We start from the raw sequence: 64,319 nt of genomic DNA on the forward strand, positions 1-64,319 counted from the left end.
ACTCCAGCTTTCTTTTCATTTCCATTTGCATGGAATATTTTTTCCATCCCCTCACTTTTAGTCTGTATGTGTCCCTAGGTCTGAAGTGGGTTTCTAGTAGACAGCATATATAAGGGTCTTGTTTTTGTATCCATTCAGCCAGTCTGTGTCTTTTGGTGGGAGCATTTAATCCATTTACATTTAAGGTAATTATCGATATGTATGTTCCTATTACCATTTTCTTAATTGTTTTGGGTTTGTTATTGTAGGTCTTTTCCTTCTCTTGTATTTCCTGCCTAGAGAAGTTCCTTTAGCATTTGTTGTAAAGCTGGGTTGGTGGTGCTGAATTCTCTTAGTTCTGCTTGTCTGTAAATGTTTTAATTTCTCCGTCAAATCTGAATGAGGTTCTTGCTGGGTAGAGTAATCTTGGTTGTAGGTTTTTCCCTTTCATCACTTTAAATATGTCCTGCCACTCCCTTCTGGCTTGCAGAGTTTCTGCTGAAAGATTAGCTGTTAACTTTATGGGGATTCCCTTGTGTGTTATTTGTTGTTTTTCCCTTGCTGCTTTTAATATTTTTTCTTTGTATTTAATTTTTGATAGTTTGATTAATATGTGTCTTGGCGTGTTTCTCCTTATATTTATCCTGTATGGGACTCTCTGCACTTGCTGGACTTGATTAACTATTTCGTTTCCCATATTAGGGAAGTTTTCAACTATAATCTCTTCAAATATTTTCTCAGTCCCTTTATTTTTCTCCTTCTCGGATCCCTATAATTCGAATGTTGGTGCATTTAATGTTGTCCCAGAGGTCTCTGAGACTGTCCTCAATTCTTTTCAATTTTTTTCTTTGTTCTGCTCTGCAGTAGTTATTTCCACTATTTTATCCTCCAGGTCACTTATCTGTTCTTCTGTCTCAGTTATTCTGCTATTGATTCCTTCTAGAGAATTTTTAATTTCATTTACTGTGTTGTTCATCATTGCTTATTTGCTCTTCAGTTCTTCTAGGTCCTTGTTAAACATTTCTTATATTTTCTCCATTCTATTTCCAAGATTTTGGATATCTTTACTATCATTACTCTGAAATCTTTCTCAGGTAGATTGCCTATTTCCTCTTCATTTGTTTGGACTGGTGGGTTTTTACCTGCTCCTTCATCTGCTGTGTGTTTCTCTGTCTCCTCATTTTGCTTAACTTACTGTGTTTGGGGTCTCCTCGCAGGCTAGAGGTTTGTAGTTCCCATTGTTTTTGGTGTCTGCCCCCAGTATCTAAGGTGGCTCATGGGCTGTGTAGGCTTCCTGGTGGAGGGGACTAGAGCCTATGTTCTGGTAGATGAGGCTGGATCTTGTCTTTCTGGTGGGCAGGACCACATCCGGTGATGTGTTTTGGGGTGTCTGTGACGTTATTATGATTTTAGGCAGCCTCTCTGCTAATGGGTGGGGTTGTGTTCCTGTCTTGCTAGTTGTTTGGCATAGGGTGTCCAGCACTGTAGCTTGCTGGTCATTCAGTGGAGCTGGGTCTTAGCATTGAGATGGAGATCTCTGGGAGAGTTTTTGCTGTTTGATATTACGTGGAGCCTGGAGGTCTCTAGTGGACCAGTGTCCTGAACTCGGCTCTCCCACCTCAGAGGCACAGGTCTGACACCCGGCCAGAGCAGCAAGAGCCTATCAGCCACATGCCTCAAAAGAAAAGGGAGAAAAAAAGAAATAAAGACAGAAAAAAATAAAATAAAATAATTAAAATAAGAAATAGAAAATAATTATTAAAAATAAAAAAATTTAAAAGTGATAAAAAAAGAAAGAAAGAAAGAAGAGAGCAAGCAATCCAAAAAACAAATCCACCAATGATACCAAGTACTAAAAACAGTACTAAAAAAAAAAAAAAAGGACAGACAGAACTCTAGGACAAATGGTAAAAGCAAAGCTATACAGAGAAAATCACACAAAGAAGCATACACACACACACTCACAAAAAGAGAAAAAGGAAAAAAATATATATATATAAAAAGGAGGAAGAGAGCAACCAAATCAATAAACAAATCTACCAATGATAATAAACTCTAAATACTAAACTAAGATAAACATAAAACCAGAAACAAATTAGATGCAGAAAGTAAACCCCAAGTCTACAGTTGCTCCCAAAGTCCACCGCCTCAATTTGGGATGATTTGTTGTTTGTTCAGGTATTCCACAGTTGCAGGGTACATCAAGTTGATCATGGAGATTTAATCTGCTGCTCCTGAGGCTGCTGGGAGAGATCTCCCTTTCTCTTCTTTGTTCGCACAGCTTCTGGGGTTCAGCTTTGCATTTGGCCCCGATGCTGCGTGTAGGTTGCCTGAGGGCATCTGTTCCTGCTCTTACAGGACGGGGTTAAAGGAGCGGCTGATTAGGGGGCTGTGGCTCACTCAGGCCGGGGGGAGGGAGGGGTACGGATGCGGGGCGAACCTGCGGCAGCAGAGGCCGGAGTGACGTTGCACCAGCCTGAGGCGCGCCACGTGTTCTCCCAGGGAAGTTGTCCCTGGATTACGGGACCCTGGCCGTGGCGGGCTGCACAGGCTCCCGGAAGGGGCGGTGTGCATAGCGACCTGTGCTTGCTCACAGGCTTCTTGGTGGCTGCAGCAGTAGCGTTAGCATTTCATGCCTGTCTCTGGGGTCTGCGCTGATAGCCACGGCTCGCGGCCGTCTCTGGTGCTCATTTAGGCGGTACTCTGAATCCCCTCTTCTCGCGCACCCCGAAACAATAGTCTCTTGTCTCTTAGGCAGCTCCAGACTTTTTCCTGGACTCCCTCCCAGCTAGCTGTGGCGCACTAGCCCCCTTCAGGCTGTGTTCATGCCACCAACCCGAGTCCTCTCCCTGGGATCCGACCACTGAAGTCCGAGCCTCAGCTCCCAGCCCCCACCCGCCCCGGCGGGTGAGCAGACAAACCTCTCGGGCTGGTGAGTGCTGGTCGGCACCAATCCTCTGTGCGGGAATCTCTCCTCTTTGCCCTCCGCACCCCTGTGGCTGCGCTCTCCTCCGTAGTTCCGAAACCTCCCCCCCGCCACCCCCATCTCCACTAGTGAAGGGTCTTCCTAGTGTGTGGAAACTTTTCCTCCTTCACAGCTCCCTCCCAGAGGTGCAGGTCCCGTCCCTATTCTTTTGTCTCTGTCTTTTCTTTTTTCTTTTGCCCTACCCAGGTACGTGGGGAGTTTCTTGCCTTTTGGGAGGTCTGAGATCTTCTGCCAGCATTCAATAGGTGTTCTATAGGAGTTGTTCCACATGTAGATGTATTTCTGATGTATTTGTGGGGAGGAAGGTGATCTCCACGTCTTACTCCTCTGCCGTCTTGAAGGTCTCCTCGAGATCTTCTGTGGTATTGCCCACAGAAAAGAGTAGAGTTTTGTGCAAATAGTTATTGATACTAGACTCACTGGTATAAAAGCCCCAAGTCTATGAGATTCCCCCTAACGTTTTAGTATCTATCTTCCATGGAGTTTTATAAGAATGAAGAGCAACAGCTGAACAATACTTTATAATTGGGGAACAATAGTGGCAGTGATGGTATTTTATGGTCAGTGGTTTCGGTTAGAGGAAGTTTACAAAGAATACATTGGTGCCTGATTTTCCATTTTGAAACAAGGATGATTTTATATGTACTACCGGTTAAACTTATTTTGCTTTTTTTCAGTCCATCCTAACTATTCATTTTTTTCTTTCTTTTTTGCATATTTGCTTAAAATGTTTTCCTTGAAGATATTAAAAGTAATAGATAAATTTTTTAACATTGTATATGCAACATCGTAAGGACCTTAGAATGTTTAACTCTGAATCTTGCCTTTCATCTTCAATGTGATTGCTGTGTAATATCCTAGTTTCACCCTGTGCTTACCCTCTAAAAATTAGTAATTTTTTATAGTCAGTGTTTACTTAGATTTACCAATGTATCTACTAATTTCTTTGCTCATTATTGATTCTTGCATTCTAATCCTTCCTCCTTGGTTTATTTTTCTTCTTTCTGCAAGGGTCTGTGAGTGGGAAATTCTCTTAGTCTTGGTTTGAAAATGTCTTTATTTTATCCTCACCTTTGAATGTTAGCTTAACTGGATAGAAAGTTCTAGATTAACAGATATTTTCCCCCATCATTTTGAAGATATTATTTCATTATCTTTGGCATCTGTTGTTTGTAATAAGAAGCCAGCTTGTATGTGTATTGTTTCTTTGTAGGTGAATGTGGCTTTTAGGCTCATCCTTAACATTTGTAGAACCCAGTGCCAAATTACAAATGGAGGCCCACATATCATATGTCTAAAAATTTATGAGTTAAAAATCAAGCCAACAACTTGAATAAAATATATTCTATTGTGTCTTGACAAATGTAGCTTTTTAATAACCTGGATGGCCAAGCCTTGAATTTAGTATTCTTGGAATCTTTGGGGTTCCATACTGGAGCTTGGCACAGCAGGGAGGGAGTACCATCCTGGTCCCTGTCCCAGAGTTCATCTCCCGTCTTTTCCAATTCTGGCTTCATCCCGCACTGCAAAGAGCTTTACACATATGCTTGGGGACACTCCACTTCCAAGCCCTACAACAGTCCCTCCCTGACCACCCCATGGCCCTAAGAGTGTGCAGTCTGACTTAGGGGGGATGGATATAGGGAAGAGGTCCATGCAGGTCCTAGAAGTGACTGGGAATTCCAGGGTCTTGGGCACCTGGAACATGGTTTGGAGGGAAGGGGCACACTTTGGGTGGGCATGTTTCTTGATGTTGCAGCAACCTCCTTAATGGTTTCTTCCCATCCAGTCTTTTTCCTCACTATCAGAGAGAATTTTTTAAAAGTGCAAATCACAGCATTTTACGCTCTTGCTTAAAAACCCTTTAAAGGCCTCCCATTGCATTTGAAACAAAATCCTTTAAAAGGACTACAGATCTCTGGGTGGTACTTCAACAGGCTAAGCTCTTTGGGAAGAGCCTTTATCCAAGATGTTTCTCTTCCTAAGACACACTCTCCTACCTGCTCTTCCCATGGCTGACTTCTATCGTATAATTTTTGGCTTAAATGTCACCTCCTCTCCAAGTATGCCTTCCCTGTGTTTGCTATTACTGCATCTTGCTCATCTCCTTCAGAGTACAAGTCATAAATTTATTTTACTTGTTTAGTGTCTTCTCCTTCAAACTGCAGTCTACACTAAAGAGACTGTCAAAGATAAGATTTCCTGGGAGGGGCTCTAATTAACACCAATTGAACAAAAGAAAGTAAGACTGAGCAGCAATCAGTCAGCGGAGGCTGGCTTCCCAGAAGGGGGCTGACTTTCAGCAAACCAGTTCTCTTCAGCTGAAGCGATTCCTAAGAGGGCTGCAGCTGTGTTCTGGGCAGGGCGGTATCACATCCAGGACAGTCCATGCCTTGCGCCACTCAGATCCGCTTCCTTCACACGAATCTCAGGAGCAGTTCCTTCAGGACACTGGGGTGCCACTTTTCCTTGGGAAACTTATAAAGAGGAAGGTTAGTAAGATGAACTACAACCCCCCTGCTGCTGTAGTTGGTCTTGAGGTTGCAACCAGTAGCCATCCTCTCCCTCCTCACTGTCAGTTAGCACCTCTGAAGGTTTAGGTGATTTACCCAGCGGAGTGACTCAGACTCTCCAAACCCATGAGTTCCAGTTACTGTCTACCGTGCCCTTCTCAGGCTGCACCTGCCGCTCTTGTCCATTTGTCATCCAAATTGCACAAGACAGTACTAACAGATGTCTACGTTGGTTATCTGGGTGCCCCCAAAAACACATGCTTCCCTGCCTCCACTGTGTAACAGTAGCCATACTGCCTCTTGATGGTGAGTCAATTACGCCCACCAGGATCTTACTCTCGTCTGCTGGTCCTTGAAACGAGGGGCCCAAAGTGCCTGGGTGGTGGTGTAGCCTAAAGTTCAATGGAAATTCCTGCTGTGCTCCCTGGTAGAAATGTTCCCCCTCTGAGAACCAAGGCCTTTAAACCTGTGGTTACAGTTGTGAGGATGAAAAAGCAGAAATTCCCCAAGTGGGTCACTGGAATTGATGGTACATAGGGACACTCCTGCTTCCACACTTGGATCTCATTCCCAGGTATTCTGGGGATACAGCACCATATAATGGTGATTGATTTAGAGCATTACTACATCCTCGAGGGTAGCACTTTATCCTCATAGGGTATCATCCCCAAGCTGACAATTCAGCCAAGCTTTCAACAGGTTGCTCTATTGCTTATTAGGCCAGTAGCTTCTGGGTGTTTTGCCAAGGGATAGGTCCAGTGGATTCCACAGCCATGTGCCCATTGCTACCTCTCCTTTGTTATAAAGTGGATTCCTTGGTCGAATTCCATATTTAAGAAGCTCTTTCATCTGACAAAGGGCAAGGAAGCAATTCTAAATGGAGTGTATTGGATCACTTTTACACATAAAGGTGATCTTATGTAGGAGTGATATTGATACTATGAGAGGAGCAGTCTCATGCCTGGTCCAGGGTGCAAAGTAGGTTTATCTTTTTATTGTTTATTTATTTTTTAACATCTTTATAGAAGTATAATTGCTTTACAATGGTGTGTTAGTTTCTGCTTTATAACAAAGTGAATCCGCTATACATATACATATATCCCCGTATCTCCTCCCTCTTGCGTCTCCCTCCCACCCCAGGTTTATCTTTTTATGCCACCTGTTCAGCATAGCATCTGCCTTAGTGCAGGTGAAGATATGAATCAGCAGAGTAGTCTACTTTAGCCAAGGCTAAGATGCTTGTTTGTTTATTTAATGTGTTTTCATGGTGAGCAAAGGGAATTCATCTGGTTCTTGGGGTGAGGGAAAAAAGGAATTAGAATTAAAATTCTTTTCCTAGTCTCCATTATCGCTTCTCTCAAGCTTCCCCCTGCCCCGCCCTGTTTTATGCCATGTTTATTTATCCCAACTATAAGAGCAGAAATTATCCCCAAAGTAGTTTGATCAATAAGGATTGAGGTTGTAAAACTTACTGTGACTGATCATGTTTACCTGTTTGTTAAGCTAATGGAAAATCACGGTGGAATCTCCCTCTAGATAGATTCTATATTTTATTACATTTGCAAAATCCTAAAAGTTATGTCATTCTCAATTCTCAGAAATAATGATGTTTTTGAGAATGTCAGACAGATTTCCTGACTATGAATTACATACACGGGTAAACAATCTTATATTCCCTATTTAGCCATTATAAGAGTTGGTGGTTCTCTGGCTTATTTCTCTCAGTCTTGACCAACCATGAGAAGAGGGAGGGGCAGAGAAGAAAAGGTGGAGATAATCTGAGTGCTGCCAGCTGTTTTCATTCTCTCAGGAGACATAACATTCAAGTCTTTGAGGAAGTAACTCAATCAAGTGTTAGATAGTCCAGCTGAAGGAAGTGGGGCTGGGTTGGCTGACCCACACCTGCCCCAAATGACACCTACAGTAGAAGAGCACAGTGGAAGAAAAGGGAGCAAACAAAAGATGATGTTCTAATTTTCCATTTACTGAGAGATTACCTTTTGAAATGAACTTCTGAAGCCTCTAAGAGTGATTAGAATTGTTCTATGTCCCACCCACCTTAACCCTTACGTTAACTGTGTTTCCCTAGGTTCTTGACAGATGCTTTTTACCAGCATAGTCCTGTATTAGCATGAACACCAGGAGGAAGAGTCCTCCTCCTCGCCCACCTCTGGAGATAGAGCCCAGTTTCTTCTTAAAGTACTACTTGTAAATTGAGTTCTTTTGCCCTGTAGAAAACGTTTAGAGAGCTCTAAAATAATCTTCTTTGGAACAACTAATTTTGCTGTTTTCAGATAACAATTATAGAGAGCTTTTGGAGCTGGAAAAAAAAAAATCACCCAGCGCTAGTGCACAGGTCAATTTTAGGTGAAGAGCCTAGGATTTGCCTAATGGAAAGTTACTCAATCCAATAAATAACACTAATACTAATAAATGGCTAATTCTTTCAAGTACATTAACGTTAACCTAATTAGGTTTCCTTTGTTCCAGATGTAAATGAGGTCATCAAGTCCAGCCAGTCAGGGTTACTTGCTTTTCTTAAATAACACTGTTTCAGGCTTTCCCTATCTTTGAACACACTGCTCTCTCTTCTGGAAGAGCCTTCCCTCCCTTTTTCATCTAATTACCACTTGTCCACCAAATTCACCTTCCCAGGAAGTTTTTTTCCTAACCCCCTGTATAATTTGTGGTCCCCCATTTGTGTTCACTTGAGCATTCTGTATCACACTTTTCACCCTGGACTGGAATAACCAGACTACACCTTCCCTGAGATCAGCAACCATGTGTTATTCAACTTTTCATCCTCCAAGATGCTGCAAATACAGCATCAGGCACACGATAAGCAGTGAGTGCTCAGGAAGTGTTCGATGACGCAAACCCCCATTTTTTCTCAAACATGTTTTATTGAAGTAATTTTGATCAGGTTGAGCCTAAAGAAACTGACTTCAGTGTTTTGAGAAAAGTAGGCCTCTTTTAGTAAATTCACTGAACTGCTGCTACCTTGGTCAAGCCACTTCGTTCAGTGGATATTAAGGGTCTATCACGTGGACCTTCCCTCAGTGGATGTTGAGGGCCTACCACATGGACCCTCCTCATTCAGTGGCTACTGAGGGCACAGAAATAAGCCCAGAAGTCTTGTTTTAAAGAGTTTATAATCTAGGGAAGAAGATAGGGATAATTTACTTCTTAGAGGAAGTGAACAGTACATTTTTGAGCAATGTGAGATTTATGTATCAGAATATGTACAGGGTCCTGGAAATCAGGGAAGGAGTTACATCTGACACCATCTGAATGAACTTCAGTTGCCGATGCTGTTGAATCAGGAGGAGGATGCAGGGTAGGAAGACAAGAGTAGGTGGTATTTGACCTGGATTTTGAAAGATGAGTAGGAGACTGATGTGTACCTTGGCGTGTTGTTAAAGATAACAAGGGCTCAACAGTGGTTAAAGCAGTAAGAACAGAGTTTATTCAGGAACTATTGCAATAGGGGAAAAGAAACCTCAGTATAGAACTGGGCTCAGTTCCCCTATTGCAATAGTTTTTGATTAAAATCTGTTTTTACTGCCTTAACTACTCTCTGGTTCTGGTTTTCTTTATGGGAGGAGAGGGTGCTGATTCAAGGCATTTCAGACTGAGGCAAAAGAATGAACAAACATAAAGAGGAGTAAAGCAACTGAGGGAAAAAATAAGTAATCTAAAGAAAATTGAGCAGTCAAGGAAAACAGGAATTCTCTGCAGCCAGAGCCTCGAGTAGTGTTGCACAAGCGCTGGAAGATGAGGAAAAGTAGGCTTCTTTTAGCTTAGAAAATGCCATGTTTTCCTATTTAAATGGGGAAAGTTTAAACAAAATTGCTTGGAAAGTTATGCCAAGAAGTTGGGACTTTATACTGTAGAGCCAGGGAGTTTCCAGAAAGCTGTGCAGTACTTTATAAAGATGACTGTGGTCTCAATAGATGTTAGGCTGCATGAAGCACCAGGAAGCATCTCCACTCCCAGCCTCGGTTTACTCATTTATAACAAGAAAAAAAAAAAAAGGGTCTTTTGTTGTCTTAGGTCTCTTCCAATCTTGACAGCCTGCTTCCCCGAGGTACCGCTGCCTTTCTTCCATTACCTGGGCCCTGTGCCTCACTCCCTCCTTCCTTCTGATCTTGGTTCAGTTGCCACCTTCTCTATCCCCGGGCCTTAGGGGCTTTTCGACCGGTAGATAAATGGGGGGATGGTGGGGGCGTCTCCGGAGTAAAACGAGTCTCTTCTCCGAGGCCCTTTGTTCCCTGCAAGCACCACCTCAGTAATGCCCACGTGGGTAGGGCGCGCTATGGAGCAGGGAGAGGAGTTTCCAGTTGCACGTCCGTCCTAGGTCTCTTTGTGGTGGCTGGACGGCCCTCCTCACGGCCGATCATCCAGGGAGGGCGGCAGGAGCCCGCCCCTCGCGCGTCCCTGGTTCCCTGAGAGACAAAAGCCTTTGAGTCTCGGCAGCCACCGAGCGCGACCGCGACTCTCCGCAGAGCCTGGGGGCGGATTCGGACGGCCAATCGGCTTCTTGAGGAGTCCCGTGCCCGCCGGCCCAGGGCCGAGAGACTACAAGATCCCAGCCTGCCCGGCGAGCGGATTTGCCGGGGGCTGGCTGGGCGAGCTGGGCGGCGGCATCACGTGAGGCGGCCCGGACCACGTGACCCGGCGGCCCGGCCCCCGGCCCACTCGTCAGCTCCGCCGTTTCGCCCGCCCCTCGCTGGGGAGTCTCGGGCCCGCGACGCTTGCGAGGTCCTCACGGCGCTCCCGGCTGCTGGGCCTGCATGGACGGCGCGCGGCCGCGGCTGGTCTCCCAGGTAGCCGTGGGGAAGGGGGGGCGCGGGCCCGAGCTCGCGGAGACCCCTTTCGCCCCTGCCTTCTCCTTGCTCCCCTTTCCCCGCGGGCCTGGCCCGCGCGCCCCGTTACTCCTGCGCCCTCCCTCCCGCCCTCCGGCCCGGGTCCCCCGGCCCGCCCGGCCCCCCGTCCGCCGGGCGCTGCATCCGGGCGGGTGATGGGGCGGCCGGCTCCGCACCGTTAGCGCCTTTGCTAGCGTTTCTTCCGAGGAGGAGGGGGGACAGGGTTGGGAGAAGGTCGGGAAAGTTTTCCCTACTCCCTCTCTTTTTTGAGCTTCAGGGACGCGGTTTTGCTCGTAGCTGAAGTCTGTCTGTGCTCTTGACGCTGTTTGCGTGAGAGGAGACCTCCCCTCCGACTCTCCCGGTCCTCCCTCGGCCCTTCCCAAGATCTTAGCATCTCTTCCTCGCCTCCGAATGTCACAAACTATACTCTACGCTGTTTCCCTTTCCCCCACACCACGGAGTCCACCAAGGGGTTTCACTTAATAGGGACTTTTATCCAGGAGTGCGATGAACCGAATGAAAAGACATTTCTTGTCCTGCCTCGGGTAGACTACCTACTCTATTATATTTGAGATGAACATCTAGGCACGCTCTGGTCTGCTCTCGTAAGTAAGCTTTTTGTTTATATTGATTTGCATGTGAGACTCTCCGAAGTCATCTGCTGCAGAACTCTGCACCTGGGGATTACAATTTTATAAAGCAATATTATAACACTTAACCCCCCCCCAGATTCATAGTCATATTTGTCTTTGGCCTATTCTTTTTGGGGGGAGGATTATAGCCCTTGGAGGCAAATACTATGAGTTGCTGAAGCTGGTGTGCGTTGTGAGCTAGTAACATGAAAATACCAAGGTATATAATGCTGAAAGTAATGGAAAAATGATTTAACCCTGACAACAGTTTATAGTGTGCTTTAGATTTTAGAAAGTATCCATTTGAAGTGAGCGCTGGTGAATTAAACCTTTTTAATCTGCTTTCAGTTTTGAATATGTAACTATATATTTAGATTCTATTAATATAGCAGTTGATCTGTGGAATGGATACCTTTTTTTTTTTTTTTTTTTTTTTTTGCGGTATGCGGGCCTCTCACTGTTGTGGCCTCTCCCGTTGCGGAGCACAGGCTCCGGACGCGCAGGCTCAGCGGCCATGGCTCACGGGCCCAGCCGCTCCGCGGCATATGGGATCCTCCCGGACCGGGGCACGAACCCGTATCCCCTGCATCGGCAGGCGGACTCTCAACCAGTGCGCCACCAGGGAGGCCCTGGAATGGATACCTTTTAATCCATTGTGCAAATACCAGTCCATTTATTAATACTTCTAGACAGGTCCTTTTTTTCTACCCTGCAGCGTTTCTCTTGAAGAGGGGATATTAATCTCTAAAGAGATTTCTTCCATGGTGGCTTTTATGTGTGATCTAAATGATCAAGTTCTGAGAACTTCGGAAATCAAATAGCCATAAAAACCAATGCTATCAAGTTTGTAGCTTTAAAAAAATTCTTTTAAAATTTTTAAAGCGTTGCCCCTGTGTTCCAACAAGAGCTTGGCTACATCTTAATAATCAGCAGCTCAAGCTGAGGAGTCTGAGACAGTCTCCTCCTTTATCTGAAAGAGTGGGGAAGATGAAACTGAACGGAAGTCAAAGACCTTTATTATTATTATTTTTTGGAGTAAGCATCGCTCTTTATTTTTTTTAATTTTTTTGAATTTTATTTTATTTATTTAATTTTTAAGACCTTTATTGTTATTATTATTATGCTGTTCCTTCTGTGTGTACTACATTAAAGAGTAAGACAGGCATGGGAAACAAGGTTTGGACCCTCAAGGAATCTAGAGTCCAAGCAGAAGCATAAAGAAGAATGTACATTACATGTAATTTATATCATCTAAAGATAGCAAGTTAATATTTTGGGGTGTAAGCCCTTTTTTTAAATTGATTTATTTATTTTTGGCTGTGTTGGGTCTTTGTTGCTGTGCGCAGGCTTTCTCTAGTTGCGGTGAGCGGGGGCTACTCTTTGTTGGGGTGCGCGGGCTTATTGCGGTGGCTTCTCTTCTTGCAGAGCACGGGCTCTAGAGCGCAGGCTCAGTAGTTGTGGAGTACGGACATAGTTGCTCCGCGGCATGTGGGATCTTCGTGGACCAGGGCTTGAACACGTGTCCCCTGCATTGGCAGGCGGATTCTTAACCACTGCGCCACCGGAGAAGCCCTGGGGTGTATGTCCTTTTTACGAGACAGATTTACTGGGTTGCTGTGTTCAGATAGTGAGATTCCAGATTGTAAGAGATACTGTGATATCCAAATCTAGTTCATTCCTGAGCCTAAGAGAGCCAGTAGCAAAAGTTTGAGTATTGAAGAATTTACCCAAATCTATTTGCTTCTTGAGTTTAGATAGAGTTTGGATAGCAAGAATTCAAATAGTTGGGGAGACCTCTGTGTTTTCTAGTATTAGATATACTTTAAAAAATGAGATCATACTCATGCATACATAATACATGTAAGGTGTGAAATGACTTCAGAAAATGATGAATCCCATCTGGGGAAGATTATACTAAGACCATTCCTGAAGGATGGTCTCTATCCCACAACCCCAGAAAAGATTCCATGGCTCTTCTAAGCTTAGCATTCCATGGGAGAAAAAGAATATTTTTGCCCAGGTATTCTTTTTCATGCTTAAGAAAAAGTTCTAGTTTTGGAAATAGACAAAGTCTATTCCCTCTCTAGTGCTTCAATCCTGAACTCAAGTGCTATTGTGTAAAACATTCAGTAATATTGTTTACAGCTGTGGTAGAGGTGTTTTCCAAAGAAGACTGCCCGCAATTCCTCCCACCCCTCCACTACTTCTTCTCCTCCCATCAAGAGATGCTGTCTGTTTCTGCTCCCTCTGAATCTAGGCTGGCCTTGTGACTTACTTTGACCAGTAGAACGCGGTGGAAGTGATGTGTGCCAGTTCTGGACCTAGTCCTTAAGAGGCCTGGCAGCTCCAGCATTTACCCTCTTGGAGGCCAACAGCATGTACGGAGGCTTGGACTAGACTAGGTGGAGAAAGAGAGCCCACCTGAGAGAGATATGCGAGCAAGGCCTGTTTCAGCCCTAGTCAAGTTCCCAGTGCCTGTGACCCCAGCTGAGCCCAGTCAAATCACAGAATTGAGAGAAATAGCAAATTGCCGTTGTTTTAAGCCCCTGAGTTTCTGGAATGCCATATTACTCAGCAAAAGGTAACAAACCCTGGGTATAAATCTGGTTCACATGTAAGTCAGTTCCAAGGTGGGATCCCTGAGCACAAAATTGTGGCCAGCATGTGCAGTGGCATGCTTTAAAGATAAATCTCTAAATGAGTTAAATCTTTACTTCATATTAACATAGGGATGTACTTACTGAATTGATTAAACTGAAGACTGGCTATGTCGAGTACTAGGTAACTGGTTAAGTCAAAAGTCATTTTCTTGGGCTTCCCTGGTGGCGCAGTGGTTGAGAGTCCGCTTGCCGATGCAGGGGATATGGGTTCGTGCCCTGGTCTGGGAAGATCCCACATGCGGCGGAGCGGCTGGGCCCGTGAGCCATGGCCGCTGAGCCTGCGCATCCGGAGCCTGTGCTCCGCAACGGGAGAGGCCACAACAGTGAGAGGCCCGCGTACCGCAAAAAAAAAAAAAAAAGTCATTTTCTTTTGTGTAGTTGGTTATTACTTGTATATATGATTGTTATTATCAGTCTTAACACTTGGTGATAGGATTATCTGACATGTTTTATAGGAATTGCCAGTTGTTGAAATGACAGATGTGTGGTGTTCCTTGCAGTTTGCCATTTGCTCGATTTAGCACCATGATTGTAGTCGTTAAGTCTTGACGGTACAGATGTAAGATCTGCTGCAGTGAACACATGTCTTGAGAGGTGCTTTGCTCTCAAGGGTCAAGGAGAGTGAATCTTATGCAGACTGTCATTTCTAATGGATATGTTGCAGGACTTTTTTTTGGCAATGCGCGGGCCTCTCACTGTTGTGGCCTCTCCCATTGTGGAGCACAGGCTCCGGACGCACAGGCTCAGCGGCCATGGCTTACGGGCCCAGCCACTCCGTGGCATGTGGGATCTTCCTGGACCGGGGCACGAATCTGCATCCCCTGCATTGGCAGGTGGACTCTGAACCACTGCACCACCAGGGAAGCCCAGTTAGTTGCAGGACTTTAAAAAATAACTGATGGATTTTTCAGGGGCACTTCTTATTGCCTTTAAATGAAAAAGTTCTCTGAGCAACTTTCCATTCCAATTCTGGTTAGTTCGGTTTAAAAAAAACCTCTTTTCTTGGAGAAGAAAAGCTCACAGGAGATCAAATGGATGCCTTTATAGACTTATGGTCTCCCACTCTCACCGGGCTCTGTCTTAGCATCTTTTTAGGCTTCCCTGGTCAGTGCTCTTTCCCATCCTCCCTGGTGGCTGCTTCAGACTTCAGGGCCTTGTTTTTATTGCTTCACCCCACTTTCTGTTGCTACCTCCCTTCTTGTTCTCAACAGTAAGCCTTCCACCTTCCTTCACTGGGAGAATTGGTGACCTCAGGAGAGAACGCTCTCAAATGCAAATCAAACCCACAATGACCTGCCACCTCACACCCACTAGGATGATTATAACGACAAAGACAGACAATAATTAGGTGAGGATATGGAGAAATTGGAACCCTCATAAATTGCTGGTGGAACTGAAAAATGCAGCCTCATTTAGCAGAGTCTCAATAGCAGAGAGAATGATAAAGAAAGAAATTACCTGCAACCTCTGGTTCCCCCACCTTTAAACTCTCTTTCATCGTATCCGTCCTTCTCTTGTGTTGTATGGAAGATTCCCCAGCTTTCTATAGCTTATGTGCACCTCTGCTTCGGATCCCATTCCCTAGTCTTGCTCAGAAACCTCATTTAGTTATGTCCTCTCCTCTCTCTTTCTACCGACTCCTTCCCAGTAACATTTAAACATTTTCAGGTCTCTAACATGTTTGGAATAAAAAGATCATCCAAAATATGTCCTTCAGCTCCAGCCCATTTTACAGTTACTACCCTCTTTCTCCTTTTTCCCTCAGAGTCAAATTTCTTTTTCTTTTTTTTTATAAATTTATTTATTTTTGGCTGCGTTGGGTCCCCGCTGCTGTGCGCCGGCCCCTTCCAGTTGCGGTGAGCAGGGGCCATTCCCCGCCGCGGTGCGTGGGCCTCTCATTGCAGTGGCCTCTCCCGCTGCGGGGCACGGGCCGTAGGCACGTAGGCTCAGTAGTTGTGGCATGCGGGCTCAGTAGTTGTGGCTCATGGGCTCAGTAGCTGTGGCTCGTGGGCTCTAGAGCGCAGGCTCAGTAGTTGTGGCGCACGGGCTTAGTTGCTCTGCGGCATGTGGGATCTTCCCGGACTAGGGCTCGAACCTGTGTCCCCTGCATTGGCAGGCGGACTCCCAACCACTGCGCCCCCAGGGAGGCCCCTCTTCCCAGTCAAATATCTTGAACAAGTTCTTTCTCTTCACTGTTTCCTCCTCTTCACCTTTCACACGCTCTCAACTTGCCGCAGCCTGGCCTCGTCCATCCACAGCCTCACTGAAACTCTTCTTAAGGTCACCAACAATTTTTGTTAAATCCTGTGGACCTTTCTCCGCCCTTACCTTGTTTGACTTCCCAGCAGCGTCCGACACTGACACTACCTCCTCTGTGTGATGCTCACACCCCTAGGTTTCTGTGTCACTGTTCTCCTGTATCTTCCTGCTCTGCCTGTTCCTTCGGTCTCTGTTACGGAGCGCTCCTTGTCCCTTTGCTTTTGGAGTTCCTTTGAGTTCTGTCCAAGATCATCTTCTCTTCTTACTCTACACACTTTTTCCTGAGTGATCTCATGCCAAATTGCCAAATCTCCAATCCAGATCTCTTTCTTTTTAAAATTATTATTCTTTTTTATTGAAGTATAGTTGATTTACAAATATTGTGTTAGTTTCAGGTGTACAGCAAAGTGGTTATACATATATGTATATATCTATACAGATCGTTCTTGATCTTCAGATTGATAAATCAATCTATTGGACATACCTACCTTTTTTTTTTTTTTGCGGTACGCGGGCCTCTCACTGTTGTGGCCTCTCCCTTAGCGGAGCACAGGCTCCGGACGCGCAGGCTCAGCGGCCATGGCTCACGGGCCCAGCCGCTCCGCGGCATGTGGGATCTTCCCGGACCGGGGCACGAACCCGTGTCCCCTGCATCGGCAGGAGGACTCTCAACCGCTGCACCACCAGGGAAGCCCTGGACATAACCTACTTTGATATCCCACAGGTAGCTAAAGGTAAAATGTCCAGAGTAGAATTCCTCATCTCCCCCTGAAACTAGCTGTGTTCTCTCTACCATAGTACGTGGCATTACAGATCCCTCACTGCCTAAGCTGAGCATCTGAGTGTAAGCCTTGCTCTGCCTTTTTCCTTATCCAGCTCCTTCCTCCCATTCAGGTACAGAATGCTTTTGAGTCTCCCTGTTTTCCCGCCTGCGTTTCCCTGGCTTAGGCTTCCATTCTTTCTTTTCTGGTTACTGCAGCCGCCTTAGGCTCTGAGTATGTCTCCCCCATCACCCCCGTCTAGTCTCTACATTCTGCCAAAGTATCTTTCACGGACATACACCTGATCACGCCACTTCCCTGCTTAAGATCCTTCAGTGGTTACGTGTTGCTCTTTGGATAGTCTAAGCTTTTTGGCTACAACTGTGCTGAATTTCTTTCAGTTCCTCCACCAGACTTTTACCTGGCATATATGTTCACTGTTCCAGGTGCTTGCCTTCTCTTCAGGTACTTGACACTTCCCGATTCTGGTGATTCAGTAGCATCCGAACCTCCCGGTCAGAGCATGGCCACACTTTGGTGAGCATCTGTTTATGTGCCTAGACCCCCCTGATCACATGGAAGTTCTGCTCGGGGTGAGAGGGTGACGTTGGCTGTGTGTCATGTTTACCTAGAGAACTTTCAGTAAACATTTACGGAGTAAATATAGTGTGGTTCTGCCTGTCTATTGCTGGAATTTTAGTTTGGCTTTAGGTCATTACAGGGCACTGTTGATACTTTTCATGCAGCAGAGAGTATAGTAGATGAAATCACTTCAAAGATGTCCCTGTAATAGAGGTTCATGATACCATAAATAGATTTGAACTTGAGCCCCTCCATTCCAGCCTTGGACTTATTAGGAAAATAAAATGAACTATTATTGTGTTCTATCCATTTCTTTAATTGTTGACCCATCTATTTTTATGTAGTCTATTTTGCAAAGTCTGTATGTTTGGTGCCAAAAAAACCACGAAACCATAGAAGAAAATTATTTGTAATCATGGAGGTTTTTTTTTTTCTGGTTTCCTTTTGAAAATGAAAGTGTTTTGTAAAAGCAACATAGTCAGCTTCACAACCCTGAATGTTATTCTTTTTTGTTGCCAATGCTGTTGCCACTCGGGTTGTTTGCTTTGCTAACCGGAACACTTGGCTTCAGTAAAATTATTTCGCTCACTTACAATGAGTGGTCAGATTCCCAGCTTCCTAGAATTGCCTGAAGCTTCTGTGCAATGAAATGAAAGCGGCCTCTTGGATGATGGGGGCTTAAGAATTGCTTCCTGAGGCCATTGTTGCAAATTGTGCTTCGAGTTAAGTAACCTGTCGGTGGTTGGGAGGTGACAGGTGTCTTCTTAAATGAGTGATGAATTTGGAGGAAACTGATGAGGCAAAGGGGAATCACAGTGAGTGTTAGGAAATTCTAAGACGGCAGCATGTGGTCTTCAAATGAAGCTAGGAGCGTTACCTTGTCACCTGTACAGCTGCATCTTTATGAAGGGCGGCAGAAACTCCCCTGGAGAATGCTACATTCTTAGAGTCCCTTAGCCTTTGTGGAATATGTCAAGTATTCAGGACATTCTTTCGTTTTCCTTCTTGCAGTACAGTAATATTGCAGAAAAGACAAGTGGATGACAGCTGTTGTACCTGTAACAGCATCAGTGTCTCAGCACATCTCTGAAACTTTGCTCCTTTGATGTAGTTATACCAGAGAATAGGTGAAATAGTTTTAAAGTGTATTTTTATTTAAAAGACTTTTAGGCCGATTCTTTCAGAGGCTTGTCTGGACCTGGGAAATACATTTGGTGTCCAAATCAGAATGGTAGCATCTGCTCAGTCTCAAAAAGCTCATCAGAATAAGTATGGAAGAAAATGCTATGAGTAACATGTGGCTCTTCTGTAACTTGAGAGGTTTTTTGAATTGCTTTTGCTGTAGCATGGATATATGACATAATGAGTTGTAAAGTTGTGCCCCAGAAGTTTACCCCAAACCCTATTCCTGTTTCCTCTATTTGAAAGTTTTCTTAGAATTGAAATATAGTGTACTCAAAAATAGGGAAAGATGGCCACACCCTTAGATCTTTTGTCTTCAGATGGGAACTTCTGTTGGTGAAAAGGAAGAAGGCTATGAAAAAACACTTCTTCCTGCAGGAAACCTGGATGATCTTCACTGAGGAAATGCTTACATTTTGTCATACGCTTACAATACTGAGAATTTGACTTCTGGGATTTCATGTAACAGTTTTCTGGGAGACATAATTTTTATATAGTAATTGTTGTGCACATAATTTTTTTCCATTTGCATGTACCACGTGGGCTGTATGTTTGCATGTTGTATCTCATTGCTTGCTTAGTTATTTCACTTGCATTTGCCCTCTAGGTTTCCACTTACTAGGATTGACTTTCTGTTAGTCCTGAAGTTCCTCAGAGGCAGGGGCCATGATTGTATTGCTTTATGATTTCCCTCAGCATTATTGTATATGGGGTCATTGTCAGAAGAATTAATATATACTATCATTTTGTTTACATTATCATAACGTAGAGGTTATTTTTGGCAAGGCATCTTAGACTTTATCAGTAGCTCATTAACTATGAATAAATTCCTATTGTAAGGTGGGTTAGCAACTAAACTGATAAGTAAAATCATCACCCGTCCAGTTTATGAAAATAGAGAAACCTCTATTAGGAATCTTCAGTTTATGTGTAAGTGCTTTAATTAAAGTTTTTTGCAATTAAAAAATCATTTTTCATATTTGACATTGCTGTTTCAAATAGTCTAAACCTGGCTATGGCTTGCATGCTGAGGAACGTACAGGCCATTTTAAATGGATTGTCCCAACATTCAGAGGCCTTCTGTTTCCTGTGAGGACATCAGCTTCCAAGATATAAAGAATGATACAAGTTCACTTCATGCCCGAAGGATGACACCAGAAAAGGAGTCAGAATCTCGGGGCTAACCAGTTCTGGGTTGCTCACTCTGTTTTGACCTCTTTTCCTTAGCAAGCTCTTATTAGGTTAGCAGAAGATGGGTTGGGAGGTGTAAAGTCTCATCAGTAACATCAGTCTCCTTTGCACCAAATACATCTGGTTAGACTTTGGGGGTCAAGGTCTCTGTGGAAGCCACGTGCTGGCTTACGAGGCAACCCTAAATTTCCGGTATTGTTTAGTTTTGAAACCATTATTTCATTAAAAACAAAGTTTTCCTATATTATTTTCTTTATTTCCTGTTGTTTTTTTAAGCTCTCTAGACATATTCAAATATATTTTTGCTGGATCAGTAAAACAAAGCCTTCCCCTCACCCTCTCTTAGCACTTGGTTCTTAGGGGAAGGGAAAACAAATGTGCTCTTAGAGGGATCAAAAGATTGGCTGCTACATTACTCCTTCAGTCTTTCAGTTCTAGATGTAGATTTCTAAAGTTGGAAGTTCTCTGTTTGTCCTCTTGATTGAATTTGCTTTCAGAGTATAAAATGAAATAACCTTTTCTTCCCCATGCCACCAGCTCTCTGAGGGACGGTGCCAGTCGCTAGGAAAAGCCATCCCAGGGAATGGGATATAGATCTGTAGTACTAATGGACACAGAGTCAGTCTGTGGGAACACAGGATGTATTTTCAAGTGCCAAAGGAAATATGGAGATCCAAGAGGGTTGGCATATTATCCTTTGAGAGCATTAAACTCTTTTCCAATCTCTGCTTCCATTTCTCTTTTCTGTTCTTCTGTTCTTGCTTTATCTCCATAGAGCAAAAAAATCATTGATTCACCTATTAATGCATGAGTGATAATTCAGTCTGAACGTATCAGTGCTATTTATGAGAAAGTATTTCCTAAATAAAATAATGAATAAAAATAATGCAAAAAAGCCACTATCTCATTGAACTTCACAAGTTAACTATTTAACATAACTGACATTGCTAATTACAACTCATTTTTATGATTATCAATCAAGCCCTGGAAGGACCTGTTCATTGTGGCAATTAGTTTGGTCTAGTTTGAATTGCTGTAAGTTCTGGAAAGTTCTAAGAAGGTGATATTTCTTTTAGAAATGTTCCATTCAGAATTTCCCTTATCTGAGCTTGCCTTCCCAAGACAGAATTATGATTATACTTTCCCGGAATTATTTTTTAGGTCTGAAACTTCTACATTTAATGTTTTAAAATACATCTTTGAGTTTATTAATACAGGCTTGATAAAAGCCCATGGGATCATTATTTGATTTTTAAAAGTTGTGGTAAAATATACATAACATTAAATTTATCATTTTAACCGTTTCTGAGTATACAGTTGAATGACATTAAGTTATGCCAGTGTCATCATCCTCAGTCTCCAGAACTTTCTCATCATCCTGACTGAAATTCTGTATCTATTAAATAATAACTCCCCAAACCCATACCACCCAGGCCCTGGCAACCTCATTCTACTCTGTCTACGTGAATTTAACCACTCTAGGTACCTCATGTAAGTGGACTCATACAGTATTTATTCTTTTGTGTCTGGCATATTTCACTTAGCTTAATGGCTTGGAGGTACGTTCCTATTGTACTGTGTGTCAGTATTTCATTTCAAGGCTGAATAACATTCCATTGTAGGTAGATACCACATTTTGTTTATCCATTTATCTGTTGATAGATATTTGGGTTTTCCATCTTCTGGCTGTTGTGAATAATGTTGCTTTGAACATTGGTGTACAACTGTTTGGAGTCCCTGCTTTAAAAACTTTATACTAGGAGTGAGGTCGCTAGATCAAATGGTAATTCTATGTTTAATTTTTTTGAGGCGCTTCCATAATGTTTCCATGCTGGCTGTACTCTTTTACATTCACACGTTCTCCATTTAAGTTTATATTAAAAACTCATTTTACAGATTTGCCTGAAACGTTCTGCCACCCTAGGTTGTGAATTGAAAGCAAGAATACCTCTTAAAACTTTTAACAGCTTAGGGGGTAAGCATAATTAAAATAACTAAGCTTTAGTTTCATTTAAAATACCTAGGACAGGAATAAAGATTCAGACATAGAGAATGACTTGAGGACACGGGGAGGGGGAAGGGTAAGCTGGGACAAAGTGAGAGTGTCATGGACATATATACACTACCAAATGTAAAATAGATAGCTAGTGGGAAGCAGCCACATAGCACAGGGAGAGATCAGCTCGGTGCTTTGTGACCACCTAGAGCGGTGGGATAGGGAGGGTGGGAGGGAGGGAGACGCAAGAGGAAGGGGATATGGGGATATATGTATAGGTATAGCTGATTCACTCTGTTGTACAGCAGAAACTAACACACCATTGTAAAGCAGTTATACTCCAATAAAGATATTAAATAAAATAAAATAAAATACTTTATTTTTGATCACAAAGTGTGTGTTACAGAAATTTGGAATATATTAAAACAGAAGAAAATATCACCTCTAATCTCTCCAGTGAAGTACATTTTGGTGTGTGTATATCCTTTTTCTTTATATGTTATACTTTAAAAAATTGTATTCACGTAGTACATATTGGTTTTTTATATAAATTTATTTATTTTATTTTATTTTTGGCTACATTGGGTCTTCGTTGCTGCGTGCAGGCTTTCTCTAGTTGCGGCAAACGGGGGCTACTCTTCATTGTGGCGCGCGGGCTTCTCATTGCTGTGGCTTCTCTTGTTGTGGAGCACAGGCTCTAGGCGCACGGGCTTCAGTAGTTGTGGCACGTGGGCTCAGTAGCTGTGGCTTGCGGGCTCTAGAGTACAGGCTCAGTAGTTGTGGCGCATGGACTTAGTTGCTCCACCGGCATGTGGGATCTTCCCGGACCGGGGCTCGAACCCGTGTCCTCTGCATTGGCAGGCGGATTCTTAACCCCTGTGCCACCCGGGAAGTCCCAGTACGTATTGTTTTATAACACACTTCAGTCTTACAGAGTGCTTTTGGTTTTGTGGGTTTTTTGGTTTGTTTTTGTTTTTTACTTGGGAATAAGCACATAGTTTCGCTTTTTGTTAGCATCTTGCCTTTTGATGCACAGTAACATGGGAAGGGAAAACACTGGATTATCTTTCTTTAGGCACTTGGTTAGTACTGCTGAACCCTGCTGACTTCTTGAGTTGCTAGCAGTAAATGGCTTGCTTGGCCAGTGTTACTGCCTTTGTTGTTCTCATGCATGCTTCTTCCTTACATCTTTAACCTAAAACTGTAGATTTTTATACAACAGCTTTTTGGGAAACTCAGGCTCAGGAAGGTTATCACGGTTACTCCTGATTAAAAGTAAACCTGGGACTAAAACCCAGGCCTCAGCAATCTCCATCCTTTCTACCAGGCCAGGGCTACTGGTGGTGCTTTCTGATTTTATGAGGGGTGTGGACATGGAAGGTATAGGACTTGGCTTTTATATTGACTCTCACGTTACAAGTGTTTGGAGAACTATCTCGTAAAATAATGCTTCAAGTAATTTAGCAATGGGTAAACTCAGTTCGTAGAATAAGCCATCATTATGCAAGGGAGCTTGATTGTTTTTCAGCAGGTTACCAAACCCTTAGGGCAGAGTTGCCTGTAAAGTGATTAACGACTAGAATGATCGTAGTGCTGTCAGGGAGTCATATAACTGCGAATGGGAATATCCTTTTGTGTTGTGATGGTAAAGGTGGTGAATCATACTTTTGGCCAATGTAATTACTCCCCCCCATCTAAAATGTAATTGTATATTACCATAAAATATTAAATTTTGATACAGGCTTTGATACAGTTCATAGTCTAGGAAAATAGGCATCTGGATTTTCTTGGAATTTATCTACCTGCTTACAGATATCCACATTGTTTCATTTCTTGTGTTTTCCCCCCTCTGTTTTTTTTTTTTTTTTTTTTTTTGCGGTACGCGGGCCTCTCACTGCTGTGGCCTCTCCCGTTGCGGAGCGCAGGCTCAGCGGCCATGGCTCACGGGCCCAGCCGCTCCGCGGCATGTGGGATCTTCCCGGACCGGGGCACGAACCCGTGTCCCCTGCATCTGCAGGTGGACTCTCAACCACTGCGCCACCAGGGAAGCCCCTCTGTTGTTTTTTTAAGTGAATTTATTTTATTTATTTTCGGCTGCATTGGGTCTTCATTGCTGCGCACGGGCTTTCATTAGTTGCGGAGAGCGGGGGCTACTCTTCGTTGTGGTGTGTGGGCTTCTCATTGCAGTGGCTTCTCTTCTTGGGGAGCATGGGCTCTAGGCGCATGGGCTTCAATAGTTGTGGCTCGCGGGCTCCAGAGCGCAGGCTCAGTAGTTGTGGTGCACGGGCTTCGTTGCTCTGCAGCATGTGGGATCTTCTCAGACCACGGCTCGAACCCATGTCCCCTGTATTGGCAGGCAGATTCTTAATCACTGTGCCACCGGGGAAGCCCTGGGGGGCATCTTTTCTATTACTTCTAAAAGCATTTAAGACAATCTTCTTACCATACAAAGAACATTTATAAATCAAGAACAAAGAAAAAAATGGCAGTCCAGTAGGAAAAATAGGGACTTTATGTAAAAGAATGGCACCTGGACTCTTAATCACGTGAGATCAAGAGGTGAAGGGTACACATGCTGGCTCCGGGTGGCATGGCTTCAGGTCCCGAATCTGCCACTTACTAGTTTGAGCAAACTCTTAAAGTCTCTTTACCTCCATTTCCTTGTCTATAAAGTGAGGATTAAATGAATTAATAAATGTAAAGTACTTGGAACAGTGCTTGGCACATAATACTCAAGAAGTGTTAGTTGTTATTGTTGTTATGACTGTGATTATTTTTTAAAAATTATCCCAGCCTCACTCATCATAAGAGAAATTAAAGTTTAAACAAAACTGAGACACCGTGATAATACACTGTGAGCAAGGATGCAGGTGAAAGGGGCTGCCAGCATGGATGGTTCTTTTATGTATTGGTACTACTTTAGTAGAGGACAATTTGAAATAGCTATTAAAGGTAAAACAGCTATTAGACTTGGACCCTGCAATTCCATTTTTAGGAATTTATCTTAGAAACATATATTAAAAAGACATGTATATAATGTATGCGAACAGTAGTTTCAGTATTGTTCGTGTTAGCAACAGACTGGAAGTGACTTAAATGTCTCCCAGTAGAAACAGGTAAGCTGTTAAATCAGTGTAATGGAATGCTCTGTAGAACCATTGAAAAGAAATGAAGTAATTCTTGTATGTGCTAATAGGAATGATTTCAAAGATGTACTGTTAAGTGGTGGGGGGGAAGCTTCCACACACTCACACATACAATTCTACACCGTGGAAGGAATTAGAATCAACTGTTTCAGTGGTTTCCTTTGAGGAGCGGGTTGGGGAGGGATGGTAGAGAGACTTACTTTCCTCTATCCTTTTGTACCATTGAAACAAAACTTTTTTTTTTTTTTTTTGCGGTACGCGGGCCTCTTACTGTTGTGGCCTCGCCCGTTGCGGAGCACAGGCTCCGGACGCGCAGGCTCAGCGGCCATGGCTCACGGGCTCAGTCGCTCCGCGGCATGTGGGATCTTCCCGGGGACCGGGGCACAAACCCGTGTCCCCTGCATCGGCAGGCGGACTCTCAACCACTGTGCCACCAGGGAAGCCCGAAACAAAACATTTTTAACGTGTTTATGTATTAGTTTTTACCCTCCCTGAAGTCCGTTATCTCTTCCCACCAACACACACACACACACACACACACGCACGCACACACGCACGCACGCACATATGTACACATTCATGCACGCTTTTCAGAACATTCAAATGTTAGTCCAGGAGTCTGGCTATGCAGTGATAGGGACCAGCCTGTCCTGATGGTGTTTAATGCTTATTGAATATGCGCTGTGATCCTTGGGGTATTGCAAGCATCTGGTCCTTGTCATCCAAGCTGGTGCTGATGGATAAAACCTCCCTCGGTGGTGGAAACTGAGGCCCTGGCTAAGTAAGCCGAAGCCCCAGGGATCTCTTCTGTAGGTGCTGTTGGAGATTCTGGGGCCAGAAAGACCTTGGCTCGCTTGGCTATTTTTAGAGGTCTGAAAAGAGGGTGGGCAGGAAGGAACTTCATGAGTTATGAAGCTCATTAGGAAACCCTGGTTGTGTTTATCAACTGCTTGGTTCTATTTCAGTTTCAGAGGTGAGAGCCAGAATGAAAACTCACTTGGCATGATAGGTTTTGTGCTTTGTGCAGCCCCCTGGACTTGCTAGAAATACTTTTTAACTCTCCAAGAATTGGAGCTATGACCAGGATTCTTTGTGCAAAACTTCTTAAACAGATCAAATTTAGAGTTTTGTGGAAATTTATACTTATCTCTACTTTTTATAGGGTGCTCTTTAAACTAATTGCTACTTGCATGAAGTCTGTAGTCATCAGCTCTGACACCAAGATGAGGGTGAATTCTCTTACCCTTGTTCATATAACTTTTCTCCGTGTGAAATGAAATGTCCATGTATATATGTGGTCATATAAATTAGGAATAGAACATAATACCTTCTTTAATGTTTTCAGCCAGTAAATCTTAGGCTACTGCTTCTTAATGTTTTTGCCACTCCAGGCTACCTGAGGGATGTCCCATTTCTATCATTAAACAGTGGCTCAGTGTGGCGGTGATTTTCTACAAGGGATGAGCGTCTTTCAGTGCATCCTGTGGGTGGTAGTGGGAGAGTAGGGAGGTAGAAATAATGATTCTGAGTTTTATAACACACACACACACTCCTAGTTGAGAATTAACGGCCTTAGACAAATGAGTATTGTAACCGTTAACTTTATCTCAGTACCCTGGAGGGGAAAATACCTGACAAGACCTTGGTTTCATCTAGTTGGCATGTCTTCTCTCCATTGTCTGCTGTCGGGTTGCACATAAACATGTATGTGACAGATGAGCACTGACTTGTAAGTGGGCAAGACAGACAGTTGGTTCTAGCAGGTTGTTCCTCCCGTTACAGGAAAAGGCACAGGTTTGAAGGTAGAGGAAGGATTGGACACGTTGCTGGGGCAAGTGAGCGATCCATTTAACCAAAAGTAGGTGGTTTATTCTGAAATTAGCTTTTGTTTCCTTTTATTAACATTGTCTTTTTTTGTTTTAGTTTAGTGGTTATTTAATTTTTTATTTTGGAATTTTTTTTGTTTGTTACAGCAGAGATGTCGGCTTATTTTTAGGAATTACTTGAAACCAGAGTCATGGTGGATGTAGGAAAGTGGCCAATCTTCACTCTTCTCTCACCTCAAGAAGTTGCATCTATTCGGAAAGCTTGTGTCTTCGGCACCTCAGCCAATGAAGCACTGTATGTTACTGACAATGACGAGGTAAGCATCTCTCAAAACCCAGGGCTTAATTTTAGGGCTTACTTTGGGGTTGAGCTTTAAAGTGTGCAATGTGAAGACTGAGAAAAAGTGGGGCATAAAGAGAGCCTAAAATCCAAAAAGATGGTTGTCTTTGGTAGAATTTGTCTTTTCTTTCAGTTTCTTGATTTAATACCCCTCATCCCTACTACTCTTTGAGTTTCATAGTATAGCCAAATATTCTAAAACTTTAGTCAGCAGAGGTTGAATGTTTCTTTTTTTAAAATAGATTTTAATTAATTTATTTATTTATTTATTTATTTATTTATTTTTTGGCTGCATTGAGTCTTCCGTTGCTGTGCGTGGGCTTTGTGTCTAGTTGCCGCGAGCAGAGGCTACTCTTCATTGCGGTGCGAGGGCTTCTCATCGCGGTGGCCTCTCTTGTTGCCGAGCACGGGCTGTAGGCTCGCAGGCTTCAGTAGTTGTGGCACATGGGCTTCAGTAGTTGTGGCTCGTGGGCTCTAGAGCGCGGGCTTAGTAGTTATGGCGCACAGGCTTCGTTGCTCCGCAGCATGTGGGATCTTCCCGGACCAGAGATCGAACCTGTGTCCCCTGCATTGGCAGGCGGATTCTTAACCACTGCTCCACCAGTGAAGCCCTGAATGTTTCTTAACAACCATGTCAGTCTTTTCCTAGCTACTGAGCTGTCAAACTGAGTTTTAGTGTGTCTTATATTCAGAGTGGAGAAGGGACCCTTTGTGTAACTGCAGGCCTAGTGACTCAGACAGAACTATTTGTTTCCCAGGTCTTTGTATTTGGACTGAACTACAGTAACTGTCTAGGAACTGGAGATAACCAGAGTACACTTGTACCCAAGAAGCTGGAAGCCTTATGTGGAAAGAAGATTAAGAGCCTTAGTTATGGGAGTGGACCACATGTTCTTCTCAGCACCGAAGGTAAAGTGGGAATAAGTCCACCTTCTGTTTGTGGGAAATGGAGCAGTTAATTCTAAGCTAAGGGGTGGTGGGTTTGTATCAGATATTGGATTTTGAATGATTTGTTTCTTAATTTCTGAGCAGAAGTACACAGAACAGGTAAAAGTTAAACACTTCAGTCTCCCTCTGGAACAGCCATAGGATGACTTGCAATTTAAGCAAACTTTTGAGGTTTTCGACAACTTATGTAAAGTTGTGGAAGATGAACTATAGCAGATGAAGTGGTCCTTCAGCCTGATTTTTCAGTGAATTGTTGTAGCAAGGCAATGTCCAGGTTTTACTCAGTATTTTTTTTTTCTTTTTTTTTGGCTGCGTTGGATCTTTGTTGCTGTGCGTGGGCTTTCTCTAGTTGCAGTGAGAGGGGGCTACTCTTCATTGTGGTGCATGGGCTTGTCATTGCAGTGGCTTCTCTTGTTGGGGAGCACGGGCTCTAGGCACGCGCACAGGCTTTAGTAGTTGTGGCTCACGGGCTCTAGAGCACAGGCTTAGTAGTTGTGGTGCACGGGCTTAGTTGCTCCGTGGCTTGTGGGATCTTCCTGGACCAGGGCTCAAACCTGTGTCCCCTGCATTGGCAGGCGGATTCTTAGCCACTGTGCCACCAGGGAAGCCCACTTGGTACATTTTTAAAAACACAGTTAGTACTGGTTTTCCTTGTGTGAATCTTGAATTCAAGAAATCTCAGTTCTTTCCTTGGCATTCGTGTGGGTGCCATATGGAAAGAACGTGGGGTAGATTCTTCTTTTCCTCTCTGCCTCCCCAAGATCACCAGAGGAGCCTCTGCATTCTTCCTTGGTGATTTATCTGTACTGTGGGCACCCAGAGCTCTCTGAAAATCTGTCATATATAACCCTGCTTCTTCCCTTTATGTTTTAGGCACATTCGTTCTTGCTGTCTAGCTGTGTTGGGTAAACTGTAGGGAGCACGTGGGAGCGTTTGCTTCTCCGCCTTTCTGTCTCTAGCCTGGGGAATCACAGCTTCCTCGGATGTTACCGTGGGTCTTGGTATTGAGCTTTTCAACAGCTTTAACTTACATCTGAATCCACTCCCAAGTTGTCCACATCTTTCTCAGGCTGTGAGATCCAGATGTGAGCATGATTGTCTGGTAAGAGTGTAACTGGTGTGGAGTATAATGAGGTGATTATCTTGCCTCTGCATTGTGTAATCATGCCTTCTGATATCACACGAGCTCTTTCAAGCAGTTGCTTCTTTGCTGACTGGTTCAGCTTGTCATCCATTGTGACCTGATGATTTAATGTTTTCCTAACACATGTTAATTTTAATGAGGCATTGATTTCTGACCATAAAATACTGAAGCGGTTTTTTTTGGAGCAAACATACTGAAACATATGCATTCGGATTCTTGGTTTTCTTCAAAGTGGTGACCTTGGGAAACTATAACTTTTCTTCTGGAATTATTTTCAGAGTCCAGATCCTACAGTTTTAACTATCTTGAATGTTACAGTTAAGATATAACTAAACATAAAACACAAATATAAATAACTGGTTTTCTTTTTTTTTTTTTTTTTTTTTTTGCGGTACGTGGGCCTCTCACCGCTGTGGCCTCTCCCGTTGTGGAGCACAGGCTCCGGACGCGCAGGCTCAGCGGCCATGGCTCACGGGCCCAGCCGCTCCGCGGCATGTGGGATCTTCCCGGACCGGGGCACGAACCCGTGTCCTCTGCATCGGCAGGCGGACTCAACCACTGCACCACCAGGGAAGCCCAAATAACTGGTTTTCTTGTGGGAATAGTCTTCTTTTTGTTTTTAATTCAGTTTTGATTGTTATAATACATTTAATACAACATACATATGATACATAATGTATAGGATGTTTAATGTGTGTATGATACATATATTTGTGTGTATTTTATAAGTATTACAAACAGTCACATAGTGTAAAAACAATGTAACACTTTAAACCATCGAATAGTCTATGGATTTCAGTAGAAAACAGGGCTCTGTCTCACTCCTCCTTACTCTTAGAAACTGCTATTCAGGTGGGATTACTTTCTAACTCCTTCAGGTGTTTTTTTCTGGTATTTAGTCTCATATTTTTAAATTAACATGCTTATACTGCTATTTCTGAATTTTTTTACTTTAGATATTATCCTTTGACTTTTTGTAACAGCAGATAGAATTTAGCTCTCTTTCTCCTACCTTCCCTCACCTTATCGCATCACTATAGGGATCACCATTTTGGTTAAATCAGTATTCAGTGTTCACATTACTAGGACTCGGTAAGTATTATTTATAGCTGAGCCATCTCCTTTCTTATACAACTGTTTGTTTTCCTGGGCTTACTTGTTTGTCATAAATGTATGCTGGAACTCTTCTACAGCGCAGTATTTTTTTTTTAACATCTTTATTGGAGTATAATTGCTTTACAGTGGTGTGTTAGTTTCTGCTTTATAACAAAGTGAATCAGCTATACATTATACATACATCCCCATATCTCCTCCCTCTTGCATCTCCATCCCACCCTCCCTATCCCACCCCTCTAGGTGGACACAAAGCACCGAGCTGATCTCCCTGTGCTATGCCGCTGCTTCCCACTAGCTATCTACCTTACGTTTGGTAGTGTATATATGTCCATGCCTCTCTTTCGCTTTGTCACAGCTTACCCTTCCCCCTCCCCATATCCTCAAGTCCATTCTCTTGTAGGTCTGTGTCTTTATTCCTGTCTTACCCCTAGGTTCTTCATGACATTTTTTTCTTCTTAAATTCCATATATATGTGTTAGCATATGGTATTTGTCTTCCTCTTTCTGACTTACTTCACTCTGTATGACAGACTCTAGGTCTATCCACCTCGTTACGAATAGCTCAATTTCGTTTCTTTTTATGGCTGAGTAATATTCCATTGTATATATGTGCCACATCTTCTTTATCCCTTCATCTGATGATGGACACTTAGGTTGTTTCCATCTCCGGGCTATTGTAAATAGGGCTGCAATGAACATTGTGGTACATGACTCTTTTTGAATTATGGTTTTCTCAGGGTATATGCCCAGTAGTGGGATTGGCAGGCGGATTCTTCACCACTGCGCCACCAGGGAAGTCCCTACAGCACAGTGTTGCTTCTGGGCGCCTCTGAGCACATCAGTGCATCTCCGGAGTGCTCGGTCGCCCTAGTCCAGCCTGGACTGGTCACTCTAGGCTGCTGCACAGCCGTCGGCCTAAAACTTCATTTCACCGTCATCCTCGGATGTCCCTTCTTTGTCCTTTCTGGATCCTTTGTCCTTTCTGGATCCCCTATTTTTTGTGTCCTGTGTCTTCCTCCTTGGATTATACCCTCATTTGGGTGAAACACATCCCTAGTAGCTTCTCAAGGAAGCAGGTGTGAGAGAAATCTTTGAGACACTGTCTTAAAATGCCTTTATTTTACCCATGCCATTGATCAGTGATTTGTCTGAGCAAAAAGAAAAGAAAAGGTACAGTATTTTCTGTTCCAATCCTTTAACACTATTTTGAGTATTTGCCTCTACTACCTGGTATGCAAGGCTCAGTCCAGAGTAAAGGATCTCTTCCTGTTAGGACCCCATTTATAGCCCCTGAGGCTACTGGCATTGCTCCAGTGAAATCCCCTTGCTAGCTCTGTGCGGGAGCCTTCCCCATGGGGAGTTTTCCCCACAGCCATCTGCAGTCCCTGGCTCTCTTGTTGACAGAATGGTTCTTGTTGGCATTTTGTGCCTCTCAAAGTGCAAGAGAAATATGTCTAGATTCAACCCACCTCTGCATTGCTGCAGCCCCACCGTGCCCATTCATTCCATGGACCCAGGTGGCCACGTCAAGGGAGTGCACCAAATGGTCCACTTGGTGGTTCCAGTCAGCTTCTTGTGATGGGCATCAACATGTCCTACTTTAATGTGCCTCTTAAATTCCCAGAGTGATTCCATAGGGCCATGCCCCATGTGGGCATCCCTTTAACAAGTCTAGTTTCCAAAGCTCATCTACCTGACCATACAGCCAGGCTATTGGCTATAGCCCATGAGTTGGTAAAGACCCACACATACGGGTTTTTACCATTGCTTAATTCTTCCATCACTGCTCGGAAAACAGCCTGCAGTTCAGCCCACTGCACTGACTTATTCTTGGCTCCTTCGGTCAGTCTTGCCGTCCACTGGTCTTAATGTGGGCGCTCTCCAAATGGGATATTGTCCATTCACCTTGGAACTGTGTGTGTAAAGCAAGCGGCTCTTTGTTGTTCAGTTAGAGCTTCACAGGGCATGTCCACAAGGCAGTGGGTTCCAGCAGCTCCTCAGGCAGCTCCAAAGTCGGTCCTAGATGAAAAGAAGCTCCCTGCTCACGCCTGCCTGCATTCCCCCAGCAGCACGCTCCCCTGTAAACCATTTCTGTTTTATTATGAAACTCTTCGGGGCACTTCCTTTCTTATTAGAGGGCTTCTCCGACACCACCATGTTATGGGCATCTCAGGTCTCATGATTATTTTATGTCCTTCAATCACTGAGGCAGTCTCAGTTAATGCCCAGGCTACTAATTTTCTCTCAAATGGTGTGTACCAGACAGTGGCATCTGGGAATTCTCTTGTCTAAAATCCCAGTGGTCACTGCTGGGAGGTGCTCCCGGGTTTGCCATAAGCTCCTGTTGCAGAATGCAGGTGGCAGATACCCTCAGAATCATATCTGATGGGGCCGTAAAGCCCCATAAACATTGGGAGAGCTGCCGCCCTCTGCTAATTCAGACACGGGCTGCTCTTGCGCAGGTCCCCACTCAGATACAGCTGTCTTTCGGGTAATCTTATAGCTGGGAGCTAGCATTGTTTCCAGATGTGGAATATGTATTCTCCAAATGCCAGATAAACCACCCAAATGCTGTCTTGCTGCTGCTTCTTTGGTCCTAGGGGTGGGTGGCAACAGCAGTTTAGTTTAGCCTCCTGTGGAATGTTCCTTGTGGCTTCGGCAGGTTATTCCTAAGAATTTTACTGTTTGGGTAGGCCCTGGGACCTTTGTGGGATTTATTAACCAGCCCCAGTTGGTCATGTGTGTCACCATGGCATTCAAATCGCTCCTTGCCTGCTCTTCAGTTTCCGACATTATCATAATGTCATCAATATAGTGTATGATTGCACTTGAGACCTGTGTCAAGTCCAGGTCCCTTCTGACCAAATTGTGGCAGTAAACCTGTGAGTTCAGATAACCCCGTGACGACACAGTAAAAGTAAACTGGGATCCTCCCCACATGAAGGCAAACTGCTGCTGGCTTTTTTCTGAGATTGAGAAGGAAGCATGTGCAAGGTCAGCCCCTGGGTTCCAGCTTCTCCTGGCCTGCTGCATCTTCTTTGAGGCTGAAGCCACGACCAGAACTGCTGAGGCTGTAGGCAGCACAACTTTATTTACGCCTCCATAGACTACTGTTAGCCCCTAGGGGCCACCTGCCTCTTCCCCAGGCCTCACAGGGTTACCGTACGGTGAGTGCATGGGTACCAGTGTTCCAGCTTTAATTAAAATGGTGAGCTCTTTCTGTCCACGAGGTGTTGTATGTTTAAGTTAAGCACCTGTGCGGGCTCAGGCAGTTCTAGTGGTTCCCATCTAGCGCCCAGTACAACCGGCCTGAGGGCAGATTTACATGCCTTCTGTTTTACAATGTTAGGTTGGGGAAGCAGTCCCCAGTCCGATGTAGTATCCATCCCAAGACTACGTTCAGGTAAGGGGGATGCGTCCACGTCACACAGAATCTGTTCCAAAACCCCAGTTTTCATTCAGATTTTCACTTGAGTTCCATCAGCTGTTACCGATCTGTATCCCCCATTCTAACCTTAGCTGTTAAGACTTCACCAACAGGTTTTGGAATCACAGTGCATTGGGGTCCTGTATCAGAAAAGTTTCCTCTCCTCCCCCTGGCTGTTTCACCCACACATGTGCTTATGCCCTTGGGTGCCTTGCTGGGGGTCGGGCCAGAATATCCTGGCCTCTAGGTCAATCTTTATCTTGATTAATCTTCCTTACCATTGCCCCAGGGCATTCCTGGTCAATTTTCTTACCTTAGTCTTTACCTTCTGGCTTTTTTTTTTTTTTTTGCCCTGGGCCTCTCACTGTTGCGGCCTCTCCCGTTGCGGAGCACAGGCTCCGGACGCGCAGGCTCAGCGGCCATGGCTCACGGGCCCAGCCGCTCCGCGGCATGTGGGATCTTCCCGGACCGGGGCACGAACCCGTGTCCCCTGCATCGGCAGGCGGACTCTCAACCACTGCGCCACCAGGGAAGCCCTATCCCTTGCTTTTAGTTGTTTCTTTTTTTTGCCCTTCTCCTATGGTAACTATTTTCTTGGCGACGCAGAGGTACTAGAGGTACTTTCTGTTGCATAATGTTTCCCTTTCTAGGCAGCTTTGAGGCTAATGGCTGGAGCTCAGATTGACCCAAATCTGAGCTTGAATCAGCATCAAGGCCAAGCACTTTCTTTTATTTTTATTTTGGCTATTACATATGAAATAAGCGGGGAATTGTTTATTTATTTTAAAGTATTTATTTATTTATTTGGCTGTGCTGGGTCTTGGTTGTGGCACGCAGGAGCTCCGTTGCTTCATGTGGGATCTTTGTTGCGGCACATGGGATCTAGTTCCCTGACCAGGGGTCAAACCCGGGCCCCCTGCACTGGGGGCTTGGAGTCTTAGCTACTGGACCACCAGGGAAGTCCCAGGAATTGTTTATTTAGTGTGCTTCTTATTTTGCATTTCCTTATATATCCATTGAGCCAACTCCTTGGGAGTTGCGTCTACTCCCATTTCTAAACGGCATTGGTAACTTTTACCTTTAGTAACTTATTGCACCACAGCTGCAGTTTCATACCATGGTGACTAGGTAGCCATCTAGGAATCAAAGTTTCCTCATTCCTTTCCCCTTATCTTGTGAGCCAGGGCTATTCTTGCAAATCCTGTTTCTGACATCAACTGAATAGAGAGTTCCTGGACCCAGTTCGTGTGTGTGTGTGTGTGTGTGTGTGTGTGTGTGTGTTTGTGCGCACGCGCGCACATCCCCCAACAAGAAGTAATTCTCGGGTGCCAGCACGGTGTCCAGGAATCCAACACAATTCTGATACTACCTATCCGGAGATAGAATCAGATTCCATGGGTAAAGGGCTCAGTCCCACAAGGCCACCCTCCACTTCAGATGTTGGTCACAAGCCCAGGTTGTTACCTGTGCTTCTGATTAACCTGCTGCAAATCAGAGGTTCCCGTGACCCTCTCCTTGGGTTTTTCTTTGTTTTGGGCCCCGCCATGTGGTATGTGGGATCTTAGTTCCCTGACCGGGGATCGAACCCGGGCCCTCAGCAATGGAAGCACAGAGTCCTAACCACTGGACCGACAGGGAATTACTTCCTTGGGCTTGATTAATCTGCTAGAATGGCTCCCAGCACTCCAGAAAATCCATTTACTCACTAGATTACTGATTATTATAAAAGGATATTAAAGGATATGAGTTAACAGCCCGAATAAAGGCGCTTCCGTCCTCATAGAGCCTGGTGCCTGGCATAGTGGCACATGTAAGTGTTCTGGTTCCCCGACACGGCAACTCTCTGAACAGGGGCCAAAATTAGCTGTCCTCTTGGGTTTCTATGGAGGCTTCATTACATAGTCATGATTGTCTAAGTCATTGGCAGTGGCAGTTAATTCAGCCTCCAGCCCCTCTCCCCTCCAACCCTCTAATCTTGTGGTTGGTTCTTCTGGCAACAGACCCATCATCCTTAGGTGCTTCCAGAAGTTATCTCATTCACATAACAAAAGACACCCTTATCATTCTCAACACTTAGGATATTCCACCGGTTTTGGGAGCTGTGAGACAAGAACTGTGGGTGAAGACTAAATATACAAGATAAGTGTATTTTTGTAATCTGGATGACCAAATATGTATTTCTTATAAATCACAATGTCACAAAAAGAAATTAAGATTGGAAGATGAGTTGAGCAAAGTACAGGGGTTACTGTTTCTTCTTTGAGCTGATTCTTTGTGTGTCGCCATCCTGTATAGATGGAGTTGTTTATGCCTGGGGCCACAATGGATATAGCCAGCTTGGGAATGGGACGACCAACCAAGGCATTGCTCCCATCCAAGTCTGCACCAACCTCTTGATCAAGCAAGTGGTTGAAGTAGCTTGTGGCTCACATCATTCAATGGCTCTGGCAGCTGATGGAGAGGTAAGTGCCCTGCTTTTATTCTTTATTTTTAAATTGTGGTAAAATACATGTAATATAAAATTCACCATCTTAACCATTTTTAAGTGTACAGTTTAGTGACAAGTATATTCACATTGTTACTCTACCCTCACCACCATCCATCCACAGAACTCTTTTCATCTTGTAAAACTGAAACTCTGTACCAATTAAACATTAACTCTCTCTACTTTCTCTTACTCCCAGCCCCTGGCAAGCACCATTCTACTTTCTGTCTCTAAGAATTTGACTACTCTAGGTACCTCACATGAGTGGAATCATACAGTATTTGTCCACTGTGACCGCCTTCATTTCACTCAGCGTAATGTCCTCAAGGTTCATTCATGTGGCAGCCTGCGGCAGAATTTCATTCCTTTTTAAAGCTGAATAATATTTCATTGTCTATTTTGTTTATCTGTTTATCTGTCAATGAATATTTGGGTCATTTCTACCTTTGGCTATTGTGAAAGTGCCTTGCTTTTCAAAAAAAAATGACCATATTTGTACTTGGATATGGTGTGAACATAGCAGCCCCGTGTGCGTCGCTAAGAACAGTATGGGAATGAACCCTTTTTCTAATACGACTTATATTGTGTGATCAGGACCACTCTTTTGAAGACAGTAGAGTTAATTCTTAAGGCAGTTGAGTCTCATGCTTTTTGCTAAGATTACAAATCAGATGTTTATGACAGTGTTCTATACTTTTGTTTTTTTAATGATCCCCATCCCCTAAGGTGTATTTTGTTTTTCAGTAAATGTAATGATGTCATAGAAAATAACTTTACCAACATTCCAGTAGGTTCTGAACAACTTGTTCACCCCCCAAGTTCCATGCTTATCTTAAATGTTACTCATCCTGTTGGTTCTGCCTTCCAGTCTTTTGTATCATCTTGTTCCTCTCCATCTCCATAACCTTAGGTCAGGCCTTGTCATCTCCTGGACTGTTGCCATGGTCTCTTTTATTCTATAGCTTTTTAGTTGGTCTGCCTGTGCAGTATTACTTCTCTGCCCCCTGTGATTTATGAAATGCAGATCAGATCATATCGTTCCCTGTTTAAAGTCCTTCAGTGCTGTTACTGTGATTTTACCAAGTAGGGTAGGTTATGGGTGAACAAATCAAAGCACCTTAGGGAGATCAAGCTTTCATGGCTGGGATGTGCTGGAGCCAGGCCTAGCAGGCCTTATGTGCAGAATCTGCTGTTCCTAGTCTGTTTCTTGGTTAGTGGAACCCTCGTCCCCATTTTTAAAATAAAAGGCAACTGCATTGGAAGGGAACTTGGGATATTTGAAAAGAAGTGCAGAAGAATGATTGTTGAAATTAGAACTTGCTAATTTTTGCAGCCTGGATTCCTGGTTTATTTTAACCTGAAGCATATGCTACTTTGGATAAATATTTGCATTATTACACTAGCTAGTCCTGTGAATCCACTTTCAGGAAGTATGGCAGGTTATTTCTTTTGTGCCTATGAAATGAACCTGTAGCGCATATTCTTTTTAAGACATCAGCCGTGGGTTTTAAGACATCACGTGGGCAGCCTCAGACACGTGAACTTAGATAGAAAGTGCTGACAGAGGAAAAGAGAATTGTGGAAGCCGGAACTCGGGATGTGTGAGGACCACTTCCCACAGGCAAGTGAAGGGGGTGAGAGGGGTCCTTACAAATTCTCCTAGTGTTGGAGGAAGTTATCTCCTCTGCTACCAGCATCCCCCCCTCCTCTATAATTCTTCTCTCTGGTCACACTCTTGTTTGATAGGCTCAGTTAACAATTAAAGTGATTTTTAGTTTTGTTTTTCTTCTTTAACTTAGCTTAGAGCTCTATTTGTGTCTCTCTCCCTTAGAAATCTGGTTTTCAGGTTACGGCCGATCACAGGCCAAAAGTAAGCAGGATGCAGTTGAGGAGGGGAGCTGCTTGGAGCTGACAGACAGCAAACGAGAACTCAGAAAATGTTATCAAGAATAGCCTAACAGCCCCATGTCATTCCTGTAGGGACAGCATCTCCTTAGTACTTGTGAGCATGACTGTGCTAGGACGTGGAACTATGATTGATAATTACAATGATGGTAGGCTTGTGTCATCAGGACAATTTATATAATGTCTCCTATTGGTGATTAGTGAGATAGGGAAAAGCATAGTATGGTTTCAAAAGTTTTGATGAAAAAAAAAAGGCTATTTGTGCCCGGAGAGTTAGGCTGATTTTTTCATATCACTGTGGCATACTTATGTGGCATATACCTCATTTCCTATTGATGCCGGATTAAAAATCCTATATAGCTGCCATAATTATAGTGGCAGTATAACATAGTGGTTAAGAGCGCTGCTAGACTGCTTGGGTTCAGATTAGTAGTAAATTCTGCTTGCTAGCTGTGGCGTCTCAAGCAAGTCACTCAACCTCTCTGTGTTTCTATTTTACATGTATAAAATGGGGATGATACTAGTACCTATCCCAGGGTCATGTTACAGGATTACTATGAGGATTAGATGGGTTAATGCATGTAAAGCACTTAGGACCATTTAGCACATTGTAAGTACTCATTAAATGGGTTTATTTTTATTTTATGATTGTTATTGTGTGTTAGAGGTAGAATTTTCACCCTTACTCTTCTTTCTCTCCCCCTTCCGTTGTGTAGGTGTTTGCTTGGGGCTATAACAACTGTGGCCAGGTGGGATCAGGATCTACAGCAAATCAACCAACTCCTCGCAAAGTTACAAACTGTTTACATATTAAGAGGGTGGTTGGCATTGCCTGCGGTCAGACCTCGTCCATGGCTGTTCTGGACAATGGTGAGGTGAGTGATGTCTGCATCCCCCTTTCTCCTCCTACCTCCTCCTTCAGTGAAATGTCCTTTTCTTTCCAGGTCGATTCTGGAAGGAAGACTGCTTTGTTTTGATAGCTCCGTAGATAGTTAACTGATTGAGGTTGTAACCACAGGATGTTTGCTCCTCATTATGAACTTTTAAATTCCAAGATTTATCTGCAAGTAAAGGTTCTAATGTGTTTTTGCCAGATCCAAATAGCCCAGTGCTTATAGGTATTTGTTTGTGATTTAATGTAATAGGTAAAAGAATTTAATACTACCTCTTTCTTCCAATGAAAAAGTGAACTATGCACTCTTTTTTTTTTTTTTTCCAAGTGAAAGCAGGTTTATTCAGAGAGATACTCATTGCATAGAGAGAATGCGGTCCATCTCAGAAAGTGAGAGCGGCCCTGGGAGAAACACACTCCACTGACAGAGTGCGGGCCATCTCCGAAGGCAAGAGGCAATGTGCACTCTTTAAAGTTAGCTGATGATGTTTATAAGCAGTAACTCTAATGGGCATGAAGGCTCTGTACCTAGCTACATCTGGAATGTTTGTCCACAGGAAGAAGCAACTTGCAAAAGGAGAATTTTTCGCCCTGATTGTTATTAGCTACTTTAAAAAACCCACCTTTCAGTGACCTTCTACCATAGTCACCTTTGAGCTGATCGTTATTTCTATAAAATAATTCTGGTTGAAGCTTCTACTTCAGTGGACTTGTTACCACCTGTGCCTGTCTCAGTGCACAAAAATTATTCAAAGGTGCTTCTTTGGACACAGACGTATGGCGTCCTGCATTGGAGTGCGAGGGTGGTTTAGAGTTTACTGAATACTCGGCTTTGTTAGCTCACTTTTTGAATCAATCCTGATACCACGCCGGAGGGCTTCCGAATTCCTTGGGATAGTCATCTAACATCCTCCATTCCAGTATTTTCCACTTATTTATTTTAAAAAATAAATTTAATTTTAAAATTATTATTATGTGATTATTTCAACAAAGGAAAACAAATGAAACATCCAAAGAAAAAAGTGAATACCTTTCCTTCAGTTTTGTTAATAGTTTGATGTATATCCTTTTGGACTTTTCTCTATAGTTAGTTATGTATGGTTGAGAATAATTACCTTCTTTAAACAATGGGATTGTTATACCTACTGCTTTTTTCTGCCAGTCTGCAACTTTTCTGCTTAACAACGTATATGTTTTACCTGAATCTATTATCAGACCATTGATAGTTGCTTTCCATTATAATAGTTGCTTAGTTTTCTTAGTTTTCTATGGATGTTGGTTTTCCTCGTGCACATGACCCGCATCCAGAGCTCTCCTGATGGGCCTTTCAATTGTTTTTTATATTTGTTTATAAACCTTGTTGCACTGCTTTTCTGTTACTGTTTGTGAATGTGTATATCTTTGCACACTCATGCAAGTATGTCTATAGAATAATTTCCCAGAAATAGGATTTCTGGGTCAGGGAGTATGTTATTAGAATTTTTGATAGCTGTTGCCAAATTTCTCCCCAGGAAGTTCAAACCTATTAGACTTCTGACATTGAAAGTGCTATTAACCATCTCTTGTTAGTACCCTAAACTCCACGTCCCCTTTTTCCCTCTGTCACCCTGACTGGAAAGGCCTCACCGATGCCCGTTTGCCCTGTGTTGCCATGGGGCTTGTTGCCACCCATATCTCGTGTTTCTGATTTGAGCCAGGCCTTTTGTCTGTTCCTGACCAGTACTTTACCCATGTCCCATGCTGGTCATTCTAAACCTTTTAACACTCGCTGTCAAACCTGTGCCCAGCTCTGCTGCTTTCAGCTGATGACCCCCTCTTGCTTAGGGCGTCCAAGGGATCGCCACATTCCCTCGTGTCTCCTTTAACCTCTTTCCTGGTCCCTCTTGTGATGCCGCTGTCACCGCCTTCGTTGGACCCTCATCAGAGCTCACCTGTTTGCTGATGGGAGATGAGGTTGTATGTCGAGGTCTCCCTGCCTCTGGTCTTACACGCCGCAGTCACGCTTCATGTTGCCGCCAGCGTGATCTTTCCAGAATACAAATGTAGTCATATTGATCTCTAGTTTGGAATATTTCAGTGGGAGATGCACAGATGCATTGCACTTTCCTCGGTTTGTGTTCTGGCCCTTTGGGCCCTTACCTTTCCTTCTAGTGTCTCCCCAGCCACCACCCCAGCTGTCTCCAGCACGTTCTGTGCCCTCCCCCTGAAGTGCCTTCAACCCTGCTCAGACTTCTGCTTTCAGAAAAGTCTTGCCTAAACTTTCTTCTGTGGCTAAATCCTTTCTCCTCTCTACCTGTAGTGCCTTGATTATATCTCTATTATAGCACTTGCCACCTGGCTGCAAAAAAATTGCATGTGTCCATCTCTCCTGTTAAACTGTTTCCAAAGACTTATTCCTAGTACCTTTCACAACGTCCTGAGATACAGTAGGTACTTAGTAATTGTTAATGAGCCTCAGCTTCCTCATGCGTAAAACAAGAGTTAATGACTTGCCCAAGGCTCTCCAACTAGTAAGCTATGGAGTAGAAACTGCCAGATTCTGTCATCCCTACCCCTAAAGCATCTTCTGTTTGGAGATCAGTTGTAGGATCACATTTAGTGGAATGTGAGTGTTGGAAGTGAAAAAAGTATCTGATTTGTTTAGATGGATGGCATTTTTAGCTCTTCCCTCTTACCAGCAGTTTTAAAAGGCTGTTCTCCCCCTTTCTCTGTCTAAGGTATACGGCTGGGGCTACAACGGCAATGGTCAGCTAGGCTTGGGAAACAATGGCAATCAGCTGACCCCTGTGAGAGTGGCAGCTTTGCACAGCGTTTGTGTGAACCAGGTACGTATGGTGGACCCTTAGGTGCTCGTCCCCGTCTATCTTCCCTGCTCTGAGTTGGCGGAATATTTGCAGGCTCTCAGTTCCCCGACCAGGGATCGAACCCATGCCTCCTGCAGTGGAAGTGTGGGGTCCTAACCACTGGACCGCCAGGGAATTCGCAGAGATTTACTCTTTAGTAAGTCTTTTTGAAGAATACCCTGTGCCTTCATCTTCCACATTTAATATTATATCTTTCCTAAATTCCCATGATGGGAAGCAAGACCATGGTGCTGGCACACTGGTCTTGATAAGTAAAAAAAAAAAAAAAAAAAACCACTAATGGAAAAATATCCAGTAGTCTCAGGTATAGGCTTTTCTAATGCTTTTTTTACTGTTGCAGAGAATGTCAGTGCACACCTGATGATGAATTGGCATTCTGCAGAAGCTGGCTGTAATCTTTAAGTAGATGTTTTCCCTGCCCTTCCTGTTCTCCTGTTTATGGTAACCATTTAAATTTACTTGCAGATTGTCTGCGGCTATGCACATACTCTAGCACTAACTGATGAGGGCTTGCTCTATGCCTGGGGAGCTAACACGTATGGGCAGCTGGGAACTGGCAATAAAAATAACCTGCTAAGCCCAGCACACATCATGGTGGAGAAAGAAAGGTAACTTGTCAGTACCATGTCTTGGAATTGTGTGTGCGTTGGGACTTGGGACTGTGTGTGCTGGAGCTGTGGTCTTTGGCTTTGTAGCTCTTCTGTTTATTAACATTCTCATTTTGGACAAAGGAGTGTTGTACCAGTCAAAATGAACGTGAAGTTGACGTGATCCTTACACAGCTTTCTCAGATAACCACCTGAGATTGGTAGGCATTAATGCATCTGGGTATGATGCCTGCAGCTTCTTGTTGCCTGTTTAGTAGGGAAGGAAAGTGAGGTCTGTCACCATGTTGAAATTTAAAGCGTAGTATAAACTCTCCTTTTTGAGCCAACTAAAACAACTTTTAAACAAATAAAATCTGCCATTGAAAGGGCGTTATCTGTTTAAATATTGATTTGATTTAACGTGTGTTACTGGAATAGATGCTTAATGTTTGTTCAGCCATATTGTAAGGTCTTACCCACTAAGTGTTAGAATGTTGACTTCTGATTCTGGGACCCTGCCTAAGAAGCATACGGAGAATGTAGTAAGTTTGGCTTGATGTCCATTTGGATTGGGACATTCAGAGTCCATGCCCCCCGGACCAGTGCCTATCAGCCTAATGAGTGTTCTGAGCACTGGTAGGGGGTGAGAGACAAAGTTGTATTTGTAAGGAAATGGTATATTGAATACAATATTTTTTTGCTACTGTCTAAGCCTCCAGAACTGTCAGGACATTTTTTTTCCAGTGTCCACTTCCCTCATTTACTTTGGTTTCTATTCCCTTTATCCAGGTTTCCCTCAACAGTGTGCATTATTCATCCTAACGCAGAATGAGGTTAGCGTGAGAAGTGGGGCAGCCAGGAAGGGAGACACACAGGACTGTTGCTCTAGTCTTTTGCTTTTGTCAGCATGACTTGGTAGCTAAAAGTCCCCGGATCTTGGGCTTTTTGAGGTGTTCTGAGCATGAACTTTTTATTTACCTTGTGTGGCACGCTTGGGCTTCTGTGAAAAAGAAGTGACGTGCATTTTTCTGAAAACTTCCCAGGGTAATAGAGATTGCGGCCTGCCACTCTGCCCACACGTCTGCAGCCAAGACGCAGGGAGGGCACGTGTACATGTGGGGCCAGTGCCGGGGCCAGTCGGTGACCCTGCCTCACCTCACCCACTTCTCCTCCACCGACGACGTGTTCGCCTGCTTCGCCACGCCTGCCGTCACCTGGCGCCTCCTGTCTATAGGTGAGGAAGCTCGGGGCTGCTTCCCCCAGTGAAGGGCCTCACCAGCTGAGCAGTGCTCCTGCACGTTCGCTGGCTGTGGGCTGTTTGAGGTTCAAAACGTTTTATCCTCCGTTAGCTTTAATACCTTTCCCCAAATTAGATTTGCATAATACGATTTATTAAAATGTTATGGAATATTATATGGATTTATTATTTTCTCCCCTTCAGTGTTTTCAGTTTATTTGAAGTGAAATTCACGTACATAAAATTAACCTTTTTTTTTTTTTTTTTGGGCGGTATGCGGGCCTCTCACAGCTGTGGCCTCTCCCATTGCGGAGCACAGGCTCCGGACGTGCAGGCCCAGCAGCCATGGCTCACGGGCCCAGCCGCTCCACGGCATGTGGGATCTTCCCAGACCGGGGCATGAAACCGCGTCCCCTGCATCGGCAGGCGGACCCTCAACCACTGCGCCACCAGGGAAGCCCAAATTAACCATTTTTAAAGTGTACGATTCAGAGGCATTTAGTACCTTCACCATGGTGTGCAACCATCATTAATATCAAGTTCTAAAACACTTTCATCACCCTAAAAGAACACACTGTACCCATTCTTTCTTTCCCCCAACCACTGGCAACTACCAATTTGCTTTTTGTTTCTATGGAATTACCTGTTCTGTATGTTTCATGTAAGTGGAATCATACAATGTACAACCTTTTGTGTCTGACTTTTACTCAATGCTTTTGAGACCCATCCAGGTTGTAGTATGTATCAGTACGTCTTTTCTTTTTATGGCTGAGTGGTATTCTGTTGTATATGTAGACCACATTTTGTTTATCCATTTATCTTTTGATGGACATTTGGATGGTTTCCACCTTTTGGCTATTGTGAATAGTGCTGTTATGAACGTTCATGCACAAATTATTTGTTTGAGGAACCTGCTCTTAAGTGCTTTTGTTATACTTATTACATAATCTAGTATAACATGAACCAAAAATGAACTTAAAAAAAATGAAGAACTTGTGGTTTTGTTAACTTTGTGGAGTTGTTAATTCCAATTTCCTTCCCTATTTTTCTTTCAATGAATCTCAAATACTGGTTTTTTTGGGAGGGGATCAAAACAGAGGTATTGTAAAGGATAGTGGGGGACTTCCCCTGGTAGTCCAGTGCTTAAGACTCTGAGCTTCCACTGCAGGTGACCCAGGTTCGATCCTTGGTCAGGGGACTAAGATCCCACATGCTGCACTGCCCAGCCTTAAAAACAAAAAAAAAGGGTAGTGGAATTCAGGTTGATCTTTGGTTATATAATCTGTCCCTTTTCTGAATATTGTCTTCTTCAAGGGTCCATTGTTGATTGAAAATGTTAAAATGTAATCAAGCTGAGTAGCCATTAACATGATGATTTTAATCTCTTTTTCTTTTATATCTTGTTTATTTCTACCTTTTTGCCAATGTATTTCTTCTAAATCATTCTTTTGTTTGTGATGCAGAGGAAATAAGTGTCATGATACCCTGTGCTTGAAAATTAATATAGCTGTTGACAACACGGGGTTTGGATTGCTCAGCAATTGATATTGAAGGTCTTGTAATAACGTGTCATGCTCAGGTGTGTCAGGTAGCTGGAGCTGTCCTGTCATCAGGTGACCAGTCTATATGGTCATGGGGGCAAGAGTATGTTTAGGAAAAGTGAAACTGCTGCTCAACTTAAAGTGAAACAAATGGAACTTTTCCAGGTTCTTTATAATACAGTATTTTTTTTGCAGTGAATACTGTGATCAAAGAAAATTTAGTTCGTAGAATGGGACTCTTTGGCCCTAATAACACCTATGTATAGACCCGGTACACATCTCAGAGTCCCATATACTGCTTAACCTGGACCTGTTTATAAAAGGCTTCCCTCATCCCTGGTGGTGCAGTGGTTGAGAGTCCGCCTGCCGATGCAGGGGACACGGGTTTGTGCCCCGGTCCGGGAAGATCCCACATGCCGCAGAGCGGCTGGGCCCGTGAGCCATGGTCCGGAGCCTGTGCTCCACAACAGTGAGAGGCCCGCGTACTGCAAAAAAAAAAAAAAAAAAAAAAAAAGTCTTCCTTCAGGTTCTTGCATTTTAAAATCCTAATCCTGAAAAGACATTCTTTTCAGACCAAACATCCTAATATTTTCTGTTACTAAGTTTGGAAAAAGTATAGTCCTTGAATATAGCTCCCAGGTGACTTCTTTCTCTTGCACCCGCCAAAAGTCAGAAGTGTTTGTTTCCTCTCAGTTTCTGATCTCAGCTGAGTGTCGGGAAGAAAGTCAGAGGATGAATTCACACCTATGAAGAACATTTCTTCTCTGAAGGGAGGTACTATACTTGTTGCCAGAAACCAAGATGGTCCAACCCTTAGGACTAGATGCAGGAGTTGAGGCACTGATAAGAAGCTGTTTTTTTGGTGGGGAGGTTGGTAGCAATCTAGACTCTTGGACTCTGCCCATCTTAGTTATTTCCTTTCTTTCATTCACTGGGGATTCAGGTTACAGGGTCAGGGAAAGCCTGGTTTTTGAGAGCTTGTCCACTTCTCCTCCACAGCCAAGAGAGCTCTGCATTGTCAGGGTAGGGGGAGGATGTATGTTAAGGGAATAGGGCTTAGGCAAATGATATTTCCTTGGGAGATTCTGATAATAAAGCTCGTGGAAAGCTCCTTTGTTAAGCTTCAGGCTAGTTTTTAGCAGTTGTCCCTCCTCTAAGACGTGCCCTGGTAATAGCAGCTGCTGAGAATCACCTTCTCACCTCGGGGGATGTGGAAATCTGTCTCCTACATCGATGGTACCTTCATTCAGTGCCACCGGGGGTCTCTGGACTTTAAAAATTTCCCCATTAGCCTTCTTCTACCTCTTTCCCTTTGTTCACGCATGGAAAGCACAAGAAAGTGTTGCATGAGTTTGTACAAGTGCCTTTACTTTTCTTCATGATAGCACAATTCTACTTACATATAAGAATTACATGTACTTACACCTTCCTATCAGGCAGTGTGATCATGGTTTTGTAAAGCTGTTCTTTCTAAGTATACATTCCTACTAAGTAAATTTGCTCTGCTTTTAGATAGTGTGTAAGGATTATTGCTTGTACTGCATTAATTTTGAGCATTAAGAAGGACGTTTAGATTCCAGATAACGAGGGAAAAGGGTCACCCTGTGAAAGAACACAACTCTTAGCCTAAGTGGTGAGTTTGTTCCTTAGGACTCCTTGAGTCAAATTTACCAACTCCTTGAAACTATCCCAAAGCAGAGCAAAGGTGTCCTTAGAGTTTCTTTTGAGGAAAATTGATAAATTCTTAGCCTTAGAAGAGCACCACTCAATTTTTGAGAGAAGTAGTTACCTAATCATGATGATCTATAACTTTCTCTTTTTTAAAAAAAATACACGTTTTTAATGTCTAACTTAGCATGTCAGACTTGTATTTGGCCTTTCCAAATATGTATTTTTTTCTGATGTTTATACACTTCGGACACTTAGGTAACCGCAGCTGCTGAGAATCACCTTCTCATCTCAGGGGGCAACAAAACCTGTCTCCTGTGTCTATAGTACCTTCATTCAGTGCCAGTGAGGGTCCCTGATTTTTTGTTTCCCCATTAGCCTGTGAAATTTAATTTAATTTCTGTGACATTGATTTTAATTTAATACTGTGAAATTGATTTGTTGAGTAAGGTCTGAACTCTTCTGAAAAAAATCTAATGGAATTATCCATCATGCTAATCATTATCTTTCTGAAGTCTTTCAAAGCTTGAACATGTTTCCTGAGCTTCCTGTATTAATGTGCTCGTTTCCTTCAGAGCATGAAGACTTTTTAACAGTTGCAGAGTCACTGAAGAAAGAATTTGACAGTCCGGAAACTGCCGATCTGAAGTTTCGAATTGATGGGAAATATATTCATGTCCATAAAGCTGTTTTGAAAATCAGGTATTTTCGCATGAGTTTAGAGTCATCAATAACCTTACTTTCTTCTACAATCTCCATTTCTTTGTTATTCCACAAAATGGGGACTAATAAGAAATAATCTTGGTAGTAGAGAGAAATGGCACAACTCAATCCATTCATTATGAAGAGTTTTGCATGTTACGTGTGTGTGTTTGTGTGTGTGTGCACTCATGTGCCTTTTAGAAAAAGTGTAATGTGGTAGTATTTTTCTGTATTGTTTTTCAGATGAAGGAGATCGTGAATACTTATTTTGATCAAAAAATTTGTATATAAGGTTTAAGAAAAGATTATCAGTGAAAAGCCTATATATCTTTTTTTACTCTTAATTAAAGATTCATTTTCCATAAGCAGAAAACTCTTAGGAATACTGGACTTCCTAGCCCTGAGAGACATCTAATTCCCAATTAAAGAAATGTTTTTAAATATAGTAAATGGCAGGAGTTCTTTGAATAAATGTGAGGGAACTTTGTATTTATTAGTACCTGGACCATTGCTCACTGAGGCTGCCATTACAGAGAAAAAGGCACCTAAAATCAGACCATTGAGAGTTAAACTAGCCACTTACAAGTCTTTTTTGAAAATGTAGTTAAATATTTATTTACAAAATAACAAGTTTTAAGGAACTGAAAAGCTATGTCATTCATTACTTTAAGGGAGTAAGTATCTGCACCAAAGTATTAACTGAAAAGGTGAATGGGAAATGTTTCTATCTGTGAACCTGTGGCCAGCCAGTCTGTTCCTTTCCTGTATAGTTTTCTGACCGATTTCATCTATTAGTTCTTGCTTAGACAACTGCATCTTTTTACTTCCCAGATGAGGTAAGTTCCTTTGTAAGTGGAGCCATTCTTTTAGTGTTCTGAATATTCTGATATTGAAAGTATTTTTGTGTTTATAGTGTAACTCATTTTAAAAGGATTTGAAAAGGTGATTTTTAAAAAATTATAAAGTATGTTATACTTGAAGAAAACTGAATATTCAGAAATCAGTTCCTCATAGGGACTTCCCTAGTGGCACAGTAGTTAAGAATCTGCCTGCTAATGCAGGGGACACGGGTTCGATACCTGGTCTGGGAAGATCCCACATGCTGCAGAGCAACTAAGCCCATGCGCTACAACTACTGAGCCTGTGCTCTAGAGCTTGTGACCCACAGCTGCTGAGCCCGCGTGCCACAGCTACTGAAGCCCACGCACCTAGAGCCCGTGCTCTGAAACGAGAAGCCACCACAATGAGAAGCCAGCGCACCTCAACAAAGAGTAGCCCCCGCTCGCTGCAACTAGACAAAGCCCGCGTGCAGCAATGAAGACCCAATGCAGCCAAAATAATAAATAAACAAAAGAAAGAAATCAGTTCCTCATATAGGTGGATTTGTGTATGAAATACAATACAAAAAGACCTATTTAGGTTTTCTTGAAATATGTGACTATTCTAGTGAATGTGTTTTATAAATAAATTGGTAACCAGCTTGGGAGGAGAGGGAGGGGATCAGGTCAGAGCAAAGGAACAAAATAGGGGTGGTGGCTGTTTTGAAGATGAGTCAGAAAAGAAGGAAAATTGTCATGTAAGGTAATGGAAAAAAAATCCTCTTAAATATAATTCAGTTAACATTTAAAACAGTTTTAAGAATATGCTGATTACATGACACACAAAAAATGAATCATTTGAATGACATGAACATATATCAAAAGTTTGAACACTCATTTCTGAGTTTCTTTTAATTTCATTGTTTAAAATGCCCTTCTATACAACATTTTTTTAAAAAAAGAAGCAAGCAGAAAAACTTGATCTGAATGGGGTCTATCAGATGCAAACAGTGGTACTGTTGAAGTGGTAGGTACTTCTAGGCTCCATGTATAATTCTTACTATTTAATAGCAGTATAAAAAATGAAAGTGAGTGTACGTAAAAGGTGAATATAAAAGCCCTTGCCTGCGGAATATGTTTGGGTTCTTGGTCATGGGATGAATGTATCTGGTTGGCCAAAAAGTTCATTTGGGTTTTTCCGTAACATCTTACGGAAAAACCCGAACAAACTTTCTGGCCAACCCAATACTACTCAAATATTAGTAGTTAAGCATACCTGTAATATTTGTTTATCCCTGATTTCATCAACTTAATTAGGTAACTTTTGCTGTTCCGTTTTAGGTGTGAGCACTTTAGATCCATGTTCCAGTCTTATTGGAATGAGGACATGAAGGAGGTGATAGAAATAGACCAGTTTTCCTACGCAGTGTACCGTGCCTTTCTCCAGTACCTCTACACAGATACAGTGGATCTGCCGCCTGAAGATGCTATAGGTACCAGCCACGTTGGGACTGGCCAGGGCACAGGGTCAAAAATATAACTCCCTGTATTCTTATAGTACTGAAATGTAAAAAGTTTCAGGTTTATTGGTTTTTACATGGTTTTTAAGAAAGATTTGAAGTAAATGCCTTTAAAAAATAGTACTGTATTTGGGAGAGGGATGGACTCAGAGTTTGGGGTTAGTAGATGCAAACTATTACATATAGAATGGTTAAACAACAAGGTCCTACTGTAAGCACAGGGAACTATATTCAGTATCCTGGGATAAACCATAATGGAAAAGAATATAAAAAATAATGTATACCTGTGTATAACCGAGTCACTTTGCTGTACAGCAGAAATTAACACAAGATTGTAAATCAACTGTACTTCAATAAAAAATTTTTTAAAGATAGTATTGTACAGATATGGTTAATAATTATGGACACCATATATGACTGTAGTCTTATTTTACTTTTTTAATACTGAAGTATAAGTTGCTAATGGATTTAGCTTATCATTTTGGAAACAAAATGAGGGGGGAAATTCAGTTTTTTCCCCTTCCTTTGTACTACAGAAGAAATTGTATAAAGTGAGTATAGGAGAGGTATGTTTGGGAGGTGGGGAAGGGATGGACTGAAAAAGAGAGTTTATTTAATAAAATTCAGAGTGTTATTCCCTAAGAAGCTTCTGCTGATTTATCTACACAATTCTTCACCAAAATGAAATATATATATTTATAAATTATTGGAAATTATTGTAACCTCAATTAAGCTTTCCACATTTTACTTTTAGGTCTTTTGGATTTGGCGACGTCTTACTGTGAAAACAGACTGAAGAAACTTTGTCAGCACATTATCAAGCGAGGAATCACTGTGGAGAATGCCTTTTCATTGTTCTCTGCCGCGGTCAGATATGATGCAGAGGTAACATAAGATAATAAGCAGAAACACAAACTGCCCTTAACACCCCGTGAGCACGTTTCTCCTTTCTTGTATGAGACAAGAAGCATGATGAGTAACTTCACTTCTATGTAGGGAATCATTGAACTGACTGACCCCTAAAAAATGAAATCTGGCTTGCTTTATTCTCTGTTCATAGTTTCAAAAATGGTTGTTTCTCTACTTATATTTTTACCTAAGATAGGAAGCTAACCGAAGTCCCAGCAGCTATACTGCAGGTTGGACTATAAAGTGCCATACCTAGTGGGACTAACAAACAGCATATTTTAGTTTCAAGTATTTCTCCAGGTCAGCTTAATATATTTTTCTTAAGATCCACTTTGCTGTCTCCCCAGCTCTCCCCTGTCGTAAACCAAGGCTGCCCTGTGATTTATAGCTGTGTATGCTCTGAAATTCTATCATCGTCTAATTATCACTCACAGTTATTCATGGGTGAAGAGCTTGCTCTGGACTCCTTTTTGTTTGTTTGCTTTTTATATTGGATTGATGGATGGATCTCTAGAGAGTCTCTGAATGAATGGGCTTTTGGGAGTCTTGTGTTTTAGACATTTATGTACATTTTCTTTAAGTTAAGAGCCATGATATCATCAGATTGTAAGCTCCCTCTGAGCAGGAACTGTATCTTATCCATCTGTGTGCCTTGTGCCTGGCACATGATAAATGTTTGTTGAACTGAATGAAGATTGTACCACGTGAAGGATACATGAAGGATAATTAGTGAACTAAAGGCTGGTATGGTTGGTTTTACATATTCATGGAGAATAAAAGTCAAAGAGCAAGAGTTTTGGAGTTACAGATGTCTAGCTAAGGTGTGCACCCTAAATGGCACAATTAGTCTTTCTTATAGGTATTTTGTCATCATATGATGAGGCAGATTACCTGGTATCAGGGAATTTACCAGACACCTGCAAAGATCTGCAGCTGTGGCCTTGGAGATGTGGTGGATAGACTTCATCTTTGTCACATTTGGGGATCAGATATAGCTGATTTTCTCTGTGACCTTTTCAACAGATGGAATGATGATCAAAGTCAATCATGTCTAATGGGAAATGGAAACATAGTTTTTTTCCTACCCTTGCTTTGTCATCGTGAACATCTTTATTAGAAATGCTATTTCTTTAGATTTTATTTCTGCCCAATGATATAATTTTAAATTGGTCCATGGCTTTTCTGTCCATTTGGTGATTGACTTTAGAATCTTCTGTGTCTCAGCATACTCCTCCTCAGTGCTGATGAGTTCCATATTCTTGGGATTAGCATCTTGCTGACCAAAACCAGTCAGAACCACCTGGGCAGAGGCAGATATCTCGGCTCAAGTTGCTGGAAATTTCTTTCTCACTTTCAGCTAAAATCTACCCCAAAAAGTTTATAGAAAATGCCTTATTACACTTCTGCCCAGGCTGGTTGATCATTTCCTTCACTAGTTTTCACTTTTCTGATATCAAGTATAGATACATTAAAAGCTGTCCCTTGTTTGAGACGACAAATGCATGTGCTTCCCCAGAGTCTGTCACAGTGCGGGCATATAGTTCGCACTCAGAAATGTATGTTGAGTTAAATGAACCAATGAATGTGTAATATTTGAAACACCTCACCATGAAGTTCTGCTTTTTTAAAAAAATGTAAAAACAAACAAACAACAACTCACAACCCCGCAAATATTACACATTCACTGTAGAAAAATAAGAAAATAGAAGGCAAAAAGCCTTCTTTCTAGGTAGTATGGTTTTGATTGTGTTGGGAGTTATGTAATCGACTAATGTAGCTTTACGTTTTATTTCCTTAATACTGTAGAATGTAGAAAGTAAATAAATGAAGTCTCTAGAATATAAAAATAAAACCCACTTACTACATCTATTAGTTGATGGGAAGCTGCTCCTAAGACAGATTGGAAATTAGCTGCAAAATCCGTTGTTTTCAGGCATTGAACTTGGGGACCCTACTTGACTTTCCCTTCACTCTGTTGGTTGAAATGCTGGGAGGATGGAGACTACCTGCCTCTCATGTTTCTTCTCTTTGCTATAAAAATTATTGTGGTTCCTCCATGCCTCCTTTTGACAAGAGAATTTTGAAGCAAATGGACGTACATAAAAAGAGCAAAAATGTATTGACTCAGTAGTTGTGGAGATTTTAAAAAGTAAGCTAGTTGTTGTGGAACCCTTGCATTATGAATGCATTGTCAAACTTTCTGCACGTTTTTATAAAGTAAAGAAGGACTTGGAGGAGCACTTAAATATTCCTCTAGTACAAACCTGAATAAGTATCGACATCAAGGGAGAAAATGCGTATAAAACATTGTCTCGTGATAGTTCTGATCACATTATAAACATTTTGAAATGCTTCTATTTATACTGTTTCTTTTCAGGAGATTTTTGTTTTCTGTGTCTATTTGAACATTAGAAGAAACAGTTGGGGAATTTTTTTTTGTTTAACCAGAGTAGAGAACTTTCCAGAAAATCCTACTTTCTGAGCAGCTATGTCTTAAAATTTTGCTTCTGGTGGGAAGCAATAAATATGAGCCAGGAATCTAATTCCAAAATTGATTTGGGATATGAGTATTGGAAAACTTCATGCTAAAGCCAGATGGTCAGCATTTATTGCTTTTTTCAAAGGGTTAAATTAAAAGTTTTATGTGATCAGTAGACTGTAAAATACTTTTTGGGTAGTGAGAGAAGGCACCTTTAAAATTTTTTTCCAGTATAGTGAGACACTTAAAAACATTCTGAAAAACAAAATCAAAACCTACTTTGGGGCTTCCCTGGTGGCGCAGTGGTTGAGAGTCCGCCTGCCAATGCAGGGGACACGGGTTCGTGCCCCTATCCCGGAAGATCCCACATGCCGCGCAGCGGCTGGGCCCGTGAGCCATGGCCGCGGAGCCTGTGTGTCCGGAGCCTGTGCTCCGCAACGGGAGAGGCCACAGCAGTGAGAGGCCCGCGTACAGCAAAAAAAAAAAAAAAAACAAAACCTACTTTGATGTGGAATATTTTGTACTTGATATACAGTTGACCCTTGAACAATGCAGGGGTTAATCACATATAACTTATAGTCAGCCCTCCATATCCCTGGTTCGTCCTCATCTGCGGATTCAACCAAACTTAGATCCTGTAGTGCTGTAGTATGTACTATTGAAAAATATCCTGGGTAAGTGGACCCGCGCAATTCAAACCTGCGTTGTTCAAGGGTCAACTATACTATCAAGTGAATTCGAGACTATAGTGTTTGGGTTTTGTTATCTAATTATTTTAACAACACGTTTGGACAGTTAGGTGTGGTTCTCGGTATCTGCCATCTGAAATGTGTCTCAAGGGTGGCCTATGACACAGAGGTCTCACCCTGGCCAAGTGTCCTTCCACAGGAAGTCTTAGCACTCTCATGTATTTTAGATTTTAAGGCTGGATAAGAACTCCGTTGAAGGCTGCATTAGCATTTTTAAAATGTGGATATTAAGACCATCAATTCTCTGTGTTTTGTTTCTAAAGAAAATCTGTGGAAAGGAAAAACAACTTATTTTCAGAGTGTGTATAGTGATTAGAATAATTTAATTTAAATGCTTAAAGATTTGGAGCAAATTTATAAATTTAGAATAGCAATATTTTATTTTGATCTTCCTTACTAATTATAACAAATCTGATATCTGATTTGCCCCAGAACCACTTTACAATAATTTCACCACAGAATGTCATAAACATGGACTTTGGTTTCTAAAACACCAAGAATACCATATTAGACTCCTTGATTTTACACCCTTCCCCACTTTCTTATTCCATGGCCTTGAGAAGACTCTTAGGAACTTTTTTCATCTACTAGTCAAGTGCTCCTTCTCATCCTTCTTAGAAATTTTTTTTTTTTTAAGCCCAGAAGTCCTGTTATGGTTGACTTATTAGTTGGGTAAGAGTTGCATTTTCTTCTAGGTAATTGAAGATCTGATTGTTTGCAGCATGAGGTGAACAGATCATGTAGGTTTTTATAGTATTTAAGAATTATCAGAAGGGTGTTTATCTAATCCACATGTCAACATCAATAGCACACTGGCTCAGGTTGCGAAGTGAATGTGCTTGGCTGTGCCACTCTCTGGTTCAGGCAAATGAATGTGCAAATTCCAGTTTCTCTCTTCAAGTGTGTTCAGTGCTTCCTTTTCCCAAGTTCTGCCTTATCCAAGGTGTAATTAGTTATTTAAACAACCCAGACTTAGATTATTTTCAGTATTCTTGAAACTGTTAAACATTTGTTGAATACAGTTGACCCTTGATCAACACAGGTTTGAATTGCACAGATCCACTTATATGTCGATATTTTTTAATAGTAAATACTACAGTACTACACGATCCACGGTTGGTTGAACCTGTGATTGTGGAGGGCCAACTATTAATTATACTTGGATTAACCCCTGTGTTTTTCAAGTCTCTACTGAGAAATCTTTCCAAACTAATTGGAGGGGAAGGGAAGGCAGTTGATAAAACTATTTTCATAGGTATATGAACTGATTTGTAATTAGAAGCACCATTTGTATACCTGTACTATATAAAAAAGTTCTTAAAGTATATACTCGATGTAATGTAGTGTGGCTCACGGGCTTAGTTGCTCCGCGGCATGTGGGATCCTCCCAGACCAGGGCTCGAACCTGTGTCCCCTGCATTGGCAGGCAGATTCTTAACCACTGCGCCACCAGGGAAGCCCCTGTTCCAATGCTTGAAGGGACAAACAACAATATAGTAGAGTTTTGCTGGAGATGAAAGCATGTCTTAGCATAGGTAAAAATAGATCTTTTAAAAAAAATTTATTTTATTTATTTATTTTTGGCTGTGTTGGGTCTTCATTGTGTGCGCGGGCTTTCTCTAGTTGCAGTGAGCAGGGGCTACTCTTCGTTGTGGTGTGCAGGCTTCTCATTGTGGTGGCTTCTGTTATTGTGGAGCATGGGCTCTAGGCGTGCAGGCTTCAGTAGTTGTGGCACACGGGCTCAGTAGTTGTGGCTCGTGGCCTCTAGGCATGCGGGCTCAGTAGTTGTGGTGCACGGGCTTAGTTGCTACGCGGCATGTGGGATTTTCCCGGACCAGGGCTTGAACCCGTGTCCTCTGCATTGACAGGCGGATTCTTAACCACTGCGCCACCAGGGAAGCCCAGAAATAGATTTTTAAATTGTTCTGGTTTGCCACTTGTGTATGTTACTCTCCCTCTGAACGTTGGTAGTTGGTAACTTCCATTTGTCTAACTGAAAAGTCTCTGTGACTATTCTTTTGTGGATTGACTATCTGAGAAATTAGCATGGTGGAAGTTGTAGTATATTATTCTTTGTGGCTTTAAAAATGAAGGCATTTTTATATAGGAGAGCATGAAAGTGAATTTAAGGTCTTTGGAAGTTTTATTTTTAATGTGTCACTTTAGGTTGACCATTTCTCTTCATCACTTTTCTGTTTCTTAAAGTCTTCTCTTCCTTGGACCAAATGACCCACATCTTAATTCTTTTCTCTGACTTCTTGAATGTGGTAAAACATATGATATGGGCAAAAGTTGCTTTCAGCTTTTTAAAACCATGTCTTTGAGTGACTAGACTATGTGATAACCATGAGGAAATCACCCCACCACTGTTTGTGTGTGTGTGTGTGTGTGTGTGTGTTTTGAAGAGTCAGACTTGAGTAGGGGAACCATTGCTTTTACTGTATGGTGAGTAAATAGTTTGTATTTTTCTGACATGTACCTGTGGTCACTTGTTTGCCTAGTTTGAGGTTTCTGGCCTCAAATCTCTTCTGGGGGAGGGTGAGGGAGCTGGAGAGAAGTAATTCAAAGTTAATTAAAAAAGGCCTCTTCTTGTTTTTATTTTTGTTGTGTGTGTCCAGGATTTAGAAGAATTCTGCTTTAAGTTTTGCATCAATCATTTGACAGAAGTTACACAGACTGCAGCATTTTGGCAAATGGATGGCCCTCTGCTAAAGGAATTCATTGCTAAAGCCAGTAAATGTGGAGCCTTTAAGAACTGAAGCCCAAGACTGCTGGGTTTTGTGTGAGTGCTCTGGGGCTGGTGATGGTGTGTCGTTTGTGCTCTATGGGTGATGTAATTCTGCAGGTAAAAGAGCCCATCAGGTTGTTTTGCTCACATGGAGGTACAGTTCTCTGTGTAAGGATACAGGAAGGGTGTACGGCTTTTCCTGAACCCATTTTAAACAACCCTTATTTCCAGATGTGTATATTTTAAATGTGACCTTAACGTTTGGCTGGGACATTGTAAAAGGGTGAAAGTCTAGCTGGTTGTTTGTTTTTTGTTTGGTTTGGTTTTGATTAGAGGAACTCCTGAAGTTGGAAAGGGGGCTTTGTGGCACGTCTCCTGGCTTGCACATCAACAACCCTTTTGACGCCAGGGGTTGGGATAGGGTGCCAACTGTGAGAGATGTAGAGGCCCTGCTGGGAATGACAGATGCTGACTTGGGGGCTTGTTGAAGGGCTGCATTAGTTGTTAGTTCAGTAGCCTCACTGTGAAGGAATAGTTAAGATTGTCTGAGGTTTTTGTTTGTGTATTTGCATTATTGATGACTTTTTAAATTTCAAAATAATATTCAATTTAATATAAGCCTATTGAAATGATAATTATGTGAAGATGGATTTCTAGGTTAGTCAGGGTTTCTCTTAAGACTTAAGTACATAAAGAGTAGTAACGTAGAACTATCTGTGAAAACTTGATAATGAAAGAAACTTCGTTTGGGTGAAAGCGGATATTTTATAACTCAAGAGTCTCCCCTACTAACAGCGTTTTTATTAAGGTTAAATTTGAGAACCCAAATTGAAATCCCCCCACCTTTTCTCCTGTAAATGCTAATCATATAAGAGGAAAATAGTGACATATTCAGTGTACTCTTGCCTTCCTGAATTGTGGTTGCTGAATCATCAGATCTGCTACGTCTGACTCAAATCAGTGGTTCTTAAAACCAAGTTTCTTACAGGACTTAATAGAATTTGTTTTTATTGATTTTTATCTATGCCAAATGCTGTCACGCATTTTGCTTATTTGAAATGTCACCAGCTTTCACATTTGATTTTCCTTTCCTTTTAATTGTGTTAGGTAACTTTGAAAAGGGATCTAAATTATGAGGGCGTTTTTTTGGTCTGGTTATGAAATGTGACTTTGGGAAGTAAGAGTGTTCAACTCTGAGTTTTATCCTGTGTGCCCGTTGAGCTTGCTTCAAGAACAAAGCTTTATTCTGCTCTCTGGCCCACGGACTCATTTCCGTTTGTGGGAGCTCCTTTAGTGAACTGTTTCATGTTTGGAAGGTCCTCCATCTGAATTTAGAGACCGAATCCATTTTCAGACCCCAATTAACAAGAGGGTGAAGAGATGCTGCAGCTACTGTTTTTAGCAATGTTTCTAAGTGTATGTTGGTGGGTGAGGGCCCAAAGATGGAAATTCATTGATAGGTGAAATAAACACAAACCTGGAAGTCCCAGCCCCCTTTTCTTGACCATGTTGCAAGTGATCGAAGCCCAGTGAGTTATTAGGTTAGAATTAGTTCTGCAACATAATAGAATTTTCTTACTAGGTTGATAAATGTACATTAATTTGATTATTAGCTATGATGGGTAGTGTTTCTAACAATCACTGTCTATAGGCTTATGATCTGGACAAAACAAGAACTTCAGTAAGTTTACTATTGCTCTTACTTGAAAAAAAACTTTGAAAAAGCACAAATTAACCTAGATCCATTTCCATAGATAGTTCATTCACTAAGCAAATATTTACTGAGTTCCCAATAGATGAAGAACCACTTCTCATATTAGATTACTGAGTAATTTGTATGAGTATATTTTCAGTGAAGAGAACAGAAAAAAGTCTCTCAGAAAGTACTTGAGTATCTTGTGTTGTTTTTTTTTTAAATATGCTCTCTTATTTTTCTACTTGGTTTTGTTGTTAATCATAGCAGGTGATGAAAACTATTCTTTGAATTGTTTTTTTTCATCTGATATAATAATGAAAGCCAAAGTATTGGTATTTCTTCAAATAGCCCTAAAGTGTACTCTTGAACTTCCTACTGGAACAAGGTTTGATACGCTAGTTATATAGGTTGTATTTATGTAATGTTTAGAGTGACATATTAATAAATAAAGCCATCTGTTAAAATAGCATGTAGAGTTATTTTTTCCCTCTCAAAAATCAATAATATGCAGCCTTAAAAGGGAAGGAAATTCTGACACATGCTGCAGCTTGGATGAACCTTGAGGACATTATGCTAAGTGAAATAAGCCAGTCACAAAAGGACAAGTACTGTATGATTCCATTTACATGAGGTCCCTGGAGTAGTCAGATTCATAGGAAGTAGAGTGGTGGTTGGCAGGGGCTGGGAGAAAGGGTATGAGGGGTTATTGTTTAATAGGTACAGAGTTTCAGTTTTGCAAGATGGAAAGACTTCTGTGCGTGGATGATACACAACAATGTGAATGGGCTTAACGCCACTGAACTGTGTACACTTAAGCATGGTTAACATGGTAATGTGCATTTTGCCAGTTTAAAAAAAACCAGTACTGTGATTCTTGGGTGTCAGACTAAAAACAGGTACCACCATAAACATGCTGTTTCTCAACTACCCTCCCCACCCCAGAAGATATGCTTTGGTTTTCTTCCTGCTGAAAGATACTGCAATTGAACTGTCACAGTAGAGAAACGTGTGCGGATCCTTTTGGGGACTCATAAATGAAGGGAGAGACGTAGTCCCTCTCCTCAAGGAATGTAAGAATTATTGGGAGAGAGGAGAGAGGTTTAGGAATTAACAGCATAATAACATTTATAAACAGCTTTTCCTAACTCATTGAGAGGAAACCCAATAGGGTTAGTATGAGAAGCAACTGTTCTGAAGGTCATGTTTGTGCAGCATAGGGGGCAACACAAATGTCCTTTTAACTCATTTCCAAAACAACGGTAAGTGGCCCAAGCAAAGGCTTAGAGGTGGGGAATAATGAGCCTTCCAGAACTTTACCATAAGCAAGTTTGTTTGGTTAGAATGGGAAAATAAACCAGGGCCTCTCAGGCGGAAATGTTGGCAAGGGGAGGGCATGTGTTTCTGTGTGTGGTGTGGATGAGAACATTTATTTCGCACAATGCCAGGCATTTTGTGCCCTGTGCTTCACATGCGTTTTCTTTTTTAGTGCCCACATTTTGTACCATAAAGTAGGCAGAATTAGTCTCATATTAAATAATTTTTTTCAGCAGTGACACTGCTAAAGTAAAAATCCAGGTCTGTTTTAATTTGCCCGATATTTGCCACTTGATGACAAATACATGTTGCTCCCTTGTGCTGAGTTACCACCATGAATGGTGAAATTTGAAAGTAAAGTGGTGGACAGAGGGTTTTTTTTAAGAAATAAACATCATGGCATCAGAACTGTTACTCAGATAAGCTTTGCTATAGGATGTAACATCAGGGAGGGAAGCTGAAGTTACAGCATCATCTAGACCAGGGGAAATCTTTATTCAGTGGGTCTGGGATGAAGACTTGGTTTTTTTTTTCTTTTAATTGAGGTATACTCGATTTACAATATTATCTTAGTTTTATTTATTTATTTATTTTTTGCAGTACACGGGCCTCTCACCGTTGTGGCCTCTCCCGTTGCGGAGCACAGGCTCCGGACGCGCAGGCTCAGTGGCCATGGCTCACGGGCTTAGCCGCTCCGCGGCATGTGGGATCTTCCCGGACCGGGGCATGAACCCGCATCCCCTGCATCGGCAGGCGGACTCTCAACCACTGCGCCACCAGGGAAGCCCCTATCTTAGTTTTAGATAGTACAACATAGTGATTCAAAATTTTTATAGATTATACCCATTTATAGTTATTATAAAATATTGGCTGTATTCCCTGTGCAGTACAGTATATCCTTATACTTTATTTTATACATAGTAATTTGTACCTCTTAATTCCCTACCCCCGCCTTGCCCCTCCCCCCTTCCCATACCCCACTTGTAACCACTAGTTTGTTCTCTGTATCTGTGAGCCTGTTTCTGTTTTGTTATACTCAATAGTTTGTTTTATTTTTAAATTCCATATATAAGTGATAACATACAGTATTTGTCTTTCTGACTTATTTCACTAAGTATAATACTGTCCAGGTCCATCCATGTTGCTGCAAATGTCAGAATTTCCTTCTTTTTGATGACTGACTAGTACACACACACACACACCACATCATCTTTATCCATTCATCTGTTGATGGACACATGGTTGCTTCCATATCATGGTTATTGTAAATAATGCTGCTATGAACATTGGGTTGCACATATCTTTTTGAATTAGTGTTTTCATTTTCTTTGGATATATACCCAGGAGTGGGATTGCTGGATCATATGATAGTTCTATTTTTAGTTTTTTGAGGAACCTCCATACTGTTTTCCACAGTGACTGCACCAATTTACATTCCTACCATTAGGGTACAAGGGTTCCCTTGTCTCCACATCTTTGCCAACATTTGGTGGTATTTATGGTCTTTTCCTTTTTCTTTTTTTTTTTTTTTTTTTTTTTTGCTGCTTTGTGCAAGTTGTGGGATCTCAGTTCCCCAACCAGGGATTGAATACGGGCCACAGCAGTGAATCCTAATCACTAGACTACCAGGAAGCTCCCCTATTTGTGGTCTTTTTGATGATGCCCATTCTGACAGGTGTAAGGTGATACCTCATTGTAGTTTTGATTTGCATTTACCTAGTGTTAGCAGTGTTGAGCATCTTTCTATGTGCCTGTTGGCCATCTATTCATATGTCCTCTTTGGAGAAATGTCCATTCGGGTCTTCTGCCCATTTTTTAACCTCGTTTGTATTTTTTTTTTTTTTTTTCCGGTACGCGGGCCTTTCACTGCTGTGGCTTCTCCCATTGTGGAGCACAGGCTCCAGACGCGCAGGCTCAGCAGCCATGGCTCATGGGCCCAGCCGCTCCGTGGCATGTGGGATCTTCCCAGACCGGGGCACGAACCCGCGTCCCCTGCATCGGCAGGCGGACTCTCAACCACTGCGCCACCAGGGAAGCCCCCTCTCGTTTGTATTTTTGATGTTGAGTTGTATGAGCTGTTTATATATTTTGGATATTAACCCTTTATCAGTCGTATCATTTGCAAATATTTTCTACCATTAAGTAGGTTGTCTTTCTGTTTTGTCAATGGTTAATGTGTCATTTAAGGCCAGTGTTTCCTTATTGATTTTCCATCTGGATGATCTGTCCATTGATGTAATTGAGGTGTTAAAGTCTCCTACTATTATTGTGTTACTGTCAGTTTCTCCCTTTTTGTCTGTTAATATTTGCTTTATGTATTTAGGTGGTCCTATGTTGAGTGCATATATATTTACAATTGTTACATCTTCTTGGATTGATCCCTTGATCATTATGTAATGTCCTTCTTTACAGTCTTTTTTTTTTTTTTTTTTTTGCTGTACGCGGGCCTCTCACTGCTGTGGCCTCTCCCGTTGCGGAGCACAGGCTCCGGACACACAGGCTCCGCGGCCATGGCTCGCGGGCCCAGCCGCTCCGTGGCATGTGGGATCTTCCGGGATAGGGGCACGAACCCGTGTCCCCTGCATCGGCAGGCGGACTCTCAACCACTGCGCCACCAGGGAAGCCCAACACAGTCTTTTTTTTAATAGATCTTTATTGGAGTATAATTGCTTCACAATACTGTGTTAGTTTCTGTTGCACAACAAAGCGAATCAGCCATATGCGTACACATGTCCCCATATCCCCTCCCTCTTGAGCCTCCCGTCCATCCTCCCTCTCCCACCCCAAAGTCTATTTTGTCTGGTACAATATTGCTACCCCAGCTTTCTTTTGATTTCTATTTGCATGGAATGCCCTTTTCCATCCCTTCACTTTCAGTCTACATGTGTCTTTAGATCTGAAGTGAGTCTTTTGTAGGAAGCATGTGTACAGGTCTTGTTTTTGTATCCATTCAGCCAGTCTATGTCTTTTGATTGGAGCATTTAGTCCAGTTACATTTAAAGTAATTATTGATATGTATGTAGCTACTGCCATTTGTTAATTGTTTTGGGGTTGTTTTTGTAGTTCTTTTTTGTTCTTATTCTTTTTTTTTTTTATAATGTATTTATTTATTTATTTTAATTTTTGGCTGCGTTGGGCCTTCGTTGCTGCATGCAGGTTTTCTCTAGTTGAGGTGCGCATGCTTCTCATTGTGGTGGCTTCTCTTGTTGCAGAGCACGGGCTCTATTGCCTGGACTTTAGTAGTTGTGGCATCGGGCTTAGTTGCTCTCTGGCATGTGGGATCTTCCCGGACCAAGGCTTGAACCCGTGTCCCCTGCATTGGCAGGCGGATTCTCAACCACTGCGCCACCAGGGAAGCCCTCTTTGTTCTTGGTCCTTGTGATTTGATGACTATCTTTAGTGTTATGTTTGGATTCCTTTCTCTTTTTTGTCTGTGTATCTATTATACATTTTTGGTTTGCAGTTACCACGAGGTTTTTGTATAGCAATCTATATATATATGTGATTATTTTAAGTTGCTAATCTCTTAATTTCAAATGCATTTTAACAGCCCTACATTTGTACTCTTCTGCCCTCATGATTACTGTTTTTGGCATCACATTTTAAATCTATTTATTTTGTGTATCCCTTAACTGCTTATTGTGGATGTAGACAATTTTAGTACTTATGTCTTTTAACCTTCCTGCTAGCTTTGTTCATGGATGATTTCCTATCTTTACTGTATGTTTGCCTTTACCAATGAGCTTTTTCTTTTTATAATTTCCATGTTTCTGGTTGTGTCCTTTTCTTTTTCACTAAAAAATTTCCTTTAACATTTCTTGTAAAGCTGGTTTGGTGGCACTGAACTTTTTTAGCTTTTGCTTGTCTGTAAAACTTCTGATCTCCATCAGATCTGAACGAGAGCCTTGTCAAGTAAAGTATTCTTGGTTGTAGGTTTTTCCCTGTCATCACTTTAAATATATAGTGCCACTCCCCTCTGGTCTATAGAGTTTCTGCTGAAAAGTCAGCTGATATCCTTAATGGAGTTTCATTATAAGTATTGATAACTTGTTGCTTTTCCCTTGTTGCTTTTAATATTCTCTCTTTATGTTTAATTTTTGCCATTTTAATTATGATATGTCTTGGTGTGGTCCTCTTTGGGTTGATCCTGTTTGGGACTCTGTGCTTCCTGGATTTGGGTGACTGTTTCCTTTTCCAGGTTAGGGAAGTCTTTAGCTACTGTGTCTTCAAATATGTTCTCAGGCCCTTTCTCTCTCTCTCTTCTCTTTCTGGGATCCCTATAATGTGAATGTTAGTATGCTTGTTGTTGTCTCAGAGGTCTCTTAAACTGTCCTTCTTTCTTTCTATTCCTTTTTCTGTTCAGCATCAGTGATTTCCACTACTCTGTCTTCCAGCTCACTGATTTGTTCATCTGTGTCATTTAGTCTACTTGTGATTCCTTCTAGTGTATTTTTCATTTCGGTTATTCTTCATCTGTTTGGTTGTTCTTTATGTTTTCTAACTCTTCTTTAAAAACTTCTAACTTCTTGTTCTGTTCGTTCATTTTTATTCTGAATTCTTTGATCAACTTTATGACCATTACCCTGAGCTCTGTCTCCACTTCACTTATTCCTTCTTCTGGGGTTTTATCTTGTTCTTTCGTCTGGAACGTATTCCTCTGTCCCCTCATTGTG

The 64,319-nt window shown here is 42.3% G+C and overlaps 1 protein-coding gene across 11 annotated transcripts; it reads left to right on the forward strand.

The window, feature by feature from the left end:
• The first annotated feature begins 10,208 nt into the window (after positions 1-10,208).
• Positions 10,209-58,799, forward strand: RCBTB1 (RCC1 and BTB domain containing protein 1). 11 transcript variants are annotated; one of them, XM_081215031.1, is made up of 14 exons: positions 10,217-10,304; positions 10,844-10,948; positions 26,535-26,610; positions 26,726-26,895; positions 27,677-27,827; positions 35,848-36,014; positions 38,659-38,817; positions 41,552-41,659; positions 42,164-42,306; positions 43,329-43,519; positions 47,307-47,433; positions 49,593-49,744; positions 50,526-50,656; positions 56,527-58,799. In XM_081215031.1, exons 4-14 carry the CDS (start codon positions 26,770-26,772, stop codon positions 56,665-56,667), a joined length of 1,596 nt encoding a protein of 531 aa, XP_081071157.1. In that variant the 5' UTR covers positions 10,217-10,304; positions 10,844-10,948; positions 26,535-26,610; positions 26,726-26,769; the 3' UTR covers positions 56,668-58,799. The 11 variants fall into 11 exon arrangements, with proteins under 11 accessions (XP_081071153.1, XP_081071157.1, XP_081071161.1 ...); XM_081215032.1 differs by having other exon boundaries at positions 10,222-10,304; positions 10,830-10,948; XM_081215033.1 differs by lacking the exons at positions 10,217-10,304; positions 10,844-10,948 and adding exons at positions 16,439-16,628; positions 17,102-17,192.
• The last annotated feature ends 5,520 nt before the right edge of the window (positions 58,800-64,319 follow it).

The sequence above is a fragment of the Mesoplodon bidens genome (assembly GCF_964165515.1).
Source record: "Mesoplodon bidens genome assembly, chromosome: 17".
NCBI lineage: Eukaryota > Metazoa > Chordata > Mammalia > Artiodactyla > Ziphiidae > Mesoplodon > Mesoplodon bidens.

Bases quoted from the DNA above. Each gene is read 5' to 3' on its own strand.
- RCBTB1 (XM_081215027.1), top strand. From the start codon at position 10,272: ATGGACGGCGCGCGGCCGCGGCTGGTCTCCCAG. The intron at 26,896-27,676 runs GTAAGCATCTCT...TTTGTTTCCCAG, and splicing joins ATGTTACTGACAATGACGAG to GTCTTTGTATTTGGACTGAA. The intron at 38,818-41,551 runs GTGAGTGATGTC...TCTCTGTCTAAG, and splicing joins CTGTTCTGGACAATGGTGAG to GTATACGGCTGGGGCTACAA.